The sequence below is a fragment of the Barbatula barbatula genome (genome assembly GCF_947034865.1).
Source record: "Barbatula barbatula genome assembly, chromosome: 22".
In the NCBI taxonomy this organism is placed as follows: Eukaryota; Metazoa; Chordata; class Actinopteri; order Cypriniformes; family Nemacheilidae; genus Barbatula; species Barbatula barbatula.
The window spans coordinates 20570194-20626656 of NC_136785.1; the positions used below are offsets into that span (position 1 = coordinate 20570194).

Consider the following 56463-nt stretch of genomic DNA (forward strand, 5'->3'; position numbering starts at 1 on the left):
CACTGCAAAATAAGCGCAGTGAATATGCTATATATACATGACTATATTGTATTGCAATATGGAGCGTTTAAATATTAACATTAAACCAAAAATAGTCTGCAGATTTTTAAATGAAAGTATTTTATAACAGGGCAATTCCATAAAAATATCAACCTTACCGTGGTTTTTTACCAATGGTTTTTACTATGGTAACTGTCACGGATTTGCCAGGTCCTCCTGCACTAAGCAATTATCACAATATCACAATCACCTGACTGCTAATTTGCAGCACTCACAATAAAAACCAGCCACAAACACACAGACAATGTCTGGTCTTGTCTATGTTACATTGTGTATATGGTTGGACTAAACCTGACTCTCGCTCGTTGTCGTCATCAAGTGGATACTTTGGGATACCAATTCCCTTTCAACATCTGGTGGCTTTGGAGTGTGTCTGTGTGCCTGTGGCCTTTTCCGTGGACTCCCATTCATCTTTCATTTTCAAGATATTATCATACTGTTAGTTTCGAGTTAACAACTGTGTCCATTGTCTTCTGTGTGTGACAGTTTCAAAGGGTGACATTTGGACATTGTTGGGGACATAAAATTGGTCTGCAGAGCTGCATTATCAAAAAAGTTTATGACTTATTTAAACAATATAATATTGGAAAGTTTTTATATTTTACCTTATTAATGTTACACAAGTCAAAAACAACAAATATACATTCCAGTTGAGAAGGCGGGCTTAAAAAGCTGCTGTCTTGCAAGTGTTAAGTCTGCCATAAAAGGAACTTCTGGTTAACCATTCCATATGCAACATTCCACGCAAAGACGTTGATGTCTGCGAATTTCTTCCCGGTCTCGCAGCACCCAGTAGGTTCTTCTGATCTCCGCAAACACCTGTTCTGGTGCAGTTTTTCATCATAATCTCTGATAATGAGATTGGTTGCTGAGTGTCGAGAGATAAGGATGATTGGATTAACCGAATCATCCTCCGTGTCACCACAGTGTCGCAGGCTCCCACCCACACGAATGAGACCGGTGGAAGGATCAAACTCAGGGGAAAGAGAAGCTAACGTACTCAAAACTGATACGGTCTTCCTTGACTGTAATTGAGCCACCTCTGTAGGGAATGAGTCTGTCTGTGTTTGACGATGAACCCCTGGCTGAATCCTTGTGTCAGACCACACAAGACTTGCCGCCCCGTGAAACTGCTGAATGCATGCCTCTAGGTACTCGGTTAAGGTTTCAAACTGCTGTGGGTCTGGCAAAGAGGTGACTGCAGTCAATCTGCAAAAGGCAAGCCTTAGCTCATTACTTCACTCTTGTGATGGTAGCGAAAGTTGCATGGGCCATTTTGCTGAAGGAAATTTGAGAAAGGGGGGCTCTTGACTGCACTGGCTACCCTCTAGAAGGTCACAGAGATGTTTACCTTGTGTTATGCAGTCCGCAGGACCTTACATACCGCCAGGTTGCAGAAACTGACACCCGGGTCCCCACAAAAACCTTGTAGCGGCAGGAGCTTGATGAAAGCCTGGTGAGTACAGTCGTAGAATCTGACCATTGTGTTAAGGAGCAGATAGGGATGGTAAGTTCTGTTGCGAGTACCTTGGAGAGCTGGGCACCACTGAGAGCTGCACATAACTCAAGCTGCCCCTTAAGCTCATGAAGATCTTCATTCTGTCTTTGCATTTCCTTACATGTAGCATGCATGTCGTAGACCTGTCCGGGCTGAAGGCGATGCTCTGAATCCTCTCTCATCCTGCATAGCTGTGCTTTTGGCCATTCATCCTGTAGCACCAGATTACTGGAATATGAAGGCTGACTAATTGGTGTAAAGGCACAGGACTCATGCCCTGGAGTCAGTTGTGCATATTCAGCTTCAGATTTCTCTTCATTAGGGAAAAGCAGACTGTAGGGATCTCCTCTCAGATCTGTGTCTCTAGATACGGAAGTCCGTTAGATATGCAGGTAGTTTAATCTGTCGTCTTGGGTGGACCACAGGAGGCTCTGACTCGGTATGAGATGTCCTTCTCTGCAGTAATCCAACTCGAGTTCTGTGAATGTTGTGGGTTCAGAGAGTTTTACTTCTCTGCCGGGATGTTCAGGTTGGAGATAACACAGACTTGTGTCTGGATGTGAAACCAGATTCTGCCAAGAGGAAGAACACTTTAAATTTGTATATTAAGTTATTCAGGAGAAGACTGTTTTATCTGAAATACCATCTGGTGAATACACTGCAGTCGGTCAAGCATGGGAAGATCTGTCCCTCTCAGTGAAAGTTCAGAGAATCCCAGTAGAACTGGATTGTCACACATACACACTTTCACACACAAGTTTACTGAGAGAGTTTATTCATTCTTCAGTGTTACCAGCAACATTTGTCCCCTGGCGATCTTACCTGACTTATGAATTCAATTCAAATAGAGATTTGATTTGATCTTTACAGTTATCAGTTGATATTGACGCTACTTACATTATTACATGAATTCCGTTTCTTTTTTAAATGTTTCATGTAAGGGATAATATACAAGCATCTGATTGTTAACGCAAGAATAAACCCCAACACAATCCCGCGTATTACACGGCTACTTACCTCAGAAGTAAATTATTGAACATTTAAAGGCAGGGTGTCCGATTTCTGAATGACGATTGTGTAGACAAAGTGGGGCCGAGTACCAAAACAACCTTGTAGCCAATCAGCAGTGACGTGCACAGTGCACAGGACGGACATTTTTTATGATGTTTCAACGATTTGGATTCATGAAACCTTTACAGATTCATTCACAGATGGTTTATCACGGGGAATTTTGTCATTATTCACTTTTTCTTCATCTTTATTGTCCCTGAATCCACACTGAAGTTTTGAGTGCTATAAACATTTGTGTGTTATGTATTCATATGTAGAAAGTGTTTCCATTAAATATATAAAACATGTCGCTTTTGTGAAGATTCTGTTGTTTTTCCTCAATTTATTCTGCACAGATAGATTTAAATAACAGTGGACGAGAGTATGGCGTGAAAATCTATGTGTATTTATTTCACGTTTGTTTAAGTTCTGTGAGGAGATAGACATGCAGCTGTTTGGATGGAGGAATTATTCTCTGTGTTTGAAGATCTGAGAGAGGATGAATTGAACAATCACACACACCGTCTGTTGTCACATGTTTATTCATAACACATGTTACACATCACACATTCATTTTCACCTGCCTGCTTAATTTCTTCTTCACTAGCCAACTGTAAATGATGATAGAAAGACAATCAAACACACATCATAACACAAACCAGTTACACATCACAAACATATTCCTGTCATGTGATTTATGAATGTACACACTTTAGCACCTGTTAGTGTTCAGAATCATCCTGTCTGAATAAACATGACATACAACTGGAAAAAAGAAGATTCATGGATCAAATTTGAATTGGATTCTGTCAAATGAACTGTTTCTTCAGATGACGGATGATTTTCAACGGTACACTATAATGAATTAAAAGATTGTTACTGTAAATGAGCCAAAGCACATTTGTATGGTAATGTTTTCTATTTCAGTCCGTCTAAACACATAAACAAGTACTGTATACAGCTACACTAAATACTTTGCTTTCTTCAGAGCTTCAATCATTCAGCAGGAGTTATTTATGAAAGGTAAGGCATGGGTTCAGTGTTTTACGTTTCTTCCACCCGTGGCTGACTTTAGTTTGCCGCTCTGTATATTTTAACTAAGAGTGGTGATGTTGGAGCGGCCACCAGGGGGCACAACGACACGTCTTCCCGCTGGTCTGATTGGAGCTTCTTCAGGACCTGAGGCCAAAAAACAGATCCAGAGACGACACTTACACATGACCGTTTTCTGAGAATGATGTATGTCGTGTAAAAATCTTTCAACAAAATATTTTACATTTTGCAGAATCTGTGGACCACCATAAGTGGACGAATCCCCCGAGACTCTTTAGTGGTGAACCAATAAGAGTTCTCTTTCCAGGGAAATCAACACTATGTTCTCACATATGAAGAAAGGTTTTCCAGGGTTACCTGCTAATGTAAAGCCGGACTGATGCAGGTTTCTCACAGGGCCTTTGGTGGGTGAGGTGCGGGTGGATGCAGACGGAGTGCCGCCCCTCGACATGGCTGAAAATTCAGACACAGGGCCGTCGTACATGCCCCTGGGCACCGCCTTCAGTATCGCCAGCTTCAAGAGAACCACAAACAAAGAGCTAAAAACATTTTGACTGACAAGTGAGAACTCTACGTCATCATTGCTGAAAGGATAACACGTTTGTTCAGGTCATTTTCTTCATTTATTGTGTTGAGCCACAGATGTAAAGCATGTTGTCTGACAAAATGTGAGCAGCTGTACCTGTTTTCTGGCTTTGACGCGTTTATATGCATAGTCAGGGTAAGGTGTGCAGGGAATGAAGCGGCCTGTGCCGGAGGTGACGTTCAGTTTGCCGTCCTCCACAACGATCTTCCCCTGACAGATGACCAGCATGGGCGCTCCTCTCAGCTCCATCCCCTCCAAGACATTATACTCCGCTGCCTAACACAGAACATCAAGAGCCTTTATTCTGTTCTCATCACATACACACATCAGCAGAGACAAGAAGCTTCATCTTCATGTTTCTTCAGTGTTCAATCTTTCATCACATGACTAACACCTCAGCCAGAGACCAAAGCTGAGTCTCTACAGCCGGAGAGAGAGAGAGAGATTGTGAAGTAATAAAGAGCATGTGTGAGAGGGTGAGATCAATGTATTTCTCATTCTCCATATCTCTCTGCCAAACAGCTGAATACACAAAGACAAAAACATCTCTCCAGTGTTTCTCTCTCTCTCTGAGTTTATGACTTCACTCTTCCCTACAGATCGTCTCAGTTTTCTCTCCAGTAAACTTCTGAAAGACGTCCGGCTATGATTCACAGACTGCGAGTCTGGCAGCGGTCCATCCTTTGTGCTGAAGAACATGACACGTGCACAAGAACGCTGACTTTAAACCCCACACATGATGTGCTCGTGAAGTGGACTAGAGAAGAAACACCAGACGTGTTCTACGTGAAGACTCGAAAGAAATAAAAGCAATCATGATGTCGATGTTGGCTGCTGTCTGCTGAATCTTGTTCGCAAAAACCTCTGACTACACACTTCAGTCTGTCTGTGTTCATGCACTTCTGAAGAATTTGTCAAGTTTAGTTTCTACACACAGTGAGCTCCAAACATTAAAAACCATTTCAACTACTGTATGTCTAAGCACATATTATATATGATGGGTGGACCCAAACAGATGTTCATATCTAATGTTAATGACTGATTCACACCGCAAGCAACCATGGATTCTATATTAGAAACGTGTTTTCTTTCTTTCTGGCACATCTAAAGATGGTTGTCTTATGAACTAAGTGTCTTGTATGAAGAGATTAGATTTTCTGTGACTGGACTGTATACGGTGCAAAGTGTGCACGTACAGAGTGATGTGTTTTGGCAGTGATGGTCCGGGTGGCGTCTGTGTCCCAGATGACCAGATCGCTGTCAGATCCCACAGCTATGCGGCCCTTACGCGGATACAGATTCAGGAGCTTTGCGGCGTTGGTGCTTGTGACGGCCACAAACATGTTTTCATCCATCTTACCGGTCACCTAACCAAGAAAACATGAAGTTAGACTTTGTCACTATACCGCTGAACACTCATTCTCATCCATCAGATGCTCACCACGGCCTTATCCCAGATGACACTCATCCTCTCCTCCACTCCGTTCACTCCTTCAGGAATCTGGGTGAAGTCGTCTTTCCCGATGGCTTTCTGAGCCACGCTGAACGTGCAGTGAGCGCTGCCGGTGACCGACAGATCTCCACTAACACACACACACACACACAACAATACATGACCAAAACTGCGACAGACTTAAATACTGAGCGTGTTTCTTCCTGATGTGTGTTTACCTGGCCAACAGAGTGCTCAGATAGTCTGGAGTGGTCGGGTCTGGACTGAGGGGCGGTGATGTCACAAAAGAGGCGGCCTTAGCCCAGTTCTTGCTCCAATAGTGAGTCCCATCTGTTCCCAAACTGGCGGTGATTGGTTCCCCAAAAACCACGTTACCTGGAAACAAACCCTTATTAACAGAGTTTAGCTAAAAAAAACAACAAGAGCATCCGTCCATCTTAAAACATCGATCAAACGCCTTTAAAAGATCAAACTGACCAGAATTTCTTTATACAGCTCAATAACATAAACATTCCACTGTTAGGTCAAGATGAACACAATGCATTGTGGGAAACTGAGTCCAGTGTTGTGTTCTCTCTGTATTTGAGCATCAACAAACACATTACATATCAAATAAACATTTCATAGAGCGGCTAAAGCATGATAATACTGTCAAAGATCAGACACACGCACTCTGCTCTCATGATTACAAACCGTTTTCATTCTGAAGCGCTTACAGTTTTTCTCGATTGTTTACACACAAATATTGGTCCTTGAGACACAATGACCACAACATGTAACTCATGCACCAACCCCCTGAACCAATTCTTTTGTATGTACACCACTGTATGTGCAACTTTGCGTTGGTTGGGATGTACACTGTACATTGTTTATGTTGGACAAATTAAATATATTTGTTACCATGTATTTGTGTGTTCTGACTATCAAAACTATTTATATATATATTTGTAGTATAAGTGTGTTGTAAAATATTTGTAGTACAGTATATATATATATATACAAAAAATATTTTCCTACACACTTATATATGTACTGTCTGTAGTAAGTATAACACTGAACCAAATAAAGACTTAAGTCACTATGATGAATGGAGAAGTGTTTTATAAAGAGCACATCAGTGTTCAACTGGTTCTTATAAATGTTTATTCATATGATGGTTTGTGTGTGTCATTTGAAAACAAAATACCATTTTGAGAAGAAAGAACATTGTTTTGAATGTTAAGTTTCATTTTGCAGGAGAATTGAGGAGTTTTGCCCATTGTGTTTGTGTGTTTTTATTTGTGTGTAGAGTTCTGAGAGTATGAGGCTTTCAGAAAATGTGTGTAAACAATTGAGCAAAACAGTAAAACACTGCGTGTGTCTTCAGCCAATGAACAGACCATACATTTTCATTTTACAACAAGAAAAAAGTGTGTTTGTGCCAGTGTGTTTGTGTGAGTGTTTGTGTGTGCATGTGTTTGTGTATGTGTTTTTGTGTGAGTGTGTTTGTGTGTGTGTGTGTTTGAGTGCATGTGTTTTTATGTGAGTGTGTTTGTGTGTGTGTGTTTGTGTGCGTGTGTTTGTGTGAGTGTGTTTGTGTGTGAGTGTGTTTGTGTGTGCAGGTGTTTGAGTGCGTGTGTTTGAGTGCATGTGTTTTTTTGTGAGTGTGTTTGTGTGAGTGTGTTTGTGTGTGAGTGTGTTTGTGAGTGTGTTTGTGTGTGTGTTTGTGTGCGTGTGTTTGTGTGAGTGTGTTTGTGTGTGCGTGTGTTTGTGTGCGTGTGTGTATGTGTGTGTGTGTGTGCGTGTGTTTGTGTGAGTGTGTTTGTGTGTGAGTGTGTTTGTGTGCGTGTGTTTGTGTGTGTGTGTGTTTGAGTGCTTGTGTTTTTATGTGAGTGTGTGTGTGTGTGCGTTTGTGTGCGTGTGTTTGTGTGAGTGTGTTTGTGTGTGCGTGTGTTTGTGTGCGTGTGTGAGTGTGTTTGTGTGAGTGTGTTTGTGTGTGTGTGTGTGTTTGTGTGCGTGTGTTTGTGTGAGTGTGTTTGTGTGCGTGTGTTTGTGTGCGTGTGTTTGTGTGAGTGTGTTTGTGTGTGTGTGTTTGAGTGCTTGTGTTTTTATGTGAGTGTGTTTGTGTGTGTGTGTGTGTGTTTGTGTGCGTGTGTTTGTGTGAGTGTGTTTGTGTGTGCGTGTGTTTGTGTGCGTGTGTGAGTGTGTTTGTGTGAGTGTGTTTGTGTGTGTGTGTGTGCGTGTGTTTGTGTGAGTGTGTTTTTGTGTGAGTGTGTTTGTGTGAGTGTGTTTGTGTGTGTGTGTGTTTGTGTGCGTGTGTTTGTGTGTGAGTGTGTTTGTGTGTGCAGGTGTTTGAGTGCGTGTGTTTGTGTGCGTGTGTTTTTATGTGAGTGTGTTTGAGTGCGTGTGTTTGTGTGAGTGTGTGTGTGTGTTTGTGTGTGTTTGAGTGTGTGTTTTTGTGTGAGTGTGTTTGTGTGTGCATGTGTTTGAGTGCGTGTGTTTTTATGTGAGTGTGTTTGAGTGCGTGTGTTTGTGTAAGTGTGTGTGTGTAAGTGTGTTTGTGTGTGTTTGAGTGCGTGTGTTTTTATGTGAGTGTGTTTGAGTGCGTGTGTTTGTGTGTGTGTGTGAGTGTGTTTGTGTGTGTTTGAGTGCGTGTGTTTTTATGTGAGTGTGTTTGAGTGCGTGTGTTTGTGTAAGTGTGTGTGTGTGTGAGTGTGTTTGTGTGTGTTTGAGTGCGTGTGTTTTTATGTGAGTGTGTTTGAGTGCGTGTGTTTGTGTAAGTGTGTGTGTGTGAGTGTGTTTGTGTGTGTTTGAGTGCGTGTGTTTTTATGTGAGTGTGTTTGTGTGTGTGTGTGTTTGTGTGCGTGTGTTTGTGTGTGAGTGTGTTTGTGTGTGCAGGTGTTTGAGTGCGTGTGTTTGTGTAAGTGTGTGTGTGTGAGTGTGTTTGTGTGTGTTTGAGTGCGTGTGTTTTTATGTGAGTGTGTTTGTGTGTGCGTGTGTTTGTGTGCGTGTGTTTTTATGTGAGTGTGTTTGAGTGCGTGTGTTTGTGTGAGTGTGTGTGTGTGAGTGTGTGTTTGAGTGTGTGTTTTTGTGTGAGTGTGTTTGTGTGTGCATGTGTTTGAGTGCGTGTGTTTTTATGTGAGTGTGTTTGAGTGCGTGTGTTTGTGTAAGTGTGTGTGTGTGAGTGTGTTTGTGTGTGTTTGAGTGCGTGTGTTTTTATGTGAGTGTGTTTGAGTGCGTGTGTTTGTGTGCGTGTGTGTGAGTGTGTTTGTGTGTGTTTGAGTGCGTGTGTTTTTATGTGAGTGTGTTTGAGTGCGTGTGTTTGTGTAAGTGTGTGTGTGTGTGTGTGAGTGTGTTTGTGTGTGTTTGAGTGCGTGTGTTTTTATGTGAGTGTGTTTGAGTGCGTGTGTTTGTGTAAGTGTGTGTGTGTGAGTGTGTTTGTGTGTGTTTGAGTGCGTGTGTTTTTATGTGAGTGTGTTTGTGTGTGCGTGTGTTTGTGTGTGTGTGTTTTTATGTGAGTGTGTTTGAGTGCGTGTGTTTGTGTGTGTTTGAGTGTGTGTTTTTGTGTGAGTGTGTTTGTGTGCGTGTGTTTTTATGTGAGTGTGTTTGAGTGCGTGTGTTTGTGTAAGTGTGTGTGTGTGAGTGTGTTTGTGTGTGTTTGAGTGCGTGTGTTTTTATGTAAGTGTGTTTGTGTGTGCGTGTGTTTGTGTGCGTGTGTTTTTATGTGAGTGTGTTTGAGTGCGTGTGTTGTGTGAGTGTGTGTGTGTGAGTGTGTTTGTATGTGTTTGAGTGTGTGTTTTTGTGTGAGTGTGTTTGTGTGCGTGTGTTTTTATGTGAGTGTGTTTGAGTGCGTGTGTTTGTGTGAGTGTGTTTGTGTGTGTTTGAGTGCGTGTGTTTTTATGTGAGTGTGTTTGAGTGCGTGTGTTTTTATGTGAGTGTGTTTGAGTGTGTGTGTTTGTGTAAGTGTGTGTGTGTGAGTGTGTTTGTGTGTGTTTGAGTGCGTGTGTTTTTATGTGAGTGTGTTTGTGTGTGCGTGTGTTTGAGTGCGTGTGTTAGTGTGTGCGTGTGTTTGAGTGCGTGTGTTTGAGTGTGTGTTTTTGTGTGAGTGTGTTTGTGTGTGCATGTGTTTGAGTGTGTGTTTTTGTGTGAGTGTGTTTGTGTGTGCATGTGTTTGAGTACGTGTGTTTTTATGTGAGTGTGTTAGAGTGCGTGTGTTTGTGTAAGTGTGTGTGTGTGAGTGTGTTTGTGTGTGTTTGAGTGCGTATGTTTTTATGTGAGTGTGTTTGTGTGTGCGTGTGTTTGAGTGCGTGTGTTTGAGTGCGTGTGTTTGTGTAAGTGTGTGTGTGTGAGTGTGTTTGTGTGTGTTTGAGTGCATATGTTTTTATGTGAGTGTGTTTGTGTGTGCGTGTGTTTGAGTGCGTGTGTTTGAGTGCGTGTGTTTGTGTAAGTGTGTGTGTGTGAGTGTGTGAGTGTGTTTGTGTGTGCATGTGTTTGAGTACGTGTGTTTTTATGTGAGTGTGTTTGAGTGCGTGTGTTTGTGTAAGTGTGTGTGTGTGAGTGTGTTTGTGTGTGTTTGAGTGCGTGTGTTTTTATGTGAGTGTGTTTGTGTGTGCGTGTGTTTGAGTGCATGTGTTTGAGTGTGTGTTTTTGTGTGAGTGTGTTTGTGTGTGTTTGAGTGCGTGTGTTTTTATGTGAGTGTGTTTGAGTGCGTGTGTTTGTGTAAGTGTGTGTGTGTGAGTGTGTTTGTGTGTGTTTGAGTGCGTGTGTTTTTATGTGAGTGTGTTTGTGTGTGCGTGTGTTTGAGTGCGTGTGTTTGAGTGTGTGTTTTTGTGTGAGTGTGTTTGTGTTTGCATGTGTTTGAGTACGTGTGTGCGTGTGTTTGTGTGTGTGTGTTTTTATGTGAGTGTGTTTGAGTGCGTGTGTTTGTGTGTGTTTGAGTGTGTGTTTTTGTGTGAGTGTGTTTGTGTGCGTGTGTTTTTATGTGAGTGTGTTTGAGTGCGTGTGTTTGTGTAAGTGTGAGTGTGTTTGTGTGTGTTTGAGTGCGTGTGTTTTTATGTGAGTGTGTTTGAGTGCGTGTGTTTGTGTAAGTGTGAGTGTGTTTGTGTGTGTTTGTGTGCGTGTGTTTTTATGTGAGTGTGTTTGAGTGCGTGTGTTTGTGTGAGTGTGTGTGTGTGAGTGTGTTTGTATGTGTTTGAGTGTGTGTTTTTGTGTGAGTGTGTTTGTGTGCGTGTGTTTTTATGTGAGTGTGTTTGAGTGCGTGTGTTTGTGTGAGTGTGTTTGTGTGTGTTTGAGTGCGTGTGTTTTTATGTGAGTGTGTTTGAGTGCGTGTGTTTGTGTGAGTGTGTGTGTGTGAGTGTGTTTGTATGTGTTTGAGTGTGTGTTTTTGTGTGAGTGTGTTTGTGTGCGTGTGTTTTTATGTGAGTGTGTTTGAGTGCGTGTGTTTGTGTGAGTGTGTTTGTGTGTGTTTGAGTGCGTGTGTTTTTATGTGAGTGTGTTTGAGTGCGTGTGTTTTTATGTGAGTGTGTTTGAGTGTGTGTGTTTGTGTAAGTGTGTGTGTGTGAGTGTGTTTGTGTGTGTTTGAGTGCGTGTGTTTTTATGTGAGTGTGTTTGTGTGTGCGTGTGTTTGAGTGCGTGTGTTAGTGTGTGCGTGTGTTTGAGTGCGTGTGTTTGAGTGTGTGTCTTTGTGTGAGTGTGTTTGTGTGTGCATGTGTTTGAGTGTGTGTTTTTGTGTGAGTGTGTTTGTGTGTGCATGTGTTTGAGTACGTGTGTTTTTATGTGAGTGTGTTAGAGTGCGTGTGTTTGTGTAAGTGTGTGTGTGTGAGTGTGTTTGTGTGTGTTTGAGTGCGTATGTTTTTATGTGAGTGTGTTTGTGTGTGCGTGTGTTTGAGTGCGTGTGTTTGTGTAAGTGTGTGTGTGTGAGTGTGTTTGTGTGTGTTTGAGTGCATATGTTTTTATGTGAGTGTGTTTGTGTGTGCGTGTGTTTGAGTGCGTGTGTTTGAGTGCGTGTGTTTGTGTAAGTGTGTGTGTGTGAGTGTGTGTGTGTGTGTGAGTGTGTTTGTGTGTGCATGTGTTTGAGTACGTGTGTTTTTATGTGAGTGTGTTTGTGTGTGCGTGTGTTTGAGTGCGTGTGTTAGTGTGTGCGTGTGTTTGAGTGCGTGTGTTTGAGTGTGTGTTTTTGTGTGAGTGTGTTTGTGTGTGCATGTGTTTGAGTGTGTGTTTTTGTGTGAGTGTGTTTGTGTGTGCATGTGTTTGAGTACGTGTGTTTTTATGTGAGTGTGTTAGAGTGCGTGTGTTTGTGTAAGTGTGTGTGTGTGAGTGTGTTTGTGTGTGTTTGAGTGCGTATGTTTTTATGTGAGTGTGTTTGTGTGTGCGTGTGTTTGAGTGCGTGTGTTTGAGTGCGTGTGTTTGTGTAAGTGTGTGTGTGTGAGTGTGTTTGTGTGTGTTTGAGTGCATATGTTTTTATGTGAGTGTGTTTGTGTGTGCGTGTGTTTGAGTGCGTGTGTTTGAGTGCGTGTGTTTGTGTAAGTGTGTGTGTGTGAGTGTGTGAGTGTGTTTGTGTGTGCATGTGTTTGAGTACGTGTGTTTTTATGTGAGTGTGTTTGAGTGCGTGTGTTTGTGTAAGTGTGTGTGTGTGAGTGTGTTTGTGTGTGTTTGAGTGCGTGTGTTTTTATGTGAGTGTGTTTGTGTGTGCGTGTGTTTGAGTGCATGTGTTTGAGTGTGTGTTTTTGTGTGAGTGTGTTTGTGTGTGTTTGAGTGCGTGTGTTTTTATGTGAGTGTGTTTGAGTGCGTGTGTTTGTGTAAGTGTGTGTGTGTGAGTGTGTTTGTGTGTGTTTGAGTGCGTGTGTTTTTATGTGAGTGTGTTTGTGTGTGCGTGTGTTTGAGTGCGTGTGTTTGAGTGTGTGTTTTTGTGTGAGTGTGTTTGTGTTTGCATGTGTTTGAGTACGTGTGTGCGTGTGTTTGTGTGTGTGTGTTTTTATGTGAGTGTGTTTGAGTGCGTGTGTTTGTGTGTGTTTGAGTGTGTGTTTTTGTGTGAGTGTGTTTGTGTGCGTGTGTTTTTATGTGAGTGTGTTTGAGTGCGTGTGTTTGTGTAAGTGTGAGTGTGTTTGTGTGTGTTTGAGTGCGTGTGTTTTTATGTGAGTGTGTTTGAGTGCGTGTGTTTGTGTAAGTGTGAGTGTGTTTGTGTGTGTTTGTGTGCGTGTGTTTTTATGTGAGTGTGTTTGAGTGCGTGTGTTTGTGTGAGTGTGTGTGTGTGAGTGTGTTTGTATGTGTTTGAGTGTGTGTTTTTGTGTGAGTGTGTTTGTGTGCGTGTGTTTTTATGTGAGTGTGTTTGAGTGCGTGTGTTTGTGTGAGTGTGTTTGTGTGTGTTTGAGTGCGTGTGTTTTTATGTGAGTGTGTTTGAGTGCGTGTGTTTGTGTGAGTGTGTGTGTGTGAGTGTGTTTGTATGTGTTTGAGTGTGTGTTTTTGTGTGAGTGTGTTTGTGTGCGTGTGTTTTTATGTGAGTGTGTTTGAGTGCGTGTGTTTGTGTGAGTGTGTTTGTGTGTGTTTGAGTGCGTGTGTTTTTATGTGAGTGTGTTTGTGTGCGTGTGTTTTTATGTGAGTGTGTTTGAGTGCGTGTGTTTGTGTGAGTGTGTTTGTGTGTGTTTGAGTGCGTGTGTTTTTATGTGAGTGTGTTTGAGTGCGTGTGTTTTTATGTGAGTGTGTTTGTGTGTGCAGGTGTTTGAGTGCGTGTGTTTGTGTAAGTGTGTGTGTGTGAGTGTGTTTGTGTGTGTTTGAGTGCGTGTGTTTTTATGTGAGTGTGTTTGTGTGTGCGTGTGTTTGAGTGCGTGTGTTAGTGTGTGCGTGTGTTTGAGTGCGTGTGTTTGAGTGTGTGTCTTTGTGTGAGTGTGTTTGTGTGTGCATGTGTTTGAGTGTGTGTTTTTGTGTGAGTGTGTTTGTGTGTGCATGTGTTTGAGTACGTGTGTTTTTATGTGAGTGTGTTAGAGTGCGTGTGTTTGTGTAAGTGTGTGTGTGTGAGTGTGTTTGTGTGTGTTTGAGTGCGTATGTTTTTATGTGAGTGTGTTTGTGTGTGCGTGTGTTTGAGTGCGTGTGTTTGTGTAAGTGTGTGTGTGTGAGTGTGTTTGTGTGTGTTTGAGTGCATATGTTTTTATGTGAGTGTGTTTGTGTGTGCGTGTGTTTGAGTGCGTGTGTTTGAGTGCGTGTGTTTGTGTAAGTGTGTGTGTGTGAGTGTGTGTGTGTGTGTGAGTGTGTTTGTGTGTGCATGTGTTTGAGTACGTGTGTTTTTATGTGAGTGTGTTTGAGTGCGTGTGTTTGTGTAAGTGTGTGTGTGTGAGTGTGTTTGTGTGTGTTTGAGTGCGTGTGTTTTTATGTGAGTGTGTTTGTGTGTGCGTGTGTTTGAGTGCGTGTGTTTGAGTGTGTGTTTTTGTGTGAGTGTGTTTGTGTTTGCATGTGTTTGAGTACGTGTGTTTTTATGTGAGTGTGTTTGAGTGCGTGTGTTTGTGTAAGTGTGTGTGAGTGTGTTTGTGTGTGTTTGAGTGCGTGTGTTTTTATGTGAGTGTGTTTGTGTGTGCGTGTGTTTGAGTGCGTGTGTGTGTGTGAGTGTGTTTGTGTGTGTTTGAGTGCGTGTGTTTTTATGTGAGTGTGTTTGAGTGCGTGTGTTTGTGTGAGTGTGTGTGTGTGAGTGTGTTTGTGTGTGTTTGAGTGTGTGTTTTTGTGTGAGTGTGTTTGTGTGTGCATGTGTTTGAGTGCGTGTGTTTTTATGTGAGTGTGTTTGAGTGCGTGTGTTTGTGTAAGTGTGTGTGTGTGAGTGTGTTTGTGTGTGTTTGAGTGCGTGTGTTTTTATGTGAGTGTGTTTGAGTGCGTGTGTTTGTGTGTGTGTGTGAGTGTGTTTGTGTGTGTTTGAGTGCGTGTGTTTTTATGTGAGTGTGTTTGAGTGCGTGTGTTTGTGTAAGTGTGTGTGTGTGTTTGTGTGTGTTTGAGTGCGTGTGTTTTTATGTGAGTGTGTTTGAGTGCGTGTGTTTGTGTAAGTGTGTGTGTGTGAGTGTGTTTGTGTGTGTTTGAGTGCGTGTGTTTTTATGTGAGTGTGTTTGAGTGCGTGTGTTTGTGTAAGTGTGTGTGTGTGTTTGTGTGTGTTTGAGTGCGTGTGTTTTTATGTGAGTGTGTTTGAGTGCGTGTGTTTGTGTAAGTGTGTGTGTGTGAGTGTGTTTGTGTGTGTTTGAGTGCGTGTGTTTTTATGTGAGTGTGTTTGTGTGTGCGTGTGTTTGTGTGCGTGTGTTTTTATGTGAGTGTGTTTGAGTGCGTGTGTTTGTGTGTGTGTGTGTTTGTGTGTGTTTGAGTGTGTGTTTTTGTGTGAGTGTGTTTGTGTGCGTGTGTTTTTATGTGAGTGTGTTTGAGTGCGTGTGTTTGTGTAAGTGTGTGTGTGTGTGAGTGTGTTTGTGTGTGTTTGAGTGCGTGTGTTTTTATGTGAGTGTGTTTGTGTGCGTGTGTTTGTGTGAGTGTGTGTGTGTGTGAGTGTGTTTGTATGTGTTTGAGTGTGTGTTTTTGTGTGAGTGTGTTTGTGTGCGTGTGTTTTTATGTGAGTGTGTTTGAGTGCGTGTGTTTGTGTAAGTGTGTGTGTGTGTGAGTGTGTTTGTGTGTGTTTGAGTGCGTGTGTTTTTATGTGAGTGTGTTTGAGTGCGTGTGTTTGTGTGAGTGTGTGTGTGTGTGAGTGTGTTTGTATGTGTTTGAGTGTGTGTTTTTGTGTGAGTGTGTTTGTGTGCGTGTGTTTTTATGTGAGTGTGTTTGAGTGCGTGTGTTTGTGTAAGTGTGAGTGTGTTTGTGTGTGCATGTGTTTGAGTGCGTGTGTTTTTATGTGAGTGTGTTTGTGTGTGTGTGTTTGTGTAAGTGTGTGTGTGTGAGTGTGTTTGTGTGTGTTTGAGTGCGTGTGTTTTTATGTGAGTGTGTTTGTGTGTGCGTGTGTTTGAGTGCGTGTGTTTGTGTGTGCGTGTGTTTGAGTGCGTGTGTTTTTATGTGAGTGTGTTTGAGTGCGTGTGTTTTTATGTGAGTGTGTTTGAGTGTGTGTGTTTGTGTAAGTGTGTGTGTGTGAGTGTGTTTGTGTGTGTTTGAGTGCGTGTGTTTTTATGTGAGTGTGTTTGTGTGTGCGTGTGTTTGAGTGCGTGTGTTAGTGTGTGCGTGTGTTTGAGTGCGTGTGTTTGAGTGTGTGTTTTTGTGTGAGTGTGTTTGTGTGTGCATGTGTTTGAGTGTGTGTTTTTGTGTGAGTGTGTTTGTGTGTGCATGTGTTTGAGTACGTGTGTTTTTATGTGAGTGTGTTAGAGTGCGTGTGTTTGTGTAAGTGTGTGTGTGTGAGTGTGTTTGTGTGTGTTTGAGTGCGTATGTTTTTATGTGAGTGTGTTTGTGTGTGCGTGTGTTTGAGTGCGTGTGTTTGAGTGCGTGTGTTTGTGTAAGTGTGTGTGTGTGAGTGTGTTTGTGTGTGTTTGAGTGCATATGTTTTTATGTGAGTGTGTTTGTGTGTGCGTGTGTTTGAGTGCGTGTGTTTGAGTGCGTGTGTTTGTGTAAGTGTGTGTGTGTGAGTGTGTGTGTGTGAGTGTGTTTGTGTGTGCATGTGTTTGAGTACGTGTGTTTTTATGTGAGTGTGTTTGAGTGCGTGTGTTTGTGTAAGTGTGTGTGTGTGAGTGTGTTTGTGTGTGTTTGAGTGCGTGTGTTTTTATGTGAGTGTGTTTGTGTGTGCGTGTGTTTGAGTGCATGTGTTTGAGTGTGTGTTTTTGTGTGAGTGTGTTTGTGTGTGTTTGAGTGCGTGTGTTTTTATGTGAGTGTGTTTGAGTGCGTGTGTTTGTGTAAGTGTGTGTGTGTGAGTGTGTTTGTGTGTGTTTGAGTGCGTGTGTTTTTATGTGAGTGTGTTTGTGTGTGCGTGTGTTTGAGTGCGTGTGTTTGAGTGTGTGTTTTTGTGTGAGTGTGTTTGTGTTTGCATGTGTTTGAGTACGTGTGTGCGTGTGTTTGTGTGTGTGTGTTTTTATGTGAGTGTGTTTGAGTGCGTGTGTTTGTGTGTGTTTGAGTGTGTGTTTTTGTGTGAGTGTGTTTGTGTGCGTGTGTTTTTATGTGAGTGTGTTTGAGTGCGTGTGTTTGTGTAAGTGTGAGTGTGTTTGTGTGTGTTTGAGTGCGTGTGTTTTTATGTGAGTGTGTTTGAGTGCGTGTGTTTGTGTAAGTGTGAGTGTGTTTGTGTGTGTTTGTGTGCGTGTGTTTTTATGTGAGTGTGTTTGAGTGCGTGTGTTTGTGTGAGTGTGTGTGTGTGAGTGTGTTTGTATGTGTTTGAGTGTGTGTTTTTGTGTGAGTGTGTTTGTGTGCGTGTGTTTTTATGTGAGTGTGTTTGAGTGCGTGTGTTTGTGTGAGTGTGTTTGTGTGTGTTTGAGTGCGTGTGTTTTTATGTGAGTGTGTTTGAGTGCGTGTGTTTGTGTGAGTGTGTGTGTGTGAGTGTGTTTGTATGTGTTTGAGTGTGTGTTTTTGTGTGAGTGTGTTTGTGTGCGTGTGTTTTTATGTGAGTGTGTTTGAGTGCGTGTGTTTGTGTGAGTGTGTTTGTGTGTGTTTGAGTGCGTGTGTTTTTATGTGAGTGTGTTTGAGTGCGTGTGTTTTTATGTGAGTGTGTTTGAGTGTGTGTGTTTGTGTAAGTGTGTGTGTGTGAGTGTGTTTGTGTGTGTTTGAGTGCGTGTGTTTTTATGTGAGTGTGTTTGTGTGTGCGTGTGTTTGAGTGCGTGTGTTAGTGTGTGCGTGTGTTTGAGTGCGTGTGTTTGAGTGTGTGTCTTTGTGTGAGTGTGTTTGTGTGTGCATGTGTTTGAGTGTGTGTTTTTGTGTGAGTGTGTTTGTGTGTGCATGTGTTTGAGTACGTGTGTTTTTATGTGAGTGTGTTAGAGTGCGTGTGTTTGTGTAAGTGTGTGTGTGTGAGTGTGTTTGTGTGTGTTTGAGTGCGTATGTTTTTATGTGAGTGTGTTTGTGTGTGCGTGTGTTTGAGTGCGTGTGTTTGAGTGCGTGTGTTTGTGTAAGTGTGTGTGTGTGAGTGTGTTTGTGTGTGTTTGAGTGCATATGTTTTTATGTGAGTGTGTTTGTGTGTGCGTGTGTTTGAGTGCGTGTGTTTGAGTGCGTGTGTTTGTGTAAGTGTGTGTGTGTGAGTGTGTGTGTGTGTGTGAGTGTGTTTGTGTGTGCATGTGTTTGAGTACGTGTGTTTTTATGTGAGTGTGTTTGAGTGCGTGTGTTTGTGTAAGTGTGTGTGTGTGAGTGTGTTTGTGTGTGTTTGAGTGCGTGTGTTTTTATGTGAGTGTGTTTGTGTGTGCGTGTGTTTGAGTGCGTGTGTTTGAGTGTGTGTTTTTGTGTGAGTGTGTTTGTGTTTGCATGTGTTTGAGTACGTGTGTTTTTATGTGAGTGTGTTTGAGTGCGTGTGTTTGTGTAAGTGTGTGTGAGTGTGTTTGTGTGTGTTTGAGTGCGTGTGTTTTTATGTGAGTGTGTTTGTGTGTGCGTGTGTTTGAGTGCGTGTGTGTGTGTGAGTGTGTTTGTGTGTGTTTGAGTGCGTGTGTTTTTATGTGAGTGTGTTTGAGTGCGTGTGTTTGTGTGAGTGTGTGTGTGTGAGTGTGTTTGTGTGTGTTTGAGTGTGTGTTTTTGTGTGAGTGTGTTTGTGTGTGCATGTGTTTGAGTGCGTGTGTTTTTATGTGAGTGTGTTTGAGTGCGTGTGTTTGTGTAAGTGTGTGTGTGTGAGTGTGTTTGTGTGTGTTTGAGTGCGTGTGTTTTTATGTGAGTGTGTTTGAGTGCGTGTGTTTGTGTGTGTGTGTGAGTGTGTTTGTGTGTGTTTGAGTGCGTGTGTTTTTATGTGAGTGTGTTTGAGTGCGTGTGTTTGTGTAAGTGTGTGTGTGTGTTTGTGTGTGTTTGAGTGCGTGTGTTTTTATGTGAGTGTGTTTGAGTGCGTGTGTTTGTGTAAGTGTGTGTGTGTGAGTGTGTTTGTGTGTGTTTGAGTGCGTGTGTTTTTATGTGAGTGTGTTTGAGTGCGTGTGTTTGTGTAAGTGTGTGTGTGTGTTTGTGTGTGTTTGAGTGCGTGTGTTTTTATGTGAGTGTGTTTGAGTGCGTGTGTTTGTGTAAGTGTGTGTGTGTGAGTGTGTTTGTGTGTGTTTGAGTGCGTGTGTTTTTATGTGAGTGTGTTTGTGTGTGCGTGTGTTTGTGTGCGTGTGTTTTTATGTGAGTGTGTTTGAGTGCGTGTGTTTGTGTGTGTGTGTGTTTGTGTGTGTTTGAGTGTGTGTTTTTGTGTGAGTGTGTTTGTGTGCGTGTGTTTTTATGTGAGTGTGTTTGAGTGCGTGTGTTTGTGTAAGTGTGTGTGTGTGTGAGTGTGTTTGTGTGTGTTTGAGTGCGTGTGTTTTTATGTGAGTGTGTTTGTGTGTGCGTGTGTTTGTGTGCGTGTGTTTTTATGTGAGTGTGTTTGAGTGCGTGTGTTTGTGTGAGTGTGTGTGTGTGAGTGTGTTTGTATGTGTTTGAGTGTGTGTTTTTGTGTGAGTGTGTTTGTGTGCGTGTGTTTTTATGTGAGTGTGTTTGAGTGCGTGTGTTTGTGTAAGTGTGAGTGTGTTTGTGTGTGCATGTGTTTGAGTGCGTGTGTTTTTATGTGAGTGTGTTTGTGTGTGTGTGTTTGTGTAAGTGTGTGTGTGTGAGTGTGTTTGTGTGTGTTTGAGTGCGTGTGTTTTTATGTGAGTGTGTTTGTGTGTGCGTGTGTTTGAGTGCGTGTGTTTGAGTGTGTGTTTTTGTGTGAGTGTGTTTGTGTGTGCATGTGTTTGAGTACGTGTGTTTTTATGTGAGGGTGTTTGAGTGCGTGTGTTTGTGTAAGTGTGTGTGTGTGAGTGTGTTTGAGTGCGTGTGTTTTTATGTGAGTGTGTTTGTGTGTGCGTGTGTTTGAGTGCGTGTGTTTGTGTAAGTGTGTGTGTGTGAGTGTGTTTGAGTGCGTGTGTTTGTGTAAGTGTGAGTGTGTTTGTGTGTGTTTGAGTGCGTGTGTTTGTGTAAGTGTGAGTGTGTTTGTGTGTGCATGTGTTTGAGTGTGTGTTTTTGTGTGAGTGTGTTTGTGTGTGCATGTGTTTGAGTACGTGTGTTTTTATGTGAGTGTGTTTGAGTGCGTGTGTTTGTGTAAGTGTGTGTGTGTGAGTGTGTTTGTGTGTGTTTGAGTGCGTATGTTTTTATGTGAGTGTGTTTGTGTGTGCGTGTGTTTGAGTGCGTGTGTTTGAGTGCGTGTGTTTGTGTAAGTGTGTGTGTGTGAGTGTGTTTGTGTGTGCATGTGCTTGAGTACGTGTGTTTTTATGTGAGTGTGTTTGAGTGCGTGTGTTTGTGTAAGTGTGTGTGTGTGTGAGTGTGTTTGTGTGTGTTTGAGTGCGTATGTTTTTATGTGAGTGTGTTTGTGTGTGCGTGTGTTTGAGTGCGTGTGTTTGAGTGCGTGTGTTTGTGTAAGTGTGTGTGTGTGAGTTTGTGTGTGTGAGTGTGTTTGTGTGTGCATGTGTTTGAGTACGTGTGTTTTTATGTGAGTGTGTTTGAGTGCGTGTGTTTGTGTAAGTGTGTGTGTGTGAGTGTGTTTGTGTGTGTTTGAGTGCGTGTGTTTTTATGTGAGTGTGTTTGTGTGTGCGTGTGTTTGAGTGTGTGTTTTTGTGTGAGTGTGTTTGTGTTTGCATGTGTTTGAGTACGTGTGTTTTTATGTGAGTGTGTTTGAGTGCGTGTGTTTGTGTAAGTGTGTGTGTGTGAGTGTGTTTGTGTGTGTTTGAGTGCGTGTGTTTTTATGTGAGTGTGTTTGTGTGTGCGTGTGTTTGAGTGCGTGTGTTTGAGTGTGTGTTTTTGTGTGAGTGTGTTTGTGTGTGCATGTGTTTGAGTACGTGTGTTTTTATGTGAGGGTGTTTGAGTGCGTGTGTTTGTGTAAGTGTGTGTGTGTGAGTGTGTTTGAGTGCGTGTGTTTTTATGTGAGTGTGTTTGTGTGTGCGTGTGTTTGAGTGCGTGTGTTTGAGTGCGTGTGTTTGTGTAAGTGTGTGTGTGTGAGTGTGTTTGAGTGCGTGTGTTTGTGTAAGTGTGAGTGTGTTTGTGTGTGTTTGAGTGCGTGTGTTTGTGTAAGTGTGAGTGTGTTTTTGTGTGTGTGTGTTTGAGTGTGCGTGTGTTTGAGTGCGTGTGTTTTTATGTGAGTGTGTTTGAGTGCGTGTGTTTTTATGTGAGTGTGTTTGAGTGTGTGTTTTTGTGTGAGTGTGTTTGTGTTTGCATGTGTTTGAGTACGTGTGTTTTTATGTGAGTGTGTTAGAGTGCGTGTGTTTGTGTAAGTGTGTGTGTGTGAGTGTGTTTGTGTGTGTTTGAGTGCGTGTGTTTTTATGTGAGTGTGTTTGTGTGTGCGTGTGTTTGAGTGCGTGTGTTTGAGTGTGTGTTTTTGTGTGAGTGTGTTTGTGTGTGCATGTGTTTGAGTGCGTGTGTTTGTGTAAGTGTGAGTGTGTTTGTGTGCGTGTGTTTTTATGTGAGTGTGTTTGAGTGCGTGTGTTTGTGTAAGTGTGTGTGTGTGAGTGTGTTTGAGTGCGTGTGTTTTTATGTGAGTGTGTTTGTGTGTGCGTGTGTTTGAGTGCGTGTGTTTGAGTGCGTGTGTTTGTGTAAGTGTGTGTGTGTGAGTGTGTTTGAGTGCGTGTGTTTGTGTAAGTGTGAGTGTGTTTGTGTGTGTTTGAGTGTGTGTGTTTGTGTAAGTGTGAGTGTGTTTTTGTGTGTGTGTGTTTGAGTGTGCGTGTGTTTGAGTGCGTGTGTTTTTATGTGAGTGTGTTTGAGTGCGTGTGTTTGTGTGTGAGTGTGTTTGAGTGCGTGTGTTTTTATGTGAGTGTGTTTGTGTGTGCGTGTGTTTGAGTGCGTGTGTTTGAGTGCGTGTGTTTGTGTAAGTGTGTGTGTGTGAGTGTGTTTGAGTGCGTGTGTTTGTGTAAGTGTGAGTGTGTTTGTGTGTGTTTGAGTGCGTGTGTTTGTGTAAGTGTGAGTGTGTTTTTGTGTGTGTGTGTTTGAGTGTGCGTGTGTTTGAGTGCGTGTGTTTTTATGTGAGTGTGTTTGAGTGCGTGTGTTTGTGTGTGTGTACCTTTCTTGCGGGCCTGTGAGATGATGTCAGCAGCGCTCTTACTCATGACACGAGTGATGTAGAGCGGACAGTTTGTTTGACTGGCGATGGTGACGGCTCTGAACACGGCCTCAGCTTCCAGCTACGCAAACACATAACTGACATTTACAACACAACAGCACACACACACACAGATCTGTGTTCCTGGCTGACCTTAATATCACCCGCTGGAAGATTCTGTCTGACACACCACATGAACGAAACACTTCCCTGATAGCACACAAACATCTGGATTACGTCTATTTGACGTCTGCAAGACATCTACAATACACAGTTTGCTCATCTGCAACACGTCTCAGAGATGTCTGCTGTCAGACTTCATATAGACCTCTAGAAGACGTCTGTAAGATGTTTATGATTTAGAATAGATGAACAACAGCTCTTTCTAAGATGTTTAGCAGATGTTTTTACGCAGCAGATGTTTAGCAGACGTATTACAGACGTTCAGATGTCTCAGAGACGTATTGTAGATGAGCTAACTATGTATTGCAGATGTAAATGCAGAAGTCAAATAGACGTAAGCCAGATGGATTGTGCTATCAGGGTTAACGTGAACATAAACCAAAGAAAAGAGAGAGATGCCTTTCTAATGTTTCTTCTAAATGCACAGATTGTAGGATGCCTATTGTGTGTGTGTGTGTGTGTGTGTGTGTGTTTGGTTACTGACCTCCTCTGGACGGCTGAGAACGTGACCCTCAGGTCCTGTGATACCCATCTCCAGCATACGAGTTTGTTCCTGAAATACAGAGTCATTCTCAAATCCCTTTCTCAACAATAGTGTCTGTGTACCTCATTAAAACAAGACTTAAGACAATAATAAGACCTGTCAATCATCTGCTACGTGTGAGAAATGAAAGGCGTTTAGCTTCTGTTCCCTTTCTGTCGGTCTCTCGACGTTGTGTCGAACCGACAGATGGGGTTCGCCTCTGAGAACCTATCATCTTCTGACTATTTTGAAAAGGCCAATGAAATTGGCGAATGAAATTTGCATGCCGGGCTCCGCCCCCGGATATCCGGGTATAAAAGGGGAGCCGGCGTGCTCATTCATTCACCTTTTGTTCTTTGGACCCTTCGCATCTGATGACATTCTTCGAATTGCTGAATTCTATGACGCGGTGCAGTGGAGATTCCCCTGGGCGTCCTGGCAGTTCCAGAGGTATTTTTCTAAAAGAGCAATTTCCTCAGCGTGGCATTTCCCGCTGATCTCTTGGGTGCAGTACACTCATCGAGGACGGGGACGGACACGGTGGTTGCCGCAGGTGTTCGGGGGTCCGACCACTGTGGCAGCCTCGTGGATTCGTCCTGCCCGCACTGCGCGCGGATGGCTATTCAGACGTTGCGTCACTGCGGGCGGATGGCTATTCAGACGTTGCGTCACGGTGGCTGTGTTCTGTAAGATCCAGCCAACACCTCGTTTGCTTCCCGTTCTGTGACCGCAGCGGCTACGGCCCTGCCGTCAGCGGCGGCGAGTAGCGAGGGTGATGTGGGAATTATCGTGAGCGTTAATCCGTCAGCCGGCCGGCTCGCGGACCGCTCGCGGCCCGTCTCGCTTGTTTAGCAGTTCCCCAAGGATGGTCCTAAGCCATCTTATTCCTCAGCCACGCGCTCGGACACGGGCCGTGGAGATGAGGTGTCTCTTGCAACATCGGAGCCCGACCTGCTGACATCAGACTCTGGCGATTCCCTGAAGCTCCCTCCCTCGGGAGGTCGAGCACAGGTGAGAGCAGACGTCAAGATGTCAGCCATGCTCGCTCGGACCACCGTGAGTGTCGGATTGCGGTGCGCCGCAGCCCTGGCGCACGCGGCTGGGTACTTCGCACATTGGGCCCGGCCGCGACTCCAAGCCGTGCCCGGCTCAAGTGCCAAGTTTTACCGAGCTGCATAAGGAGTTCGGTAAGACCTGGAGCGCCCCCTTCGGCGCGCTTCCGTCTAGCTGACTCTATCGCCCTCTCTTCCCTCGGGGCGGGGAGGCAGCTAGGGACTATGTCAATGCACCCTGGGTGGAGCATGCAGTCGCGGGTATCCGCAGACGGCGGCCACCTGGGGAGCTTGACCTAGACTCACCATCCAGGGCATGTAAGGTCTCGACATCTCTGGTGTTGAGGCTGGCAGTGCCGTGGGCCAAGCTGCCACCACTCTTACGCCATGGCCATCCTGCAGGCCAGGGCGCTAAAGAGAGCCCCACGGGGTAAGATCGACCCAAGTAGTGCCGCCGCCGACTGGCCCTCCGGGGAACACGGTGGCAGCGCAGGCTGGGTCAGACGATGTCCACATCAGTGGCCCGGAAAGACGCCTCAGACTCAATCTTGCGCAGGTGGGCGATGTCGAGAAAGGCCACTTTCCCGACTCCCCTCTTGCAAGGTCGGCTGATTGGTGGCGCTGTCAAGGACTGCTCCAGCAGCCTTTTGACAGTGTAGAAACAGACCGGCCTGCTGTGACCCGGCCGCCTTTCGGCCGTCGAGGTCTCGCACGTGGTCTGCCCCCAGCAGCCCCGGCCTTCTCCAGCGTCGACTCCGGTTCTGGTGCCCCCGCAGGTGGCCCCCCGGAGGAAGACGTCGAGAGGACCACCCAGAGAGATTGAACCATCGGGCCCGACCCAGCATTGGTAGCTGGATGGTCGGACTGGGGCGGTCCCTGCCGCGTCCCAACACCTTCTGGGCCCCTTCGGGGGCCTAGTGCCCGCCTTCTCACAAGGAGAGGTCTCTCTCTGGGTCCCACTTGCAGCCACTCTCACCCTCTGAAAGATGGTGTTCGGCAACTCGACGTTGCGTCATGGCGGCACGCAATGGCTAGTATAAAGCAGCCCTCAGCACTCTCGCTTCGACGGTGCGTCGAGCTGCGCCATCGCCTGGCAGGTGATTTATCGGAGCTGTTCCCCCCGGGTGGGACCAGCACTGCTAGTCATTGAACCAACCCCCGCGGGTTGATGAAGCAGATCGTAGCCCCCCCTGTGAGGTCCCTGGGTGCTTGGTTAGCATTTCAAACCATCACGGTGGCTGGGAGTGTGGTCCGTCTCGGCATTCGATCCAGTTCGCCAGACCTCCTCCGGACTTCGGGCATCATCTTACCTCAGCAGAGGCAGGGATGTTCCCGTGCTCCAGGCCGGGGCTGCCACCCCTCTGGCGAAGGCGATCGAACCGTCCCCTCGGCCGAGATGTCCAGTGGCTTCTACAGCCGCACTTCATCATCCCCAAAACCAGGGGTCGCTGCATACCTTGAGCAGCACCTTGCAAGGGTGCCGTTCAGGAGAAGCAGAAGCGCGTCCTGTTGTCTGTCAGACGCCAGGAGTGGTTCATGACAACTGACCGCATTCTCTCATGTCCAGTCCCCTCGGCACTGTCATATATGACCTTTGGGTCCCCTTTTTTCGGGCCCTGCGGAGAGCCCCCTTCCTCGTTCTGCGAGGGGGGTTGGCTCTCCTGCTGGGGCTCGAGTCCATCCAGAGGGTGAGGCACCTGCAAGCATTCCGTGTCCACCGATTGCAAAAATTCAGGCCCGGTGACTCTCACGTGATCCTGAGACCCCGGCCGACTTACGTGCCCAAAGTTCCGCCGCCCCCCTTTGGAAACTAGGTGGTGAACTTGCAGGCGCTCCCACACCGGGAGAAAGACCCAACCTGTACGTGGGGTGTCCAGTAAGCGCATTGCGCCTCTACTCGAACCACACGGAGGGCTTCAAGGCCCTGAGCAGCTCTTGTCTGTTATGGAGGTCAGCAACGGGAGTGCTGTCTCCGAGGAGAGTTGTCGCGCTGGATCGCACACGCAGTCACTACGGCGTGCCGATCCTAGCCCGTGCCCATTTGAGTGACGGTACACTCCGCTTGGGGTGTGGCCTCCTCGTGGGCATCAGCTCAGTGCGCCTCTCTGGCAGACATCTGTAGAGTTGCGGGTTGGGCTACGCTATACCTCGCAGAGGCTTGCAACCTCCGTGGGGAGTCGGCAGCTCGGGTCTTGCCAACAGGTGAGACCAGCAGTCGTAGGGCGTAAACCTGCGCATAGCGCCATTCCCCTTCTTAGGTGGATCAGTGCGCTATGGGCTGCCTCCCTTCTTTCCCCAAGGGTGAAGAATAGACAGTCCGTCCATCCATCAATAAGCACTCAGGGCGGCGGGCTCGGCGGAGCAGCCCTGCCGCCTATGGCCGGGTATCAAGCTGAGTTATTACATATAGCTCTAACCGGACCTAGTGCCCCACACGTAGTAACCCCCCACTAGGGTGGTTCCATCTGAGATGTCGTCATGAGATGGTTCCCCGCGTGGCAACCCATGACCTCCCCCAGGTGGACATCCACCTTGCGGCATTCCGCACATACCTCCCATGAGTTCTCCCCTATTTGGTGAGACCATTTTGGCGTCTCCACTGTATTCCCCCCTATGGTGGGAAGTGGTCTCCGTAGTACACCTCCACATTGAGGGAACAGCGCTTACCCAGTAGCCCTACGGTACCGGACGGCTTCTCGTTTAGAGAACAAGGCCTCCGTCTGTGGTGGCCGAGGGCAGGGGCTACTCATCTTTGCCAAAAGCTCTGCCCACTGGAAGGTTACAAATTTCGCGATAGCGCTCACGTGTGGCTCGCCCAGGCCGGTCAACGTCGCTTCGCTAGAGATTGTGACGCGGCTTAGTGCCGTGGCGTTTTCAATAGGAACCCCATCTGTTGGTTCGACATGAAATTTGCATGCCTCCATCAGGGAACCTCTGTTCCCTGATGGAGGGAACGAGACGTTGTGTCCCTCATGCCACAACATTAGCCGTCCGCTGCAGCGATCGTGAGATGCTCTCAGGCTCCTCAGCACAAAAGGTGAATGAATGAGCACGCCGGCTCCCCTTTTATACCCGAATATCCGGGGGCGGAGCCCGGCATGCAAATTTCATTCGCCAATTTCATTGGCCTTTTCAAAATAGTCAGAAGATGATAGGTTCTCAGGGGCGAACCCCATCTGTCGGTTCGACACAACGTCTCGTTCCCAAATTTAACACGGACCCTCAGCCACAGCAGCTAACACAAGCCCCTTACTATAGCGACAGTACTGTAGACACATGAGGAGCAAACACTTCTTTAACTAGTATAAGTCCATCAAAAATTCTTATTATCGGTTAACAGTTACACAGTTTATTATATTCATCCCAATGTAAACTTGAGTCATCAGAATCCATGAGCTCACCTTCATTAGAAGAACACACTTCACACCGTGTCATTAAACCCCACTAAACGATGTACACATGTCATACCTCAGCAATGATCTCTCCGTTTTCAGCGTGCACCTGTGCGATTCCTCCGTGTTCTCCAAGGAAGGTGAAGATCTCATAAAGCTGTAAACACAAACATATATGAACTTACAAACACACACTGAAGCTCAATATGCTAACTTCTAAACGAACTGGCTTTCATCTAGACGTCCAACACAATCTTTGACATAATTCATAAACTAAATGTGGATCTGCCACATCAACACAAACAGTATATAACACACATCAGTCGAATCATTCGAATAAGAGTAATTATTATTAATACCAGACAATCTTTCTACAGTATATCTGTGTGTTTGAGGTTTTCTTTCACTGACCTCACTGCTACTCATCTGATAGAGATCTTTATAAGCCATGTAGACCTGGAAAGAGTTCACTCCTGTACACAAAACCAAAACCTGTATTTACATTGAGATAAATACTGAACACATAATACACCGTTTAACATTTACATTCAGTCTTCATGAAATACACTTTCAGACAGAATGAAGCTGATGGTAATGAAGCTCAGTTTGAGCTCTTTATTGGCTGGAACGCTGTAAACCATGTTCAGATGTTGTCCCGACAGAGGAAACACCGTAACTTGAACAAAGATGTTGACTAGTAGACTTGATTTATTATTTGATCAGGTTCTGTATCAGGAACAAAAGGTTTTCAGTTTGATCAGGAAAATAAAAGATCAGGAGTGCACGCACAAACACATTTAACGTTAAGACAACAGTTGAGACGACTTCAAACTCATCAGGTTGTCTTACCTTATATGTTTCTCAACTATTTCATTCAGGATCTGTTTGAGAATGAAATATCTTCCGGCTGATGTGTTTATACAGTAAGTGCAGATGGAGACCTTTGAACTCATGTGTAAAACACTACACAGCACATCTGCTTCAATCTCTCAACATCTGGCTCACCTTTCTCCTTCATGAGAGTCTCCACCTCGTGTTTGACGCCGTCGCTCCAGTGCGTGATGTCCACATGAAGAGAGAAATCACAGCACGCTTTCTCATCGGCCCACTCGTGCCAGCGCTCGAACGCTTCCACCAGACTGCTGCCGGGCTCCGGGATCACATGATCCACTACACATCACATGTGACACAAACACACCTGGAGTTAGCGTGTGTCGGCGTTTCACAGTGAAGGTTTAGCGGAAAACCTCATCTTTTCTGTCTGATCCGTGTGAAGGTCTTTTTTATAAGAGCCCACTCAGAGACGAACACACAGACACAAAAGAGATAATCCGTCCACATCGATTGGCTTTATTACACAGCTAATGAGAAGCACCAAACCTTCTGCTATTAAAAAAATGAGTGTTGAACTACCAACACTTTTAATGTTTGAATGCGTTTTAATAAAACTAACCGTTTCTTTACCAACAATGTCATTTTAAAGGCTTCCAGCATCTTGATCAATACTGTACACATCATGACATGATCTTTTGATGACTATCAAGTTAACAATTGACACTTCGCAAAACCCCGCCCCCTCGTTCCTGTTGCTATGTCCGACAAGCTTTGGGTATCAGTCATGCGTTCCCAGTGTACATTTGTGCCCTCTCTGGCGAAAAAGTGAAGAATTTCTGGAAAAATGACATGCTGGTTTCAGACAGAAAGGTCTGCGATATGCATTCGAGGGATACGTTCAGGATTTGAGATAACTGTAACACCTATACTTGTGTCCACATCAGCAGACCATACCGTTACGTTAATGGTAAACTGGCATGATGCAGTAGGGTACTACTGTCACACAAATGGATGTATAGCTAACCTTAATGTGGTGTAGTGTTTAGATGTTTTAGTACATTTGCAGTAATGACCATTTTAGAGAGAGGGGCGGCGTTTTAGTCGGCCATGATCAAACTTTTAAATATAAATTCAGTACAGAAAATAATCTTATTTCTTAATCTTTACTTGTGTTCAATTCAACAAACACAACACCGCTGTTGCTTTATGACTTCACTGCTGAAAGCGTCTTTCCTTTAAAATGTCACTGCGAATGAAGGTGCGCTCATCACATCACAGGGACACAAAGTATATCATGCCAGCTTGCTCATACTTATGTAAGTATTATATCATCAACAAGTATTATATTCCACCTTCAAACACCCCTTCACAAACGCTTCCGTCTGTAAATCATACATTAATGATTCCAACAATATCATGTCTGGTATCTGTATTGGTAACATTATAGTTGTGATGTGAACTTCGCTATTCTCCTTCATTTAGAATGATTTTTAAGTAATAACTAAGTTATCGTTTATCCTTAGGATGGCATCAGCTAGAAATACCAGGGGTTCTCTCTGAGCAAGGATAGTCTGCATTTAGCTATTATGCGAGCCGCAGCTGGAACCAGCTTCCAGAAGAGATCAGATGTGCTCCCACAGTAGTCACATTCAAATCCAGACTCAAAACACATCTGTTTAACTTTGCATTTAATGAATGTGCACTGTGCCTCTGACTGTCCGACTGCTTGTGCTGTACTTTATTTTATTTTATATTCTAAACTGTGTTTTATTTTATGGTTCTTATTTCTTGGATATTACCAAATGGATATTTTTTATTTATTTTATTTAAAGCACTTTGAATTACCATTGTGTATAAAATGTGCTATATAAATAAACTTGCCTTGCCTCTCGTTATAGTGTGAACGTCACACTAATTTAAGGGGGTGGGAAAGTATTCAGACCGTATTCAGATTTTCACTCTTTGTTAAATTGCAGCCATTTGCTAAAATCATTTAAGTTATTTTTTCTCATTAATGTACACACAGCACCCCATATTGACAGAAAAACACAGAATTGGCACAGATCTGGCCAAGGTTACAAAAACATTTCTGCTGCACTTAAGGTTCCTAAGAGCACAGTGGCCTCCATAATCCTTAAAGGGAAGACGTTTGGGACGACCAGAACCCTTCCTAGAGCTCATCTGAGCTATCGGGGGAGAAGAGCCTTGGTGAGGGAGGTAAAGAAGAACCCAAAGATCACTGTGGCTGAGCTCCAGTCGGGAGATGGGAGAAAGTCAACCATCACTGCAGCCCTCCACCAGTCGGGGCTTTATGGCAGAGTGGCCCGACCGAAGCCTCTTCTAAGTGCAAGACACATGAAAGCCCGCATGGAAGGACTCCAAGATGGTGAGAAATAAGATTCTCTGGTCTGATGAGACCAAGATAGAACTTTTTGGCCTTAATTCTAAGCGGTATGTGTGGAGAACCAGGCACTGCTCATCAGTCCCAACAGTGAAGCATTGTGGTGGTGGTGGCAGCATCATGCTGTGGGGGTGTTTTTCAGCTGCAGGGGCAGGACGACTGTTTGCAATGGAGGGAAAGATGAATGCGGGATATCCTGGACCAAAACCTTCCCAGAGTGCTCAAGACCTCAGAATCGGCCGAAGGTTCACCTTCACCTTCCTTACCGGAGCGGGCAGGGCGCAATCCAGACCTGACAAATGCTGTGACGATAAAGCTGGACGAAGGACGTGGCGACTATACAAAACTTCAGCTGCTATTACATTATTAATGATAATCTTAAATCTAATTTAATGAGAAAAAAATGAACTTTTTGTTATATTGCAGCCATTTGCTAAAATAAAAAAAGAGTGAAAAATTTAAGAGGGTCTGAATACTTTCCTGATACACTGTATCTGTCTGTTTACTTTTACAATAATTAAAAAGCTATTTTTTTTCATATTAATCACCAAAGCTCTTCTTTTTTCTTTTTTGGACAAAATGGCGGTCGGTCACGTGGTCACATAATATCTGCGTTATGATTGGTCAGATCGCCTGTCAATCAAACTGCTTGCGAAGGGTCAATTGAACTATACTGTACATGTGTGTCATCATTACAGTACACACACACACAAACATAAAAATGTCCTTATCAATGGAAGGTGCTTTTTCAAGAGTTGTCAGAGGCTTGCTGGTGATGATGTTGATCTATATACTGTATGTATGATAATGTATTGCATATGCCGTAGGTCTCACATGTGTTGTGATAACAGCCGGCTGGACGCTCACATATGTCGAGTTAAATATAGACATTCCACAGCGCAGCCAAAAAAGAAAATGTTTGGCATATCTCACCAATCATAGTGGTTCCTCCAGCGAGAGCGGCTTTAGTGCCCTGAGAGAAATCATCCACAGTGCTCGTGCCCCTGTATGGCATCTGGAAATGAGTGTGGATGTCAATTCCTCCAGGAATCACCATCTTCCCATCGGCTTCAACCGTCTTCACCCCTCCTGGAACGATCAGGTTATCTCCAATCTGCCTAACAGTTGAGAGATTACAAAAACATCTCACTCATGCGTCAATTCATTCATTCCAGAACATTCTCAACTAGGACTTTCCCAGGAAACTATTTTTTGGTTCCCAGAACATGAATTTTAGTTTTCTTTGGTTATCTAAGAAAGCTTTCCTTACAAAAATAGAATGGGAACCAAAGACTAACGTTCCACCACTGTTATCAAACAAAAAACCCAAAGTTTACACACATCCCTGTTGAAAACAAAAGTAAATGTAATGCAATTGATGGTTATAATGGGAATTGTATTGGTTTTATTTGTCATTATATGGATGTACTGTATGTGATGGATTCTATGAGTGTAGATGTTAGCTGGCAGATTAACTGTATGGAAACAAAGCATAAAACACACTACGAATAAGAATTTAGTATTGCTTTTAATGGAAAAAGCTATTTTAATGGAAACCTTTAGAACTTCTGAGATTACGAGGTGAAAAAAATGGACCATTAGAGAATGTGTAAACTGTGTATTATTTTACAAAACCTCTCTTTATCCCAGATGATTATTTTCAGATATGAGAAGTTGTATTATTCACTATTTCCCAAACAACATGCTTGCACAAATAACAGAAAAATACCCATTGGGAAATGTTCTGGTTATGTTATTTTCTGGTCATTAAAAACAAACTGCAACGTTCTGGGAACATTGTTTTCGAGTTTATTCACAAAATAACCCAAAGGGAACCAAAAACTAACGTTATGGGAACGTCATGTGTGTGCGTGCGTGTGTGTGCTTGAGTGTGTGCATGTGCTTGAGTGCGTGTGTGTTCGTGTGTGTGTGTGTGTTCGTGTGTGTGTGTGTGTGAGTTTGCGTGTGAGTGTGTTGTTTGTGTGCATGAGTGCGTGTGTTTGTGCGTGTGTGTGAGAGTGTGTGTGTGTGTGTGAGTTTGCGTGTGAGTGCGTGTTTGTTTGTGTGCATGAGTGCGTGTGTTTGTGCGTGTGTGTGTGTGTGAGTTTGCGTGTGAGTGTGTGTGAGTGTGTTGTTTGTGTGCATGAGTGCGTGTGTTTGTGCGTGTGTGTGTGTGAGTTTGCGTGTGAGTGTGTTGTTTGTGTGCATGAGTGCGTGTGTTTGTGCGTGTGTGTGTGTGAGTTTGCGTGTGAGTGTGTTGTTTGTGTGCATGAGTGCATGTGTTTGTGCGTGCGTGAGTGTGTTTGCGTGTGTGTGTTTGTATGTGTGTGAGTGTGTTAGTGTGTGCGTGAGTGTATTTGCGTGAGTGTGTTTGCGTGTGTGTGTTTGTATGTGTGTGCGTGTGTTAGTCTGTGCGTGACTGTATTTGCGTGAGTGTGTTTGCGTGTGTGTGTTTGTATGTGTGTGTGTTTGTGTGTGTGTGTGCGTGAGTGAGTGTGTTTACGTGAGTGTGTTTGTTTGTGAGTGTGTTAGCGTGTGTGTGTCAGTGTGTGAGTGTGTTTGTGTGAGTGTGTGTGTGTTTGCGTCTGTGTGTTTGTATGTGTGTGAGTGTGTTAGTGTGTGCGTGAGTGAGTGTGCGTGAGTGTGTTTACGTGAGTGTGTTTGTATGTGAGTGTGTTTGTGTGTGTGTGTGTGTGTTTGTGTGAGTGTGTGTTTGCGTCTGTGTGTTTGTATTTGCGTGAGTGTGTTTGTTTGTGCGTGAGTGTGTTTTTATGTGAGTGTGTGAGTGTGTTTGTGTGAGTGTGTGTTAGTGTGTGCGTGAGTGTGTTTACGTGAGTGTGAGTGTATTTGCGTGAGTGTGTGTGCGTGAGTGAGTGTGCGTGAATGTGTTAGTGTGTGTGTGAGTGTGTTTGTGTGAGTGTGTGTTAGTGTGTGCGTGAGTGTATTTACGTGAGTGTGAGTGTATTTGCGTGAGTGTGTTTTGTGTTTGTATGTGTGTGAGTGTGTTAGTGTGTGCGTGAGTGTATTTGCGTGAGTGTGAGTGTATTTGCGTGAGTGTGTTTGTTTGTGAGTGTGTTTGTTTGTGCGTGAGTGTGTTTTTACGTGAGTGTGTGAGTGTGTTTGTGTGAGTGTGTGTTAGTGTGTGCGTGAGTGTGTTTACGTGAGTGTGAGTGTATTTGCGTGAGTGTGTGTGCGTGAGTGAGTGTGCGTGAATGTGTTAGTGTGTGTGTGAGTGTGTTTGTGTGAGTGTGTGTTAGTGTGTGCGTGAGTGTATTTACGTGAGTGTGAGTGTATTTGCGTGAGTGTGTTTTGTGTTTGTATGTGTGTGAGTGTGTTAGTGTGTGCGTGAGTGTATTTGCGTGAGTGTGAGTGTATTTGCGTGAGTGTGTTTGTTTGTGAGTGTGTTTGTGTGTGAGTGTGTTTGTATGTGAGTGTGTGTGTTTGCGTGTGTGTGTATGTGTATGAGTGTGTGCATGAGTATATTTGCATGAGTGTGTTTGTGTGTGTGTGAGTGAGTGTATTTGTGTGAGTGTGTTTACGTGAGTGTGTTTGTGTGTTTGTATGTGTGTGAGTGAGTGTGTTACTGTGTGCGTGAGTGTATTTGCGTGAGTGTATTTGCGTGAGTGTGTTTGTGTGTGTTTGTGTGAGTGTGTGTGTTAGTGTGTGCGTAAGTGTATTTGCGTGAGTGTGAGTGTATGTGTGTGAGTGTGTTTGTATGTGTGTGAGTGTGTTAGTGTGTGCGTGAGTGTATTTGCGTGAGTGTATTTGCGTGAGTGTGTTTGTGTGTGAGTGTGTTTGTGTGAGTGTGTGTGTGTTTGTGTGTGTGTGAGTGAGTGTATTTGTATGAGTGTATTTGCGGGAGTGTGTTTGTGTGTGCGTGCGTGAGTGTGTGTGAGTGTGTTTACGTGTGTTTGCGTGAGTGTGTTTGTATGTGAGTGTGTGTGTTTGCGTGTGTGTGTTTGTATGTGTATGAGTGTGTGCGTGAGTATATTTGCATGAGTGTGTTTGTGGGAGTGTGGTTGCGTGAGTGTGTTTGCGTGTGCGTGTGTGTGTGTGTTTGCGTGTGTGTGTGTGTTTGTATGTTTGTGAGTGTGTGTGTTAGTGTGTGTGTTTGAGTATATTTGCGTGAGTGTGTTTGTGTGTGTATTTGCGTGAGTGTGTTTGTGTGCGTGAGTGTGTTTGTGTGTGTGTGCATGAGTGTGTTTATGTGAGTGTGTTTGTGTGTGAGTGTGTGTTAGTGTGTTTGCGTGAGTGTGTTTGTGTGTGTGTGTGTGTGTGTGTGTTTGCGTGTGTGTGTTTGTATGTGTGTGAGTGTGTTAGTGTGTGTGTGTGAGTGAGTGTGTGTGCGTGCGTGAGTGAGTGTGTTTACGTGAGTGTATTTGTATGTGTGTGAACGTGTTAGTGTGTGCATGAGTGTATTTGCGTGAGTGTGTTTGTGTGTGTGAGTGTGTTTGTATGTGTGTGAGTGTGTTAGTGTGTGCATGAGTGTATTTGCGTGAGTGTGTTTGTGTGTGTGAGTGTGTTTGTATGTGTGTGAGTGTGTTAGTGTGTGCATGAGTGTATTTGCGTGAGTGTGTTTGTGTGTGTGAGTGTGTGTGTGTGTGTGTGTGTTTGTATGTGTGTGAGTGTGTTAGTGTGTGCGTGAGTGTATTTGTGTGAGTGTGTTTGTGTGTGTGAGTGAGTGTGTGTGCGTGAGTGTGTTTACGTGTGTGTGTTTGTATGTATGTGTGTTAGTGTGTGCGTGAGTGTATTTGTATGTGTGTGAGCGTGTTAGTGTGTGCGTGAGTGTATTTGCGTGAGTGTGTTTGTGTGTGTGAGTGAGTGTGTGTGTGCGTGAGTGTGTTTGCGTGTGTGTGTTTGTATGTGTGTGTGTTAGTGTGTGCGTGAGTGTATTTGCGTGAGTGTGTTTGTGTGTGAGTGTGTGTGTGTTTGTATGTGTGTGAGTGTGTTAGTGTGTGCGTGAGTGTATTTGCGTGAGTGTGTTTGTGTGTGTGAGTGAGTGTGTGTGTGTGTGTGAGTGTGTTTACGTGAATGTATTTGTATGTGTGTGAGTGTGTTAGTGTGTGCGTGAGTGTATTTGCGTGAGTGTGTTTGTGTGTGTGCGTGAGTGAGTGTGTTTGCGTGTGTGTGTGAGTGTGTTTGTGTGAGTGTGTGTGTGTGAGTGAGTTTGTGTGTGTGTGTGAGTGTATTTGTGTGAGTGTATTTGCGTGAGTGTGCTTGTGTGTTTGTATGTGTGTGAGTGTGTTAGTGTGTGTGTGAGTGTATTTGCGTGAGTGTGAGTGTATTTGCGTGAGTGTGTTTGTGTGTGAGTATGTGTGTGTTTGCGTGTGTGTGTTTGTATGTGTGTGAGTGTGTTAGTGTGTGCGTGAGTGTATTTGCGTGAGTGTGTTTGTGTGTGTGAGTGTGTGAGTGTGTTTACGTGAGTGTATTTGTATGTGTGTGAGTGTGTTAGTGTGTGCGTGAGTGTATTTGCGTGAGTGTGTTTGTGTGTGTGAGTGAGTGTGTGAGTTTGTTTACGTGAGTGTGTTTGTATGTGTGTGAGTGTGTTAGTGTGTGCGTGACTGTATTTGCGTGAGTGTGTTTGCGTGTGTGTGTTTGTATGTGTGTGAGTGTGTTTGTGTGTGCGTGAGTGTGTTTACGAAAGTGTGTTTGTGTGTGAGTGTTTGTGTGTGTGTGTTAGTGTGTTTGCGTGAGTGTGTTTGTGTGTGAGTGTGTGTGTTTGTATGTGTGTGAGTGTGTTAGTGTGTGCATGAGTGTATTTGCGTGAGTGTGTTTGCGTGTGTGTTTGTATGTGTGTGTGTCAGTGTGTGCGTGACTGTATTTGTGTGTGAGTATGTTTGTGTGTGTTTGCAGTGTGTGAGTGTGTTAGTGTGTGCGTGAGTGTATTTGCGTGAGTGTGTGAGTGAGTGTGTTTGCGTGTGTGTGTTTGTATGAGTGAGTGTGTTAGTGTGTGCTTGAGTGTATTTGCGTGAGTGTGTTTGTGTGTGTGTGTGTGTGCGTGAGTGTGTTTGCGTGTGTGTGTTTGTATGTGTGTGAGTGTGTTAGTGTGTGAGTGTGTTTGTGTGTGTGTGAGTGTGTGTGTGTTTGCGTGTGTGTGTTTGTATGTGTGTGAGTGTGTGTGTGCGTGAGTGTATTTGCGTGAGTGTGTTTGTGTGTGTGTGCGCGTGTTAGTGTGTCCGTGAGTGTATTTGCATGAGTGTGTTTGTGTGTGTGTGTGCGTGAGTGAGTGAGTGTGTTTACGTGAGTGTTTTTGTCTGTGTGTGTGTGTGTGTGTGTGTGCGTGAGTGTGTTTACGTGAGTGTGTTTGTGTGTGTGTGTTAGTGTGTGTGTTTGCGTGAGTGTGTTTGTATGTGTGTGAGTGTGTTAGTGTGTGCGTGAGTGTATTTGAATGAGTGTGTTTGTGTGTGTGTGTGTGTGAGTGAGTGAGTGTGTTTACGTGAGTGTGTTTGTGTGTGTGTGTGTGCGTGAGTGTGTTTACGTGAGTGTGTTTGTGTTTGAGTGTGTGTGTGTGTGTGTTAGTGTGTGTGTGTTTGCGTGAGTGTGTGTGTTTGCGTGAATGTGTGTGTGTGTTAGTGTGTGTGTTTGCATGTGTGTGTGTGTTAGTGTGTGTGTGTGTGTGTGTGTGTGCGTGCGTGTTTGCGTGTGTGTGTGTGTTAGTGTGTGTGTGTGTGTGTGTGTGTGGGTGCGTGTTTGCGTGTGTGTTAGAGTGTGTGTGTGTGTGTGTGTGTGTGTGTGTGTGTGTTGTTTTTTGTTTGTGTGTGTGTGTGTGTGTGTGTGCGTGCGTGTTTGCGTGTGTGTTAGAGTGTGTGTGTGTGTGTGTGTGTGCGCCTGTGTGTGCGTGTGTGTGTGTATTCAGAGCTTACTTGATGACTCCATCCTCCATATAGATGTCTGCATAGAAAGACTGATCATCATTCACAATGCGTCCACCTTTAATGAGAAGCCTCTCGCTCTGAGAAAACACCAAGAGAATAAATATGACCACAGAAGAAACTGAACAGCACTTGACTTTGATGATCTAACTTCATTTAGATTACATGAACACAGCGGCATACAGATGAACTCCATATGTTAAATACTGTGCTTTATTAGTATTTGAATACATATCAATTATTTGTTAAACTGAAGTGCATTTACCAAGTTTGACAATACACTAGTCTTATTCATTTCATTTGAGAAGTCTGATGTACAAATGATCTATGTGTTTGTGCTATTTCACACTTCATTATTCCATCCACTTGTATCATGAAGCGTAAAATAAGCCCATCTGTCTTTATATATTACACTGTCAAACAAAGTCAACATACTCAGGTATCAGAATGAAAGATGCTAGAAGTATAAATCACTGAGCTCATAAAGATTAGCGCTTCATTCAGACAAAAGTATTAAGCAGTCTCTTTATGAACGTCCATTACTTCATGAAAGAGTGAAACATGATCAGAGAGATCAACATTTGTGCTGAGAATCACTCATATAAACAGCAGGACATCAACATAATCTGAATGAATATGACTGACACCCTTCTGTGTGTTAAAGGCCAGAGCAACAGAACATCCACAGCAATGTTTGAACACATGAACACCACGAACAAAACACAATTCACAACTCAATGATGTGTGTTATAAAATAATGCTCTTCAAGAAACACAAACACCGTGTCACACAGAGAGTGGTGTGTGTATGAATGCTGAGCTAAAGCACATGAAGGCGTGGTGACTGTAAGCATCCAGAGCCGTCATCTTGTTGCCTGGTAACCAAAATATTTACCAGAGACGCTCATGACCCATTCTTCATCTAAAGCGGTCAAACACTGAAACTGATCCAAACTAAACTAATCTACAGCGACCGACTACATCAACATCTCACATATAGTGTCCGATCCTATCAGCTGATCTTCATAAACATGACAGAACGTGATGTACATTGATGACTGTAATGCAACATGAAAAAGTCCTCACTATTCACAAGAATGCACTTCTGAGCGTCTACTGGGCAGAGCACTGCAAATACAGAAACAAACAAAAACGTCAACAATAATGTGATTAAATAATAGGGATATCTGATTTTCATCTCCTGTTGTGGAGATCAGAAATGACCTGTTTACATGAATCAAGTGAAGCAGATATTCATCCTCCTACTAAAGTACATCTCCCGACGTTACATGTTGTACAGAAATATGAATTAATAAAAACAGCAGCCCAGAACACTCGCCTCATACACACATTCACTGTTTGTTCACTGCAGTTAACCCGATTGCTTTTTTAACAAACTGAGGGATGAGTGGAGAATATTTTCCATTGTGACAGCACACAGAGAGTTGAGAGCGCAGGCCACACCTCGTCTCTCTGCACATCACACATTAGTGTACTGTACTCTACACAACTGCTCATGATTCGCGAGGATATTCAGTCTTCAAGCGTGAGAAAGATGTGGAATGATGCGCGCGTTTGTGTGTGTGACGGGCGAGGGACTGCGCAGTGTTGCAGCATCAGGACCACAAAGACAGACAAAGCACCATCATCATCATCATCATCACCATCACACACACAAGCCTTCAGCAACACACCCCTGCAGCAACACAACTGCAAACTCTGCAACCCTCATCATACACAATAAGCACGATAAACACGAGTTATGAATGATGACGATAATGATGATGATTGTGTCGGGTGCTGGGGCGTTATGGGCGTAATTTTCTTCAGTGCTGCTGCAGTCGACCAGCTCACATCAAACATCTTCTATTGTCGCATTTATGCAGTAGACATCAAAACAGATCTGAGAGGGTTACGCCGAAACAACATGCAAAAGATCTCCAGTTTCACCGAATGTATTTGTTACACTTTCATTTACAGCACATGTTCGGAATAATATAATAGCGAATATTCTTATCAATCCCACAATAGCTGTTATATGTGCAGCCCGACGCGCAGTTGTGTTACAGACACAAAGCATTACATCACAGCCGTTCGCCTACAATCCTATGATGAACTTACAGTGATCTTCGGGATGTTCCTTTTACCCTGGTACGACATGATTTCTTCTGGATTCAGGAGGTTTGTTTCAGTCTGATGTTAACAGTGTTGCGCACACTTGAACGAACTGCCCGTGAGAGTCTGATGTGATGTGATCGGACTCCTCCCTCGGTGTCGTGTGTTATTTCAACCACCAGGAGGCGTCAGCGGCGTGTTTGTCGATGAAAGATCCGAAACACGCGACTCGGTTCTTTCAAACTGTTCAGCAGCAATTGTTTTTGAGCTCAGAAGACAATATCAGTCACTGCTTCTTGGATCGGACACGTCGTCCGATTCAGTCATACGTGGATTGAGCGTGTCATTCGAGAATCGCTTTAATCCTCATTAAAAACGAATCGTTCAGTCGGATTCGCGAATCTGAAGGATCGAATCTTCTAAAAGGAGTGATGATAAAAGAACCGTGCTTTCAAAACCAGACGTCTGCTGGTCACAGTTGGTTTCTGCAGTTATTTGTTATAAATAATGTGCATGTTTACGACGTGAAAACGAGAGACAGATTCAGTCACGTGAACAAAGAAGATGTGGTGAACAGCTGCTGAGCCCCTCCCTCCTGTGTGTCTCTATTGTCTAATAATCAGACAGACACATCCCTCCTCCCACGCGCACACGCACGCACGCACGTCACCTATAAGAGGCATGCAGAAGGGAAGTTTCTTCAACAATGTGCATTTCTTTACTCCCCTGGAAGTGTACTTATGGTGGAAGAGTAAGATGGTGGTTGCCAGACATGTGAACCTCTAATTGAATATTTCATCAGAAATAGCATCAAACCGTTAAGCCAATGAGATGCTTTGAGTGGGTGAGTGGATCTCCAGTGTAATAGAATTTGCCTGCGAGACAATAATGACGCAGAAGCTATAATGTTTAGTTGTAAATGAGTCAGATTCTTATCGTCAAATATAGCAGATTCAGCACGTGGCTTCAACTGTACCTCACACACTTTGGATATGGTGTGGAACATAATTGACCAGTACCTTATAAACTTGGAGCACATGCAAAACATGTCAGTCAGGTCTGCTCACTCGTGTGACATCGTATATATATATATATAGTCTTGTCAAAAGAAGGATTGAAAGAGGCAATGCGTTTGCTGCTTTGGTGCAATACCTTAAACTGTATAAAACTCAATTGGCCACAAGAGGTATTAGGGCCTTGCACAGAACTTTGGGGCATGTGCTGAAACTGAAAAAGGGCACACCCCTCCCCCATTGGTCACATCTTAATGACAAATGAAATCATTCAAAATAGTCTCAAAAGCTTTAGTTGTATTCACTATTAATAACAGGTAGTCTAACAGATATGAAATATAAAGAAATTGAATGACGTTCTCTAAACACTTTACTGCCAAATTCTAAATGAAATACAGAAGAATACTCATTTAAGCTACAGAACACACTCATTTCTTTAACTTTGTTTTTAAGATTTACATTAGTGACAGAAATCACATTAAAAAACTGACGCTTGCGTACTAAACAAAATTTGCATTAAGGCATAATCGTTTTTGTTCATTCAAGCACGAAAGAGAACGTAATACTGGTGTTCTTCCATATCTTTGTGTAAATTCTGATCTAATAATGACAAACTAGAGATCGTTGGAAAGGTCTGAGGCTCTAGAATACATATTTCATCATTGTTTTATAAAATAAAGTATGGAGGAAGTTAAATTGATTCATGAATGACAACAGTGTGTATCATAAATAAGTAATGCCTATATGGAACGCTTACATTTACTTCCATACTTATACTTTGGATGTGAATTCAAGTATTCAAGAGTGAAGTGCAGGGTTCAGACAGATTTATTGAAGGTCACATAACTGAAAAACAGACTGCTGGAGCAGAGAATAACCAGGTAGAAGAAAGTAGCAGAGTCCCTTGGTCCTTGAAGGACAAAAAACCCAGAGGTTGCAAACCTCCACAGTCCTTACAGTTTTACGGCCAGACTAGATTGAGCGCCACAGCCAGGTAACCGGAGGCCAGAAAATTCAAGATGCAGTCCGTAGGGCTGGTAGTTTGGAAACCCCCAGAGGGGAGAACCCAAGGCCAAAATTCACAAGAATACTCCACCAAGCAGGAAACACTCAAAGTAGGAATAAATCCACTAGTCAGGAACTCTTGAAACTGGAACTAATCCACTTGGCTGGAATCACCAGAAGTCGGAGAGGCGTCGCTGTGGTAAAGAGTGGCAGACACCCGGGAGTGCACTAAACTCTGGAGCCACGACGACTAGATACGACTAGATTCGACTAGATACGACTAGATTCGACTAGATTCGAGTAGATACGACTAGATACGACTAGATACAACTAGATTCCACTAGATTCGACTAGATTCGACTAGATACGACTAGATACGACTAGATACGACTAGATTCGACTAGATACGACTAGATTCGACTAGATTCATCAAAAATTTCTTGTTTTGTTTACATGTTCCTGTGCTTTTGTATTCTTTCATTGTGTATTTTGATTGGAAAAGAAAAAAAAATTTAAAAAGACTCTGTGATCAAATTTAGTGTTAAATCCAATGGAAGCCTATGGGCCCCCTAGTGGATTTTGGTGTCTAGTCACAAGCTCTTTTTAACATTTCATTGGCTAAATATTTGTAAAACAGGCAGACAGACGTAAAGAGTGACCAATAGCATTGATTTAATAAAGAGGAAAACACCACCACTTCAGAGTGTAAGGGCAAAATGGGCATGTGCTCTGCACAGGTTGAGCCCTATCTATACCATCTAGTGAGTCTTTCCCTGACTGTACAGTGACCGAAGCTCTCATACCGTTTAGTGAAGACATTGTGGACCAGATTGTTCAATTACCGCTAGAAGAAGTAGAAGTAGGTATTGAAGAGAGAATGTTGACAATTTTTATGAAGCATCAGTAATAAAGATATTGGAGGAAGAAGATATAAAGGCAGAAGAGGAGGATGAGGATGATGTTTAATTTGAATATACATTTTATTCATTGAATTTAGTTTTATTGGTCGAGTGATGTTTTTGCTTGCTAACACAAAAATATGGCTTATCCCAAACAAATATCACTGCTTGAAGGATTATAGTTTTCTTTCTTATTAACAGAGCACCGGACTGCATGTAAGACTTTCTGTCTTAAAGTGGTCATTGTTAGATTTTATAGCATCCTGTGCCCCTCTCTTCCTCTCTCTAGACCCTCTCCTCGTTAATTATAATTGTTATATCCTGCTTTGATTAACGTATCCTGTTCTATATCCATTTATACTGAGAATTGTGATTTTCTGTGTTTCCCACTATTAATGATGTTCTAGAAGACGATGTACCCAGATTTGAGGAAGACATGTATTGCTGAACTAAGCAGAATCACATATCACATGACTTTCCACAGACCCAAGTGTCTGTGTCTTTGCTTTAACACATTACCTCATTACCTCATTTCCTCATTTACCTGTATATACACTCACCTAAAGGATTATTAGGAACACCTGTTCAATTTCTCATTAATGCAATTATCTAATCAACCAATCACATGGCAGTTGAGAAAGGGAAAGTGAAAAGGGAAAAACATCCAGTATGCGGCAGTCCTGTGGGCGAAAATGCCTTGTTGATGCTAGAGGTCAGAGGGGAATGGGCCGACTGATTAGAAGAGCAACTTTGACTGAAATATCCACTCGTTACAAACAAGATATGCAGCAAAGCATTTGTGAAACCACAACACGCACAACCTTGAGGCGGATGGGCTACAACATCAGAAGACCACGCCGGGTACCACTCGTCTCCACTACAAATAGGAAAAAGAGGCTACAATTTGCACAAGCTCACTAAAATTGGACAGTTAAAGACTGGAAAAATGTTGCCTGGTGTCTGATGAGTCTCTATTTCTGTTGAGACATTCAGATGGTAGAGTCAGAATTTGGCGTAAACAGAATGAGAACATGGATCCATCATGCCTTGTTACCACTGTGCAGGCTGGTGGTGGTGGTGTAATGGTGTGGGGGATGTTTTCTTGGCACACTTTAGGTCCCTTAGTGTTAATTGGGCATCGTTTAAATGCCACGGCCTACCTGAGCATTGTTTCTGACCATATACATCCCTTTATGACCACCATGTTCCCATCCTCTGATGGCTACTTCCAGCAGGATAATGCACCATGTCACAAAGCTCGAATCATTTCAAATTGGTTTCTTGAACATGACAATGAGTTCACTGTACTAAAATGGCCCCCACAGTCACCAGATCTCAACCCAATAGAGCATCTTTGGGATGTGGTGGAACGGGAGCTTCGTGCCCTGGATGTGCATCCCACAAATCTCCATCAACTGCAAGATGCTATCCTATCAATATGGGCCAACATTTCTAAAGAATGCTTTCAGCACCTTGTTGAATCAATGCCACGTAGAATTAAGGCAGTTCTGAAGGCGAAAGGGGGTCATACACAGTATTAGTATGGTGTTCCTAATAATCCTTCAGGTGAGTGTATAAGGGACCATCTCTCAATAAAGTCCTATTAATTTGTTTCTGCCCATTATTGCTCCACTGCTCCTATGTTTGCTGTATTCAGATGAGTCAATGGATTATTATCCTTTAAAGACAGTAAAGGGAGACACAGCATGATCTTTTAGAAGGCTGTCTTTTAAGTTTTGGATGCACTGTAATGTGCATCTTCCTAGGCCCCCCGACTTCCTTTACCTGTGGCTGGTCGGGTGTGCCATTTTGATGTTCCCCACATAATTGAATTCAAGGGTGATGCAATCCAGGCAAAGTCTTTAATAAAGTGTCTATAATTCCCCTCTAGACTCATGAATGCCCGCAACTGTTTGAAGTTCTGTGGGGTTTCCGCTGCTCGCATCTTCTCATTATAAAGAAGGCACAATGGATATTATAGCTGTTAAGTTTGTTTCATGCTTTTCTTTTTTTCAATTTTTTATTATTTATGTATTGTGTTTATTCATTTACTTTTAAAATTCCCTACTCCCGTCCCGCCTGGTCGCTGTTTTAGCCAATTATGGTTGTCATTACTCACACCTGTTTCCCATTACCGGTCTCCTTATTTATGCCGCTGTGTTCCCTCACATGTTGTGGCGTTGTCTTCCTTGCTTGTTCAACTAAGTGGATTATGGTCTGTTTTTTGTTCCGTGTCTCTCTACTAGTTTCGCTGAAGCCGGTTTGGATTGTAGCTCCCTTCAGTTAACAGACACGGACACAAGGCTATTAGGATCAGAACTCTGAGTCAGATGCGGGTTTCAGAAATGGTTGGTTTAATAGGTAATCAGGACAACAGAGATTCATCAAAGTCACAAAGTCAGAGGTGACTGCCAGAACCCACCCACAAGGATCCTTAAATACCCCAAGAATAAAGGCTTGAGCGCTCGGCCAAAAACTTCCAAGAAAAATTATACACAACACTGTCCAGACCCGTAAGGTGAGAGGATGGCTGAAGAGAATGACAAGTTCGTGCAAAGTCTTAGATCCTACTGTTCACAGAACATGGGGTCTCTTAACCTCTCGAATGTGAGTGAGAGGGATAATCTGTATTCAAGAAGCGAGCTCTTCTGAGTAAGTTTCGAGGCGTCCCTCCATCCGTCACAACGGTGGTGAGTCGAAGAAAGAGGGAAAGCGTCCCCGATGTCCGGGGAGCGGGGCAAAGTTCACACCTCTAGAAGATCACTGATTAGATGAGGTGAAGGTTTCCCAGCGATGGTGACTGATGCACCGTGCAGAGGGTCAACAGCTCTGGAGTCAGGAAAGGAAGAATGGTGTACACCGAGTAGATAGCAAGTCCCACCACACAGACTAGGTGCGCCGTCATCCACGGATGGAGACTAGACGTCTGGAAGGGCATAGTCCATAGCAAGGGTTACGTCCATGACGAGAGTAAATCCAATGACTATTATCAGAACTGAGATAAGAGGTCAAAACTAGAGCAATATAGCAAGTCTAGAGAGATTTAATAAGACTAAAGTTTCAATAACAAGACTAGAGTTTCAAATACAAGACTAGAGTTTCAATAACAAGACTAGAGTAAACTAAACTGAGGAGGGGAAGCCTGTAGCCTAGTAGTCAACCACGCTAAAAAAGCAAAAGATCAGACAAACTGGTGGGAAAATTGGTGAGGAATAAGTAGTGAAGGATTAACCGGAAAAGTAAAAGCATGTACGTGTGATTAGTGAGAAGGAGTTCCTTGGTGCGCAGACACTAAGTGCAAAACACGGGGGCGGGGCAGAGACAGACCACATGTGTGCGACAAAATAACGGAAAACAAACACAACAAGTGGGGGTTCAAACCCGAGTCCTGACACAAGGCGTTCTTGTTTACGGGCATTTATTAGTCATTCTCGATGCCATCAAACATGCCATGAGAACTAAATTAAACATAAAATCACATAAGAATATTCTCACAGAGAATAACACATTAATAAATAAGCAAGACAATGTTAGATTGAATGTTAATAACCGTCACACATAATGCTTTACATTGATAATTACACATTAAAAGAACTATGCATACCTCTTTGTCCGCGTTAACTCCAAGGGACCGAGAGTCACAAAAGAAATGACATTACCAAATACTAAATGAGCCGAAGTCAGCTCGGCATTCGATATCTATGTGCGCTACCTACTACCAGAGAATGTCTATATTACGATGCTGGTGTAACATCAATAAACGTCTGAACCAAAGCGAACCTCAGAAACAATAGTTCCTTTAACCGCTTCCAGGAACTCACGTCTTGCGCCAAATAAAGTTGGTACCCTGGTCGGAACGAAGTTGTCGAACGTTACCACGCAGAGCAATGAGAGCACAGACAAGTGAATAGCAGGCCATAACACTTCACTTCCCTCCTTCCATCTTTAACGTAGAATGGCCTGAAACAATCCATCCCACAATATGTAAAGGGGGGCGTTGTCTCCATACATTCACGAGGTAAGTCTGCCATTCATTGTTCTTCTTTACGCCTTCTGAGCTTTCGACACTTGACATACTTGTAGATGTAGGACGACACCGCATGACTGCATCCAAGCATCCAGATCCCGTTAGCCCTCAGCTCATTCATTGTAATACCACGTCCTTGGTGTTGTACTTGCAGATGGTAGTGTGTAACCAGTAACTTGGTAATGTGACTGGTCTTTGGTAAGACTGCCGGATGCCTGATGTGACGGTGCAGAGCAGCATGCTCTAATCTACCTCCCACCCTGAGGATGCCTGGTCCATCCACAAAAGGATTTAGCCTTTGCAGGTTGCCTTTGATTATTTCCTCCTTACCCTAAAGACTTTGAATCTCTACAGAGAAGTTCTTCTTCTGGACGATGCTTATGATGGTAAGTCTTTTCTGGGGTGATACACCCCATGATGAGGGATGTACCAAGCAGGGCTCTTGTTGATTTCTTCTTCAGGAACTTTCTCAGCATCTCCACGCATCATTGTTTCGTTCATAAAGCTTAAGTAGTCCTTATGGTACTGTTTATCCTTTTCAAATCTCTTCCTCAAACACTTAAGGCGATGAACAGCACATTTCCTGTTGTCTGGCAGACTTGGCCTGTCTTCTTTAATATGTTAACATTGTATGCACAGTCTTATCTTTTGATGCTCACATTCAATGTAAAACGTGCGTGCAGCTCCGTCGACAAACAGCAGGCGCGGATCATCTTCTCCACCATGTCTCCATCTCGTGTCGAGTTCTCACTGTAGCTCCCTTCAGTTAACAGACACGGACACAATGCGTTCTTGTTTACTGGCATTTATTAGTCATCCGCGATGCCATAAAACATGCCGTGAGAACTAAATTAAACATAAAATCACATAACTTACAGAAATAAGAATATTCTCACAGAGAATAGCACATTAATAAATAAGCAACACAACGTTAGATTGACTGTTAATACCCGTCGTACATTATGCATTACATTTATAATTACACATTAAATTAACAATGCATACCTCATTGGCCGAGTTAACTCCAAGGAAGTGAAAAAACAGGTAACAGAGGCAACCTCTCTTCTGTGTGACTCTCGGTGAACTTACAAATGTAATGACATTACCAAATACTAAACGAGCCGAAGTCAACTCGGCATTCGATATCTATGTGCGCTACCTACTACCAGAGAATATCTATATTACGATGCTGGTAAAACATCAATAAACGTCTGAACCAACCGAACCTCAGAAACAATAGTTCCGCTATATAAGCCTACATAAACCAGTCAGCTTATACACATATTTTAAAGTAAAATAAATGCACATACATATAAATATATTATGATATATTTAAACGTGGTTACTTATTAAATTAAAACTATTATTTTATGGAACTTAAATTATGCAAATGTCTCTGCTGGCAGCTACGTGGATGTTTCTCTTCCATTCGGCTACCTCTGCTACCAGAGGGACTCAACGCACACTCGCCCTCTCTGAATTATTGTTTTGTTTTATGTTTTCGGGACAGGAGTACCCTGTCTCCCTGTGTTCTGGATTATTCAACAGTGTTTGAATAAACCCTTAGTTACCTTAATCACCAGCATCTGAGTCCTTTTTCACACCCGTGATAGTACAACGCCACCAAGAATGGACTCAGCAGGAGATCCGGACATTCGTCTCTCTGTCACCAAACCGGGAGTGTTACTGGGTTGTCAGCAGCTGAAGGTAGCAGAGATTCGGCAGGGTATCACCGCCATGTCCCAGCAACTCAGGTTGACCAGGCAGCTACCTTAACCAGTGCAGTACCGGTTGAGATGGAAAGACCCATCCTTTATCAAACGCAGCCTCGCCTCATTCTTCCGGCCCCTTACGCTGGTGAGCCTACTTCGTGTTGTCCGTTCTTGTCACAGTGTTCCTTGACCTTCTCGTTGCAGCCTTCCTGTTTTTCCACCGAGCAGTCCAAGGTGGCCTTCGTAATTATGCATCTGACTGACGCTGCCAGGGAGTGGGTAACAGCTGCGTGGGACCACAGGAACGAGTGTTGTAACTCATTCGAGGATTTCTCCAAAGAGCTGCAGAAGGTGTTTGATCGGTCTGCACTGGGCAACCAGGCGGCGCAGCCTTTGTCGTTACTGCGGCAGGGTACACAATGCTTATCACCTAGTCAAGATCAGAGAGGGGGATGAATGGAACACTTTAACACACCCACAGGTCATTTCGAGTATCGGGTGATGCCATTTGGCCTGTTAAACAGGAGAATCTGTTCGCCAGGGTGGAGAAGTGCGAGTTTCATGCACGGTCGGTTCCATTTCTGGGGTTCATCATGTCGCAGGGTATTCGCATGGGTCCCGTCAAGGTGGAAGCAGTTGCAGATTGGCCGACCCCCCAGAGTTGCAAGGATGTCCTTCAAATTCTGAGGTTCGCCAATTTCTACCGCCGTTTCATCCGAGGGTTCAGCCAGATCGCTCTTCCTCTGAGTTTAAGTGTACTCTTAGTGGTCCGAACAGGCTGAGAGTGCATTTTCTCGCACCCTCGTGCTGGTTAATAGCGTTTTTGGTGGCCCTCAGTAGCACAGGACTCTTGCGATTTCGTTTCGGCCTGCCCCGTTTGTGCCACTAAAAAGACGTCTAACCGTCTTCCGGCTGGACTCCATTGAGACCCTGGTCCTACATTGCCATTGATTTTGTCACAGGACTTCCTCCGTCCTGTGGCAATTCTGTGGTCCTCACGTGGTGGATAGGTTCTCGAAGGCGGTCCATTTCATTTCCCTTCCAAAACTCCCATCTGCAAAGGAGACAGCGGTGGTCGTCTTCGGAAATTTTTTCCGCGTCCATGGACTTCCCACGGACGTGGTTTCGGACCGGGGCCCCCAGTTCGCCTCCAAATTATGGGCTGAGTTCTGTCTACTCCTTGGGGCTACTTCCAGCGTCCGGCTACCACCCTCAAACAAACGGGCAGTCCGAGAGAGCTAACCAAGACCTCTAGAGAGTCATGCGTTGCGTCGCGTCTGCGGAACGGCAGTCTTGGAGTTCCAGACCAGCCGTGGTCAAGAACGCTCACAATTCCCTACCGCTTTTGTCTACGGGGCTTTCTCTCTTCCAGTGCTGACTACGTTATCAGCCCCCATTATTCCCCTCTCAGTAACTTGATGCCTTCATTCCTTCTGCCCACGCCTTTGTCAAGAAGTGTGTTCGCACCTGGAAGTTTGTTCGGCGAGCTCTCATACTTGATCGCAAACGCAGCCAGGCATCTGCTAACCGCCATCGCTCTAAGGCCCCACCTTACGTGTGTGGTCAGAGGGTCTGGTTGTCCACCTCAGACCTTCCCCTCAAGCTCCCCGCACGTAAGCTGGGTCCCAAATTTATCGATCCCTTCCCCATCACTAAGATCATCAACCGAGTAACGATCTGCCTTAAGCTCCCTCGCTCTTTTAGGTTAAAGGTTAAACCTGTCCTACATTCCCCCTTCAACCTACCTCTGCTTCCAGACTGTAGTGCTGAAGTCAGGTCAAGTCAGCTTTATTTATATAGCGCTTTTTACAATTTTCATTGTCACAAAGCAGCTGTACAAGAAAACATTGACTACAAGTAAAACATAAAAGGTTATGGAAGTCAAAACACAGGTCAAATATCAGACACACAATAAATTCCTATATGCAGTGTTCATTAAATAAGACTATCAAATTCTAGCAGCCCCCCTGGCCAGGCAAACAGTGCAAAACAGTATGCAAACGGTGGCGAGGAACCCAAAACTCCATTAGAGGAGAAAAAAAACTCAGAGGGAAACCAGGCCTAACCAGGGGATTCCAGTTCCCCTCTGGCAAAAACTGCTGCCTCTGCACAACCTCGACAGTGCTTCCACAACAAGGCAAAATAAAAAATGTTAGATTAAAAATTATCATTAATAATCTAATAGCGACTGAAGTTTTGTAGAGTCGCCATGTCCTTCGTCCAGCATTTGTCAGGTCTGGGAATGGATTGCGCCCTGCCCGCTCCGGTAACCTTGGACTGCGTCCTGCCCGCTCCGCTCTTGTAACCTTGGAACAATGAGACAAGACTGGCTGAGAGTAGAGCACTGTTCTGCACTCTTTGATGCAACAAATGCATCAGTTGTTATTGGAAGTGTCCCTGGTTCCGGTTGATCTAACTAGTGCAGCCTAGATCTTTGAAATACATATATTATGATAGTGTAGTGTATGCAAGATTAAAAAGATGCGTCTTTAGTCTAGATTTAAACTGACAGAGTGTGTCTGCCTCCCGGACAGTGCAGGGAAGACCGTTCCAAAGTTTAGTCGCTAGATAGGAAAAGGATCTGCCGCCTGCACTTGATTTTGAAATTCTAGGTATTACCAACTGACCTGACACCTGAGAGCGTAGTGCACGTGATGGACTATAATACGTTAGAAGTTCTCTCAAGTAGTGAGGAACTAAACCATGCAAGGTTTTATAGGTAATAAGCAAGATTTTAATGTTTATGCGATGCTTTATAGGTAACCAGTGCAAGGTTGACAGAACCGGGCTAATATGCTCATAATTTTTTGTACGTGTAAGATCTTGAGCTGCCGCATTTTGGACCAGTTGGAGTTTTTGTAATAGGCCTGCAGGGCAACCACCTAATAGTGCATTACAGTAATCTAGTCTTGATGTCATAAAGGCATGTATAAGCTTCTCTGCATCTGATGGTGACAGCATATGACGTAGGTTAGATATATTTTTAAGATGCAATTTTACAGGTGTTGGCGACCTGGTTCTGAAATGACAGAGTACTATCGAATATAAAGCCAAGATTCTTCGCTGAAGATGAGGGTTTTATGGAACATCCATCAATAGTTAAGCAGTATTCTTGGTTGTTACGTAGGGCGGTTTTCGGTCCGATAAGTAGCACTTCAGTTTTGTCCGAGTTCAGTAATAAAAAATTGCTACTCCTCAACTTTTTTATATCGACTATGTATTCCACTATTCAATGGAATTGCTGTGTTTCATGAGGCTTTGAGGAAATATAAAAGAGTGTCTTTAAAAGCCATTCCTAAAGCATCTGTATCATTATCTACATGAATGTTAAAGTCACCAACAACAAGAACTCTGTCTGCCGCCAGTACTAGTTCTGATAAGAACCCACCAAATTCTTTATTAAAATCTGTTTGGTGCCCTGGAGGCCTATATACAATATCCAGAATACATTTTAAAGATGTTTTAACCTTAGTATAAGGTGTTGATACATGAAGTACCATGACTTCAAAATAATTGTATTTAGGATTTGACTTCTAGGAAATGCTAAAAGAGTTACGGTAAAGTGCAGCAACACCTCCCCCTCTGCCTTTTAGGAGAGGCTCGTGTTTATAATAATAATCTTAGGGGACAGACTCAGGTCTGCCCTGAAAACTCTTCCAGTTATTTATAAAAAAAAAAATTCTGCAGACAACACTCAGACAACCAGCCATTTAGATATGATAATCTGCTATGTATCTCATCACCACGATAAGCAGGGAGGGGGCCAGAGAATATTACAGTGTCTGACATCGTGCTTGCGAGCTCACACACCTCTTTAATATTATCTCTAGTGATCTCCGATTGACGGAGTTAAACATCATTTGTGCCGACATGAATAACAATCTTACTAAATTTACGCTTAGCCTTAGCCAGCACATTTAAATTTGACTTGATGTCAGTCGCTCTGGCTCGCGGTAAACATTTGACTATGGTGGCTGGTGCCTCTATGTTAACGTTCCGAACAATAGAATCACTGATAACTAGGGCACTTTCAGCAGGTTTCTCAGTCGGTGCGTCACTGAGCGGGGCAAACCTGTTCAAGACTGTAGTCGGAACGGTTGAGTGGTGTTTTGACCTGCAACTACGCCATCTCACAGTCACAAAGTTTCCCAGCTGCGGGGGTTGTTCAACCGGAACCGAACTGTGCGCGCTAATATTGCTCGCTTCCAAAGTGTTTTCTTAGGTCCTTACATGCTTACTATACTCAGATAAAGATTGAATGCGAGACTCTAATTCTGAGATCTTCCCTGTCAGCCTAGCTATTTCCCTGCATTTATCGCATTGTAAAGCCTTAGCCCTGGCTAAGCTAAACATTTGAGGTGCAAGTGACAATGATAAGAGAAGAAGCCATAACTCACCGGGTTTGAAGAGTAATTCCAACTTACCAAGGCTGCTCTGTGATTCTTAGTATATACGCTTAAGAGAGAAACCGTTAGCACACAAGACAACTAGAAGGCGAGATGATATTTAGCAGTGTAAACAGAAAGCCCGCTGCACGCTTGTGCTATGCTAACGGCACTGAGTGTTTTGGTTTAAGATCTTCAAGTAAATAACCAGGAGACGGTTATTGAGATATCAGGATAAGTTAGCAACTTTCTTCTCTTTTGGCTCTCAACGGAGGCAGTCGCATTTTTCTTGCTCCCGTCCTCCCCTTTTTTCCTGCTGATCTCCTGTCTCGTCTCGTATCATCTATTGAGAGACTCTCTCTGCACTGCTCTGCAAGTGAAAATTATGGATCTGATCAACTGGTCTCTCAACGCTATTGACACCATCTTCTTGACGAGAAGTTTGGGTTCGGGGGAAACTGTCTGCCCTGACGGAACGTTCGCAGCTGGATACACGATGGACGTGTGGGAGAGATGGCGGATCGTGTGTCTGGCTCCTCTTTCCGTGGAGGACATTGAAGATATCTACCTATTCGGAACCATGATAACAGGTATTGGATTAGGCTGTGCCCTTGGTTATCGAGAAATTAAGAAAACGGTAACAGCTCTCAAAAGTCTCACAAGGCTGCCCGTTATGATGGAAGTCGTGGGAAGAGCTCTGGAAATGAGACTAATAACCGCAATATGGATTCTGTCACGGAGAAGCTCACGACTTTGCAAAGGAAAATTGATGTTGTTGGAGACCAAAATGGACAAAGAGAGTAGCCGTGGAAATGGAATGCGGTTGGTCGCCCCAAGACTAAACAATCAATCTTATCTTTTTCGACTCCCCCGTATCAGCCTTGGCCAAGGCTGCTGCTGGAACTCAACCCTGAGTGGAGCAGTACGGAGAGACGCTCTTGCGTCCCTCCCCCATCCTACTGACACCTGCACAGACTATCACACACAGACAGACTATCACACACACAAAAACATATGCTGCACTTGAGGGCGGTCTCCCAACCCCAGATCCATCGCCTCCGTCGCTTTGACCCGCCAGCCTGACAAGCGGGTCTGTGTACGGCGCCATTATGGCTGCAGGACCGGATGGCTGCTTGTCGGAACTGGATAACTTATCCCTGTTGCAAGTCTTGTCTATGGTGTATTGTGTACATGTTTTTCTCCTCAGCTTCCCCATGTTATACTTTATTTTCTTTTAAAAATACATTTAGTTACACTGTACTTGTATGTGTGTTATGACAATAAATTGAATCTAATCCAATCCAATCCAATCCAATGACAGTGATAAGTAACAATGTATGCCACGAATAAAATACACTAATATGAAAGAAAGTGCAAGTGCAGAGATACAACAAACCGATTCAGCCGCAGTGAAGTGAAGAGCCTCTCACAGGCAGCCGATGGAGGAAGAGGTGTATTGGTCTTAATAGAGAGGCGGCAAATAGCAGGGAACGTTAGCAGAGACTCTCTGGTATCTGAAACACAAGCCAGATATCCATCCATGTTTTTTCTGGCTTCATGTGTTGTCTGCTTCAAAGCAGCAAAGATATCATCATCATCAGATAAATTGATGTCCAATACCTTATTTGCAGTCCAATGGCTCCATATGCCTTCTGATGTAGTCCAGGCCTACAAGCAAAGTGAGGAGACACACGGAAGGGTTTGGTTGATTAACTACAAAAAATTTCAGGGATTTTGTCATTAACTACATTTACATACAGTCATCTACATCTAAATGTCTAAAACCATGACAATCCCCATTTTAGCATGAATTCTAACAGCATTTCCAAGCCACACAAAATATGAGAGTCGTTTGAAGAAACACTGAGGTACAACTAACTAAGAATTTTTCTTCAAGTTTGTTTGCATTGATTTACCTTTTTTTAATGATGGTTTCATCATTTGTCCAAGAGGTCCAACATTTAGGGAGATGGATGGCAGCTGCGATCACCTCAGGATCTTCAAACATATGCTTGAATCGTGTTTGGATTCCTTGTTGAAGGGCATCTACAAGAGGGCCACAGTACCTGAGATAATGGTTGTCACTGAAGTTTCAAGCTTAACTGATGGACACTTGGCAGGAGCCACCCCAGATCTGTATTTGTTTCCGCTTGCAAGATGTTCAGTGCTTTTGCAACCGGACGCATTGTGCTGCGTAAGCCATCAACCATAATTAAGAGTAATAGGTAAATATCATAATAAAAATTGAAGCCAGAATTGAGGCTGCAATGCCCCGCTCTATAGGCTGCATAAACTGAGAGAATTAACAGAAGCCTGCAAAGGCTGAATTGAGGCTGCAAAGACTGCGTCAACCTTGTGCATGGTAGAATAATTTGTCAAATGTAGCCTGCAAAGGCTGAACCAGGGTGAGCTTTAAGGTATCGAACCATGGAAGTGAAAGGGCAGATATTATTATTAGAACGTGAAATAGTAATTGTAACACCTGCACCTAGCATGTCTGTTTTCTAATGTTTAAGGAAGTGAAGTGACTCGGTGAGAAGTTTATATTGTTTATATTTATAAAAGGTCTTTGTGTCAAAATTTGGTATTCGGTGGTAAATTCGCCTAGACTCATAAAGCCATGGAAGGCAGTTAAAAACACAGCTTCTAAAAGAGTTTTGAGTATGTGTATATGCTGAAAATAGACCATTGTGCAGAGAGTTACCTAGTTTCTTTAAAACAGGAATGTTAATGGGGAAATGTTTGTCTATGGTTTTCTGCGTATCTTTAGAAATACCTTTGAATAGTAGCCGAATGGATTATGAATTCTGGCATGGAATTGAATGCCTGCGTGTAATTTGCGGATAGTAGAGATTTTTTAGAGTACTTTAATTATGTACTAAAAATGCACAGACAGTCGAAACTAGAATTGGAAAAATATTCATTTAAAAGACTAAACAAAACTCTGTGAACAGGGACCAAGCGGAATTATATGCTTTAAGAGTGGAAGATGTAAAACCCTTAGAGATGAAGTAACTAGCAGAATTATGCAATTGATGATACGATTTGAATCTAGAAGGATTCTGGAAGTGTTCGTGCAAGGTGTTGGATCCGGGTTGGCCATTGGGCAGAGGCAATCTACCTTCATTAATTATGGTGACTGCTGCATCGTTATTGCAAAACATAATTATATGTTTGCGAGACCAAGCTAAACCCCAGAGAACGCTGGTTACTGCCATGGGATAGAGCTCGTAAAGAGCAGACGAGGCGGAATTGAACCGAAGGGGCTGCAACTGTGAAAAGTTTAAGAGCAACGGAAGACTCCGGAGTGTCGTTATGGAAGAGGGATATACTGTTCCAGCTGTTAAGTAGTTTGGGACCAGAATGTGAAATAAGAGAGGCATACTTCGTCAAGGTGCACAGTGTCGTTTAAATTGGCTACTGATTGGTCGAAATTAAGCAACCGCGAGATAAAAGCCCTACCTTGCGGAATAATGCTAATGGCGAAATTGAGGTGGCCGAGCAATGAGAGCAATTCTCGTTTGTTTGTCAATGGGAAGAGAAGCTTGCATCTTAACTGTATCCAGCCGGATACCCTGAAAATCGAGAGCAGTTGTTGTACCTCTGGTTTTCTCTTCCGATAGAGGAACTCCAACATCACTTAAAATCTACCAAAAGATAATCATCAAGTTAATGCAGAACGAATGGAATCTTTCAGACGTTAGGCAGGATCTAACACAGTGCCTCAGATAGATTGTTAAATATGTGCAGACTACTTCTTCCGAAGTAAAAATGTCCTAGTAGCCACACCAAGAGAATTGATTCGAAAATGAGGAAAAGGAGGAGAACTGAAGGGCGCGATAACATGTCCTTTAATGACTTCCTTTCCTAAGAAGGCAGAAACCACGTGTGGTTTAGCTAGAGCTGACAGTAGATTTTTTGCGACGTAAGAGAAGGAAATAGTGTCAGAAACGGTGTGGACAGAACCCAGATGCAGGCAGACGTAGGGTACAATATAAACTTTTAATAAATGAACACCCACGAGGGGGAAAACAAACCAAAAAACTTGCAAACAAACACTTCCCATGAGGGGGACAAAAAAAGGTGTTTAGAAAAACTAAATAATAAATCCACAAAACTTGAAACCGAAGCAAGGGTAGTCCACATACAAGATGTAGCATCAAACAGCAAGACAGGAAATCTTAGACAATGACCTGATAAAGGACAGAGGGAAACTGGAGCAATATAAAAGGGTGACACTAACACT

At 43.7% G+C, this 56463-nt stretch overlaps 1 protein-coding gene across 1 annotated transcript; it reads right to left on the bottom strand.

Moving 5' to 3' along the window:
• Nucleotides 1-3131: 3131 nt before the first annotated feature.
• Nucleotides 3132-39780, bottom strand: dpysl3 (dihydropyrimidinase like 3). Its single transcript, XM_079487248.1, has 14 exons — nt 39183-39780; nt 37054-37142; nt 31124-31308; nt 27961-28125; nt 27367-27428; nt 27032-27112; nt 22473-22541; nt 21767-21887; nt 5919-6075; nt 5689-5830; nt 5444-5614; nt 4344-4523; nt 4019-4175; nt 3132-3787 (listed from the first exon to the last, which is right to left on the bottom strand). Exons 1-14 carry the CDS (start codon nt 39219-39221, stop codon nt 3702-3704), a joined length of 1704 nt encoding a protein of 567 aa, XP_079343374.1. The 5' UTR covers nt 39222-39780; the 3' UTR covers nt 3132-3701.
• Between the last annotated feature and the right edge of the window lie 16683 nt (nt 39781-56463).

What these genes read in the sequence shown, in the direction of transcription:
- dpysl3 (XM_079487248.1), bottom strand. Translation starts at nt 39,221, where the DNA reads ATGTCGTACCAGGGTAAAAGGAACATCCCGAAGATCACT. An exon ending in CTGAGCACTCTGTTGGCCAG is followed by an intron (nt 5,831 to 5,918) that starts GTAAACACACAT and finishes TGTGTGTGTTAG; the next exon opens with TGGAGATCTGTCGGTCACCG. An exon ending in CTGCCAAAACACATCACTCT is followed by an intron (nt 4,524 to 5,443) that starts GTACGTGCACAC and finishes GTTCTGTGTTAG; the next exon opens with GCAGCGGAGTATAATGTCTT.